Here is a 72,089-nt window from a genome sequence, read left to right on the forward strand (position 1 = left end):
GAGAAAGATTGCTGTTTTGAATTTGATCAAGTTAGTGTGGGAGTTGTGGGAGAACTATTGTTATCCATCAATAATGATAAGCCACCAGGTATCGACAACCTTGATGGGAAACTATTGTTATCCATCAATAATGATAAGCCACCAGGTATAGACAACCTTGATGGGAAACTATTGTTATCCATCAATAATGATAAGCCACCAGGTATAGACAACATTGATGGGAAACTTGTTATCCATCAATAATGATAAGCCACCAGGTATAGACAACCTTGATGGGAAACTATTGTTATCCATCAATAATGATAAGCCACCAGGTATAGACAACATTGATGGGAAACTTGTTATCCATCAATAATGATAAGCCACCAGGTATAGACAACCTTGATGGGAAACTATTCAGAATGGACTCTATTGGCACTCTTATATGCTATATATTTAACCAAAGCCTAAAGGAGTGTGTGCCCACAGACGTGGAAGGAAGCTAAAGTAATTCTACTGATTAAAAATAGTGAAGCACCTCGACTGTAACAGCCGCCCAATCAGTTTGCTGCTTTTTCTTATTAAACTGACACAGAGAATTGTGTTCGACCAAATACAATGCTATTTCTCAGAGAGCAAGTTAACTACTGTCTTTCAGCATGCATGTAGAGAAGGGCACTCACACTTGGACTGCACTGACTCAGATGACAGATGATTGGTTAAAATAAATGGATAATAAGATCATAGTCGGAGTTGTATTGTTAGATTTCAATGCAGCCTTTAATGTTATGTCATGTCACATTCCATGACATGGTTGGAGAGTTATTTATCCAATAGAGCCCAGAGAGTGTTCTTCAATGTACATTAGATATGTACAGTGTGGTGTACCTAAGGCCAGTTGCCTTGGGCTGTTGTTACTCTTCTCTACAAATGATTCGCCACTGGTCTTACACAAAGCTAGAATGACAATGTATGCCGATGATTCCACACTCTACATGTCAACACCCAAAGCCAGAGAGCTCAGTGAAATTATAAATAAGGAGTTACAGTCCGTATCAGAATGGGTGATTAATAATAAACTGGTCTTAAATACAACTAAAACTAAAAACCATTGTGTTTTGTTCAAAACATTCTCTAAGATCTAAACCTCAACTGGAGATAAAGGGTGTGACCATTTAGCAAGTTGAGGAAGCTGAACAATGACATTGGATGGTCAATTAGGGCGGCACACAATTGACCCAGGGTCGTCCGGGTTTGACCGGTGTCGGCCGTCATCGTAAATAAGAATTTGTTCTTAACTGACTTGCCTAGTTAAATAAAGGTTCAATATAAAATATATTTTAAAAATCATGGTTAAGTCATATTGACAAAGTTGTTGTAAAGATGGGGAGGGGTGACACAAAAATCAACTGTGCTAGTTCTTCAGACTCTGGTCGTGTCCCGTCTTGATTACTGTCCAGTAATATGGTCAAGTGCAGTAAAGAAAGACCTAGCAAAGCTGCAGCTGGTTCAAAACAGAGCAGCACACCTTGCCCTTAACTGCACATACAGAACTAACATCAACAACATGCATGCCAGTCTTTCCTGGCTGAAGGTTGACAAGAGATGAATTTAAGATGATCTGCATAAACAAATAACATTAAGCTCAGACATCCATACATACCTCACAAGACATGCCACCAGGGGTCTCTTCACAGCCCTCAAGTTCAAAACGAATTCACAGCAATGCACAGTATTATACAGAGCCATGATCACATGGAACTCCCATCTCCAATTACTCAAGCAAACAGCAAAATGACCTTTAAAAAAATACATCTCATGAAATGGCGGGGACTGTGAGGGGACACATACCCAAACACGCACACACAGACACACTTTAACACACACAGACACACTTTAACACACACAGACACACTTTAACACACACATACCCAAACACGCACACACAGACACACTTTAACACACACAGACACACTTTAACACACACATACCCAAACACGCACACACAGACACACTTTAACACACACATACCCAAACACGCACACACAGACACACTTTAACACACACATACCCAAACACGCACACACAGACACACTTTAACACACACAGACACACTTTAACACACACATACCCAAACACGCACACACAGACACACTTTAACACACACAGACACACTTTAACACACACATACCCAAACACGCACACACAGACACACTTTAACACACACATACCCAAACACGCACACACAGACACACTTTAACACACACATACCCAAACACGCACACACAGACACACTTTAACACACACAGACACACTTTAACACACACAGACACACTTTAACACACACAGACACACTTTAACACACACAGACACACTTTAACACACACAGACACACTTTAACACACACAGACACACTTTAACACACACAGACACACTTTAACACACACATACCCAAACACGCACACACAGACACACTTTAACACACACAGACACACTTTAACACACACAGACACACTTTAACACACACAGACACACTTTAACACACACAGACACACTTTAACACACACATACCCAAACACGCACACACAGACACACTTTAACACACACAGACACACTTTAACACACACATACCCAAACACGCACACACAGACACACTTTAACACACACAGACACACTTTAACACACACATACCCAAACACGCACACACAGACACACTTTAACACACACAGACACACTTTAACACACACATACCCAAACACGTACACACAGACACACTTTAACACACACAGACACACTTTAACACACACATACCCAAACACGCACACACAGACACACTTTAACACACACAGACACACTTTAACACACACATACCCAAACACGTACACACAGACACACTTTAACACACACAGACACACTTTAACACACACATACCCAAACACGTACACACAGACACACTTTAACACACACAGACACACTTTAACACACACATACCCAAACACGCACACACAGACACACTTTAACACACACAGACACACTTTAACACACACAGACACACTTTAACACACACAGACACACTTTAACACACACAGACACACTTTAACACACACAGACACACTTTAACACACACATACCCAAACACGTACACACAGACACACTTTAACACACACAGACACACTTTAACACACACAGACACACTTTAACACACACAGACACACTTTAACACACACAGACCCACTTTAACACACACAGACACACTTTAACACACACAGACACACTTTAACACACACAGACACACTTTAACACACACAGACACACTTTAACACACACAGACACACTTTAACACACACAGACACACTTTAACACACACAGACACACTTTAACACACACAGACACACTTTAACACACACAGACACACTTTAACACACACAGACACACTTTAACACACACAGACACACTTTAACACACACATTTTTGTTGTTGTTGTTGTATTGTTAGTATTCATTTTTGGTTGTAATGTTTGTATATTGTTGTATTTTAAATGTGTGTGACTGTCCTTGCCTATCAGTGTATCAGGGTTTTGTTACTTGTCATGTGTTGTTGTTTTTGTGGACCCCAGGAAGAATAACTGCTACCTCTGCAAAAGCTAACGGGGATCCAAATAAACAAATAAATAAATGACCATTCAGAAGATCGATAGGAGCAGAGCTTTTTATCATGACCTAAATCTGAAGAGGCTGTGGACCCGATCAGCATGTTACTCTGTCAAGCCAAACAAACGATCATAGGCCTTACCTGTACATCAATCATTGTGGATATACGTTATGTGAACTGTTATGTATTCAGTTACATGCCCAGCTACAAGGAGTTCATGGGGGTGTGGTTTCAGGGTCACAGTTGACACTGTTGTGAAGTGATCTTACCTGACATGTAAATGTTATATTGATCCAAATTTCTTAGGAAAAACCATTAAAAGTTTGTCTTCAGCTGTCCTTTCTACTACTTGAGAGATGTTACTGCTCCAGCAGTTGGTGAGTCTGGTGGGGCAGAAGAAGGAGTCATTTCAGTGGAGCTTCCGAGGGGAAGCTGTGAGTCAGCTGGGATGGCTTTATCTGGTTATAACAGAGAGCAGCTGGTTGTAATCAGGTTACATGACGTCTTCGCAGCCAGAAAACCAGTTTACAACCAGAAAATGACATCAATAAAACATCATGTGCAATATTTTGCTTGCTGGGTTACTTGTGCAAGGTTATAAAAGACCCACATCTTAGTTCATAGTACAAGAATCAGACTGTAATTCAATCGTTGCACATAACTGTATTTCTGCACTGGGCTTTCAGAAGTGAGTTTTTCAAAGGCTTTAAAAATAAGGTTCAAAAGCTCCACAAAAGGACTCATGAGGCCAATGTATATAAAAAAACAAACTGAAAACTGTAGGAATTACATTTTTATCTGAATTTCCCCCTCAGTCCAGATGTTCTTGAGCTCAGAGTCGACAGCCAACCATAACTGCCCTGCAGGGCCGGCGCCAGAACAAATCAGTTGGACAGGAATTTGATTTCTATAGGCGGGCCCATGTTTTTCACGGGACCTCCTGTTGTTAATGGGTGTTAGAATAAAAATACATAGACCAGGGTACCCCAACTGGCGGCCCACGCGGGATGAATTTGGCCCGCGGGTGGTTTTATTTGTTTGTTTGTTTGTTTTTTCATGGTTGGACAAATAATACACATGTGATCACATGTATACAAATGGAAGCAATGTTTGAAATTATTATATTTTAGTCAAACATGTCTGTTTGGGCTTCTTACGGTCAATTTTCAGTCTACAAATGATTTGTAATTATGTTCCTGCCCCCCGACCATCCGCTCAAGAAAAAATTGTCCGTGGCTGAATCTAGTTGATGATCCCTGCTATAGAAGTTTGGAGAATCTTACAATTTAACCTACCATGCCAGTTATGATTAAACTGCATGAACAAAAGTATGTGGACACCTGCTCGTCGAACATCTCATTCCAAAATCATGGGCATTAATATGGAGTGGATCCCCCCTTTGCTGCTGTAACAGCCTCCACTCTTCTGGGAAGGCTTTCCACTAGATGTTGGAACATTGCTGCGGGGTCTTGCTTCCATTCAGCCACAAGAGCATTAGCGAGGTCGGGCACTGATGTTGGGTGATTAGGCCTGGTTCATAGTTTGCATTCCAATTCATCCCAGGTGTTCGATGGGGTTGAGGTCAGGGCTCTGTGCAGGCCAGTCAAGTTTTTCCACACCGATCTCGACAAACCATTTCTGTATGGACCTCGCTTTGTGCACGGGGGCATTGTCATGCTGAAACAGGAAAGGGCCTTCGCCAAACTGTTTCCACAGTTGGAAGCACAGAATCGTCTAGAATGTCATTGTATGCTGTAGCATTAAGATTTTCCTTCACTGAAAATAAGGGGCCCGAACCATGAAAAGCATCCCCAGACCATTATTCCTCCTCCACCAAACTATCCAGTTGGCACTATGCGTTGGGGCAGGTAGTGTTTTCCTGGCATCTGCCAAACCCAGATTCATCCATCGGACTGCCAGATGGGGAAGCATGATTCATCACTCCGGAGAACGCATTTCCACTACTCCAATGGAGTCCAATGGAGGCGAGCTTTACACCACTCCAGCCGACGCTTCTGTTGTGCTGTTTGCCATCGGCCATGGAAACCCATTTCAAACCGTTCTTGTGCTGACGTTGCTTCCAGAGATGCTTTTTATACGCTACTCACTTCAGCACTCGGCTGTCCCGTTCTATGAGCTTGTGTGGCCTACCACTTCACGGTTGAGCCGTTGTTGCTCCTAGACGTTTCCACTTCACAATAACATAGCTCACAGTTGACCAGGGCAGCTTTAGCTTGGCAGAAATTTGACGATCTGACTTGTTGGAAAGGCGGCATCCTATGATGGTGCCACGTTGAAAGTCACTGAGCTCGTTAGTAAATCCATTCTACTGCCAATGTTTCTGTATGGAGATTGCATGGCTATGTGCTCAGTTTTATACATCTGTCAGCAACGGGTGTGGTCGGAAATAGCCAAATCCACTAAAGGAGTGTCCGTATACTTTTGTATATACAGTGCATTCGGAAAGTATTCAGACCCCTTGACTTTTTCCACATTTTGTTACATTACAACCTTTTCTAAAAATGGATTAAATTGTTGTTTTTTCCTGATCCATTTTCACACAATACCCCATAATGACAAAGCAGAAACAACCTTTATTTGACTAGGCAAGTCAGTTCAGAAAAAATTCTTAAATGGAAGAACTAGAGCTGGCCGCCTGGCCAAACTGAAAGGTCTTACCAAAGACTGAATGTTCCTGAGTGGCCGAGTTACAGTTTTTACTTACATTTTTTTGAAAATCAATGGCAAGAGTGGAAAATGGTTGTCTAGCAATGATCAACAACCAATTTAACGGAGCTTGAAGAATTTTGACAAGAATAATGGGCCAATGTTGCACAATCCAGGTGTGAAAAGCTCTTAGAGACTTACCCAGAAAGACTAACAGATGTAATCACTGCCAAAGGTGCTTCTACAAAGTATTGACTCAGGGGTGTGAATACTTATGGAAATGAGATATTTCTGTATTTCATTTTCAATAAATGTGCAAACATTTCTAAAAACATGTTTTCACTTCGTCTTGATGGAGTATTGTGTGTAGCTGGGTGAGAGAAAAACATTTATTTAATCTGTTTTAAATTCAGGCTGTAACACAACAAAATGTGGAATAAGTCTAAGGGTATGAATGCTTTCTGAGGGCACGGTAGCTATTGCCCAACATCTATCCTCCATGGCCTCCTCTCAGTCATCACATACAAAACCAAACACAAATCTGACAATCAGGAATCTGATCTCCAGCAATGTGTAGTGTAAAGTATAGGGCCGGAAAGCATGGGGAAGGGGAAGAACATAATTTACAGATGTAGGATCTTAATTTAATAACCCAGTTGTGGGGTAAAACATGTAAAACATGTCATGTATTTGAGGTTTAAAATAGAAAAGTCCATTAATTACAATCCACATAATAATTCACACTTCCTGTTGCTGCAGGATTATTTTCCTGCTGTGGCGAACTGGCTCAAATTAAGATCCTACATCTGTATATCCAGGACATTGTGTATCTTTTTTTAGTTGAAACAGCAAGAAAGGAGTTCAACTGCATTCTGCTTAAAAATGTCTAACCGTGTCAAATCTTTGCACTTTTTATCACAGGTGTACATCTTGGGAGTGATTCCTCTTGGCACCCGGTGGTGAAATATATATATATCCCCATTGCATTTGTACTCTCAAAGTAGTGTTTCCTGTTCTTAAGCCCATGCTGTGACTGCATGGGAAGCACATGGAGCTGGAAGCTTTAGGTATCTGTAAGATGGAACGATATTTGGAAAATAATATGAAAATGGAAATACTAACAGGCGGTTTGTCCATTATAATGTACTTCACCTCATTTAAGTGAGTGATTTAAATTGACCCTTTTTATTACCTAAAACAAGCCCTGTGGATTTGGCCGTGAATATGTTCTTCATACTGTTTGTGGCGTATTCGGCATACAAGTGTGTGTGGGGGGGCAATAAATGAGGGGCCCAATATTCCTGAGGGCTATTATGTCAGTATCTGCTATTAGGCCAAGAGTAACAGGTAGCCTAACGGTCAGCCCAGTAACCAAAGGTTCACTGGTTTGAATACCTGGGCTGACAAGGTGAAAAATCTGTCTATGTGCCCTTGAGCAAGGCACATAATCTAAATTTGCTCCAGGGGTGCTGTAAAACAACACATTTCACTGCACCTATCTGTATGTGACAATAAAACATCTATTAGCGTTTGTGACAGAGCGGTTTCTGTTTTCTTCCCTCAAAATGTCCTACATCTAAGGCCCAGTGCTCTTTATTTTTCCCGTGTTAGATATTTCTGTGTCAAATTGTTCCTGTCCTCTTCCAAGAGTTTTACTCAGAGCTCGAATGATTCCACTTATGGGTGGTGGGAAGTGAATGTTAAGTTCCCGACACTTCAGCCTAGGGTTGACTGGACGTGTTAACAGCACCACCTTGTGGTGAAACAGTGGTCTTTATATTATTTCTACTTGCCTACCAGCACCTTCTCAAAATCAAATCTAAATCTTAGGTAGAAGAGGATGATCCTTTGGCTGGTGAAGTCAGGAGAAAACAAACTGTGGAACTGTATTTGTTCCTTGATTTTTGGGTTAATGTCTCTTGAAGTAAAGGGTTTGTGTTGTGTGTGACTCAATGACAGAACATAAAGCGTTTTAAGATCAATCAAGTTTATAAGTATTGCTTTTCGCAGGGAGGAGAACCTGAGTACAGTACTACAGTACTTAGCTTTGTAGAAAAGAGATTGATGTAAGGCAGTTAGACACATATTGCAGTATATCTTCACTTGATTATTATACAACCAAGGCATTAGATGAGAGCAGAACAAGTGTTGGAAATCAATACTCATATACAGTATATTACTAGAATCCTTAGACACACAGACCCCCCCCACACACACACACACCTTATATGAAAACGTCAATCACCCATTAACGCAGTCACTACAAGCAAGAATCTGTACATGAAGTCTATACACTCGTAGCTCATCATCAGTCCATCTTGGAATCATATACTTTTCCAGGTTCCAGGTCAGAATCAAATGCAGAATTCCACATCATTCTATGGAGTTGTTGAATTTATAAAAGCGTCTGGTGAACAATCAATGGCCGCAGATGACCAGTACGCCCCATGACCCTTGAGTGGCCCTTGGATTTCTGAGCTGGATTGACAGAGAGTAGGTAAAAGGTCAGAGGTCAAATTAAACATCTGTTACATCACGAAGCACAGAGACATAGATGAAATATCCTATTATGTCTCCATGAGAGGAGGTAAACAGTGATCTGTACATCATATGGGTCTGTTAATTGGAGTTTAAGATTATTTACAGATCAGATAACCTGTATAACATCTAGCTCAGGTTGGCACACGTAGCTCTGTGGACAGGAGAGATGGTTGTGTGTCTAAAGACACGAGATGTCAACGAGGTACCTTCTTCTTTCAGGACATGTCTCCTGGTCAGCCGCCAATGCAGTGGATGATCCCCTGTCTGTGTCTATGTCCGCCTCTCCGTCTGTGTCTCTGTGTCTGTCTGCGGCAGTGTCTGTGTCAGAGCTGTTCTCACTGCCTAGGGCTGATAGTCTGCTGCTCTCCGGAGTAAGGCCCTCTGGGCTGGGGGACTTACCACTGAGACAGAGGGACACCATGTTAACACACATACTGTACAAACACATACACAATACATACATCTAAAAGCCCACAGACAGGACACACACACACACACAACTGGATTGTGTGGTCAGATCATGTGGGAGATGGGGAGTACATCTTGCAATTTCCACGAGAACTCAGGACCCTTTTCAGACACGCAAACACACACTCGCCAGATTTCTAGGTCTTCAGACACTGAGAAAGAACAAATCCTCACTTCACTCTCTTCTCCAGGAGCCCAATGTGGGTCTGTCTCTCATCCAGGGCTGTTTTCAAAGAGTCAATCTCTCGCTGTTTCTCCGACAGGTCCCTCTGTAGACGGTGGTTGGTCTCCTCCAGCGTCTCACAGAAAGCCTGTCAGCAAGATTGCCACAATAAACCGAACCTGGATTATGTTCATGAGGCACCAAATGGAAGAAAACTGAATAAAACAGAGAGGAACTACCTAGACTTGTCCAATAAGAAAAGCTCATTTTTGTTTAATGTTAATAACATTTCCTGTCATATGCCCTACTGAACACAACCCTAGTACTATTTGGCTCAGTTGGTTGAAGTATGCTGCTTGCCACACAATTGTTAAATTATTCACAATTGACATTCCGAGACCATAGCATGGAGCCAGCTAAGTATTTGGTAGGTCTACTATCTTGATAAGATCTCTCTAGCAAAATACATGTGTTCTCAATGAGACTAACCTGGATTATTAAAAGGTTAATGATAATAAAAAGTACTGTAGAGATAGCTCACCCTGCTCTCCTCCAGGCTGTCAAAGGGGCCTGGCGGGTCATCCAGACAAAGGAACTGTCTGACCGCTTCACTGTGGGGGAAAAGGTCAAAGGTCAGAAAGACGACATGGACATCCTCCAATATAATTACGATATGTGAACTCACTGCAGATACACTCAAGAGTAGTATCAAACACACACGCACACACACAAAAGCCACACTCTTGATTTCTCTTGAAAACGACATGTGAGACAACCCTAGATAAAATAAAGGTGAAGGGGAAATGCTGAAGTCCACCTGTTGGTGAGATCTCTGTGTGCTATGAGGTTCTGTAGGAAGGCTTGTAGGCCTAACTGTCTCTCCTCCAGAAACTCCATGTCGTAGTTATCCTTGAACCAGCGCTTGGGTGGAAGGGCTAGTCTGAACCTGGGAAATAACTCCTTTAGCTGAGAGAAAAACACAGAGAGAGAGCAGTTCAATATTTTATTCACATAAATTGCTCCCTCAAGTTGGAGGGTGTCAAGTTGATTTTATTGATCTCCTCGTATGATCTCACCAATTTGGCCCATGATTTGGCACAATTAAATGAGTCACAGGGAGCCACACACAGAGACAAATACAAAGCACGCCATCTCCATCCATTTGGCAAATTTGACCATAATTCTATCCTCCTGATTCCTGCTTACAAGCATTAAATCAGGAAGCAGCAGTGACTCGGTCTAAAAAAAGTGGTCAGATGAAGCAGATGCTAAACTACTGGACTGTTTTCCGAGCACAGACTGGAATCTCTTCCTGGATTCTTCTGATGGCGCATGTGACAAATACAATTTGACTTGATAGAAATAGAATGGCCAGTTCATCCAGTGGAAGGGACTATTCAGAATTGAGCCCTGGTGTCTGCTGCAGAAGCTCACCTTATCGTTGAGTCTGGCGAAGTCTGTGTACCTTCTGAAGATCACCCAGTTCTCTTCCTCATTCCTTCTCACCAAGATTTTATACACCTGCAGTGAAAAATAGACCATGTTATTTTTGTAGCATATACTTTATGCCAGGGATCATCAATAGCGACGGAACTCTTTTTTCTTGAGCGGATGGTCGGGGGGCAGGAACATAATTACAAATCATTTGTAGACTGAAAATTGAGCGCAAGAAGCCCAAACAGATGTAATGTTTGACTAAAACATCATCATTTGAAACCTTGCTTACATTTGTATATGATGGCGTGTCTCCCTATTATGTGTGGGACTACTTGGGAACAGATATCTGAAATTACTTAGAGATGATTTCCTGGTATTTTTACAGTCTTTTATGTCCAACAATAAAAAATGTACAGAAGGACAAACAAAAAACATTTAATAGAAAACGTGGGGGGCCGAAAACCACTTTGGCCCCTGCCAGTTGGGCAACTCTGCTGTATACACACAAAGACATGGATGGAAGTAACCGCAGCCATAACACAATGTTTGTTCAGTTCTGTTAAAGGTATACTCTTATCAGATACTTATTGTATCTCTCAGCACCACTAATCTTTAGATACTACTTTAGTGAGTGTGTTATAAAACCAAGTCAACTACACACAAAAACACAGTATCTGATGCCATTTAAAAAAATATATATATATATATATATAATATATATATGAAAAGGAAGATAGAAATTACAAAGCAGCATCAATCTTTCTAAAAGGAGATTGTGGTTGTAAGAATAAAATACAGCTACCCTACCTAACTGAATCACACTCCACAGAGTCACTTCCTTGTGACTGGTTGTCTATCTCTGGTCATTTAACAACAGATGCTCATATCACACACACACACACACACACAATTAGTTCAGCCTTTTCCATGAATGAGAGCACACATGATAGAGGCAGTCACAAAATCATATGGAATTCAACCAGATGGGATGTTGATTATTAAATGTGCCTCCTATAACTCTTTAAAACAAAATGCTGCATGCTGCATGCTACAGTAACTACCATTTAATAACTGATGGAAAATTGAAACATGGATGGAACTTTTAAACCAAGTTCCCTGACATCATGTGTGCAGGATTTTTTGTCCCAGCTAAGTACCACCTGCTTCAACTAATTTGTTTAATCAAATAAGGTGTGATCATAGAATTACAATCAATTAATCATATGGGTGACTCCTTACCGTGAACTTTGCCCTCTCCTCCATGACCTCATAGCCCAGCAGGGTAGGGGTGAGGGGCCTCTCCCAACTGTCCCCTGGAGTACCATCCTCCTTGACCGACCCCTGCTCTCCTCCTCTGGATGTCCTGTACCCCTCGGGGCTGTAACACGCCTGGGGGAGGCTCGGACAGGCTACCGTGGCCCCCCAGGACCCAGTGGCCTTCACCCAGGGGGACTTTCCAGGAGGTGAAATGCCAGAGCTAGAGATAATTCCCAGGGGGGGGGTCCTCTTGGGCCAGGTCGGGGTCCGTTCCATGGGGACAGGCACTGGGACAAAGGGGGTGGCCATCTTACCTCTTCACCTTCTTGAATAATGAAGCAGAGAAACAGGAGCTTGAGTTGTTACATTGTGATCCATTTTCTGTTCGAGAGAGAGATATTTGGATACTCACATACTGTAGCCTATCCCTGGCTTTTAGAAACGAATTGCTCTGATTTGGAGAAGGAGATGTGGATACTGGACAGACCGGAGAAGATAGTCCGCATGCCTGACAGCTGTAGATGATAAAGAAACTAAGACATTCCAGTCAGATTCTCTGGAATCACCGACGTATGCATACCAGATGAAGTTCATGGACAGAACATCTGCATTGTCAATCACTCACTTCCCGCATTATCCTAGCGAAACAAGACGGAAAAATGACCCCTTCCGGGCATGGGCAGACGGATACGCTAACGTAAACATGATCATTCTTGCCGAGCATATTAGAAAGTTCAAAGTGTGAATATCCGACTCAAATAGGTTTATTTATCACTCAATGCTTTTATTGTAGCCTACTTTTGAGTGTTCACAAAATAATTATTAGATCAAAATCATTACACTTTGGCTAACTTTTATTTTTTTTTCTCTCCATTTAGCTAGTTTATGCAAAGACCCACCCCACTGGGCATACTGTTTGAATTGACGTTGTTTCCACAACAACCAACATGGAATAGACGTTGAATTACAGTCTGTATCCAGTGGGACAGCTCTGACAATTCACGCCTCTACAGTATGATGCCGCGTTCACATAGAACTACGAAACTCGCAATTCCCGACATGCCAACTGTTTGTAGCTATACACGTGCCGCGTTCAACGAAACAGCAAGTTTGACAATTCCGAGTTTCCTAGTTCCGACTAGCATAAGAACGCGGCATTAGTTTGGAAACTGTGGATGTCTACCAATTTTATTTGGTTCCCTCTCACGTCAGCTAGACATAAACGCGCACTTCTCTTTCACAATCGGTCACAAACAACATTGGAGCAAAATTCCCTTGTAGAGACCCATGTCCTTCAAAGTTATTTGAAAACAATCACGTCATGATACCCAAATATCTGGGAAATTCCCTAATAGATTGGAAAATCTACAATCCGCTTGCTTGAGTTTTCTATCTTGCTCCAGTGTCCTCTCTCAAAAAGCGAAAACATCAACTCTTACAAAGGCATCACCAAAATGTATTTGTATACTAGTTTTTGGGGGGGATAAACTATCAATGACAAACCAGACATGGATGTGTTTGGGTTAAATGCGGAAGACGCATTTCAGTTGAATGCATTCAGTTGTAGAACTGACTCCCTTTTCTTACTGTCCAGTAGACAAGACAATAGACCTGATCGGACAGCTCAGAGCTTCTGCTCTTTTCTGTCCATAAGAAACAATTGGATTGGTGGAAGAGGCAGGGCAGGCCAGGAGCAAGGAAGAGGGTGTGGTCAAGCAAGGCATCCCCGGAGGCTTAGATGCCCTAAGGTTTTTATCAGAACGGGCGTAGATTTGTGTCGCCTTTTTCTTTTCCCTACATGAGTTTGTGGTGTTTACTTTAAAAAATAAAATAGAAATAAAAAATAAAAGATAAAAAACTTCATTAAAATTATAGCTCACAACTGTGCAGGGGGAGAGGGGTGGGGGCGCTAAAGGAGTGCATTCACATATATCTACACACTTTCATACACACACAATTGATTGTATTTTTTATATATATATTTTTTTACAGTCCACAATATATTACATATATTTATTGTCTCTCTATAATCAGAAAAAACGATTGTCGCATGTGGGCGTGTCTAAATCCTTCCATGCCAATTTCCCAGCAAAGGCGTTCAAAGATACCGTAAAGTAAACATATGGGCAGCAAAACCTATATATTTCAACTTGTCTTTTTCGTGTTTTACTTTCATTTTTTGCCGCGTTATTAAATATGATGGTATATATTTGCTACTTGACACGTCAAACCAATTATAGCAAAGTACTTCAGATGGTGCCAGAATGTTGCAGTCCTTTTTGAAGAGTCAATGAGCTTGTTTTAGTGGTAAGGCTGAAGCAACCGAGTGCAGAAGAAAGTCCAGAAGGAAAGCTGGGGAAAGTACATCTGCGCCTGCATTTACTTGCTGTTTGGGGTTTTAGGCTGGGTTTCTGTACAGCACTTTGTGACATAGGCTGATGTAAGGGCTTTATAAATAAATGTGATTGATTGATTGAGTCGGACAATGATGGCTCAGTGCAACATGGCAGTGTTGCCATTGTTTTATAAAGTGTTTCTTTGTCATTTCGAAATAAACATATCTCAAACCTCCATATTACACACTCACAAGCTGTAAATATGTGTGTACATTGTACTTTTAATTGTTTAGCGAGAGAGCCTCATATCACATTAAATTGTACATATCCACATGAATGCGGGTCACATCTTTGGTCAAATTCGCGTGGGTCAAACAAACAACAACTGAACATTTCAGTCGAAACTTCATGACCTTTGATCACATGGTTTTTGTGAAGTTCATGAAGTCGATGTAAAGGAGCAAATCGGACCGTTTTTATCCCCATAATATATCGCACTTTGAAATGAGACTTGACAAAATTGGTCCGCTCGAACGAGCCCAATCACAACGCCATAACGTTCGGATCCTGAATGTAACTCAAAAGAAACCCGGAAGGGTCTTGTCATCCTATCCCTTCACAAAATTACAACAACGGACACAGAAACCACCGCTTTCGTAGCTACCTAAACGTAAAATGTAAACATTGCTGTCCTTATTTTAATCAGTCAGTTATTTTGTAGCACGCTACTAGCTAACTAATGACGGACTTCTACAGGGTCAAGAATATGCCCCAATGCCGTGTCTTTAGCTTACAAGTATAAATCAGTCACCGGTGGTTTTTAGTCCCTAACGTTACTCGCTAGAGAGTTGGATACATTGACAGAAAAGGACAGTCTAACATTTTTTTGTTAGCAACAATTCAAGTCACTGTTTTTTTTTCTTCCGACGTCCAGTTGCAATCATTAACACTGGCAGCGCGAGCACATTATACCAAACCTGCAAGTCAAACGTCATCACGTAGCTTTTTAATGGAACATTTATGAATCTGTACTCGGCTCTGTCAAGCCACCAGGGTCTTTCCGTTGCATCGGGAACAGGAACTCTCAATTCCGCTTTCTCTTTTCGGCAGAGGAGGACAAGCTTTTTTCAAGAGCTCCTTATTGTAGGTTCACAATAATTATGGAGCAGCAGCACACGGGCTGTGTGAACCTTTGTAGTCTCACGAGCACTCTACCGGTGATCCCCTATCAAAAGCTGACGGACTTGCATTACCTGAGTAAAGGTGGGTTCGGAACCGTGTTCAAGGCACAGCATTGCGATTGGCGGACCACCGTTGCCATCAAGTGTCTGAAATTGGATTCGCCTGTTGGCGAAAGGTATGTTTGTTAAAATCAAGATCTAATCTATCATTGCCTTGTCAGATTTGATTAATGTATCGACTAGATAGGCCATGATCATGACTCAAAGTTCCAGTACATTACACACAAGTCATTAGACGAGTACGTGTTCTGTACAGGGGAGTTTCATTAATATCCCCGACACTAAATCTGAGCATTGCCATGGATAATTAACATGCGTTGCTTGCGGTACGGTTTTGCAACCATAAGAACCTTATCTTTCATGTCAGCGATAAAGGATTTTCAAAATACAAAAGGTTTAAATTGATACACCTTTTTTTATAGGGTTCCCACACGGTCACATTTCCATGTTACAGCGTTTGTTTACAGGAGACCGTGACTAACTGACCTGTGCTAATTAGCTCTGCGTCTCCGAACATCTGTGTGTAAACGGAAGACAGGCGCCACAAACGTGTTGTCAGGGAAAAATACTGTCGGCTGCAACTGTGTTAAAAACAGTGTGTATTTTGCATTTGTGAAATTATTTTGATATGAAAGTAGAGGGATTTGGCTTCGAGGCATTTCGCCCTTTTTAAATAGAACACGTAAGGTCCTTGGAAGTAAAGTTAGGCTCTCTAGTCCAATATTGGGCTAAAGGAGAAGTAGATATTACGAGCCTCATGGCTATGTGCCAATTTGAATAGAAAATACATTAATTTCACTGTTTTCTATCATTCAGAAATGTACCTTATTACCAATACACACAAAGTTTCAATATGAATCTCAATTCCTGTGTCATTTGAATGACTAATGTCAAAATGTTCTCATCATGACTGTGTTTACAGGGAGAGGAATTGCCTACTGAAGGAGGCGGAGGTGCTTCACAAGGCCAGGTTCAACTACATCATCCAAATCTTTGGCGTGTGCAACGAGCCCGAGTTCTTCTGCATCGTCACTGAGTACATGAGCAATGGCTCTCTGGATCAGCTGCTTCACGAGGTACACACCGTTAGTAAGAACAGTGTGCTGCTTCACGAGGTACACACCGTTAGTAAGAACAATGTGCTGCTTCACGAGGTACACACCGTTAGTAAGAACAGTGTGCTGCTTCACGAGGTACACACCGTTAGTAAGAACAGTGTGCTGCTTCACGAGGTACACACCGTTAGTAAGAACAGTGTGCTGCTTCACGAGGTACACACCGTTAGTAAGAACAATGTGCTGCTTCACGAGGTACACACCGTTAGTAAGAACAGTGTGCTGCTTCACGAGGTACACACCGTTAGTAAGAACAGTGTGCTGCTTCACGAGGTACACACCGTTAGTAAGAACAGTGTGCTGCTTCACGAGGTACACGTTAGTAAGAACAGTGTGCTGCTTCACGAGGTACACACCGTTAGTAAGAACAGTGTGCTGCTTCACGAGGTACACACCGTTAGTAAGAACAGTGTGCTGCTTCACGAGGTACACACCGTTAGTAAGAACAGTGTGCTGCTTCACGAGGTACACACCGTTAGTAAGAACAGTGTGCTGCTTCACGAGGTACACACCGTTAGTAAGAACAGTGTGCTGCTTCACGAGGTACACACCGTTAGTAAGAACAGTGTGCTGCTTCACGAGGTACACACCGTTAGTAAGAACAGTGTGCTGCTTCACGAGGTACACACCGTTAGTAAGAACAGTGTGCTGCTTCACGAGGTACACACCGTTAGTAAGAACAGTGTGCTGCTTCACGAGGTACACACCGTTAGTAAGAACAGTGTGCTGCTTCACGAGGTACACACCGTTAGTAAGAACAGTGTTGCTGCTTCACGAGGTACACACCGTTAGTAAGAACAGTGTGCTGCTTCACGAGGTACACACCGTTAGTAAGAACAGTGTGCTGCTTCACGAGGTACACACCGTTAGTAAGAACAGTGTGCTGCTTCACGAGGTACACACCGTTAGTAAGAACAGTGTGCTGCTTCACGAGGTACACACCGTTAGTAAGAACAGTGTGCTGCTTCACGAGGTACACACCGTTAGTAAGAACAGTGTGCTGCTTCACGAGGTACACACCGTTAGTAAGAACAGTGTGCTGCTTCACGAGGTACACACCGTTAGTAAGAACAGTGTGCTGCTTCACGAGGTACACACCGTTAGTAAGAACAGTGTGCTGCTTCACGAGGTACACACCGTTAGTAAGAACAGTGTGCTGCTTCACGAGGTACACACCGTTAGTAAGAACAGTGTGCTGCTTCACGAGGTACACACCGTTAGTAAGAACAGTGTGCTGCTTCACGAGGTACACACCGTTAGTAAGAACAGTGTGCTGCTTCACGAGGTACACACCGTTAGTAAGAACAGTGTGCTGCTTCACGAGGTACACACCGTTAGTAAGAACAGTGTGCTGCTTCACGAGGTACACACCGTTAGTAAGAACAGTGTGCTGCTTCACGAGGTACACACCGTTAGTAAGAACAGTGTGCTGCTTCACGAGGTACACACCGTTAGTAAGAACAGTGTGCTGCTTCACGAGGTACACACCGTTAGTAAGAACAGTGTGCTGCTTCACGAGGTACACACCGTTAGTAAGAACAGTGTGCTGCTTCACGAGGTACACACCGTTAGTAAGAACAGTGTGCTGCTTCACGAGGTACACACCGTTAGTAAGAACAGTGTGCTGCTTCACGAGGTACACACCGTTAGTAAGAACAGTGTGCTGCTTCACGAGGTACACACCGTTAGTAAGAACAGTGTGCTGCTTCACGAGGTACACACCGTTAGTAAGAACAGTGTGCTGCTTCACGAGGTACACACCGTTAGTAAGAACAGTGTGCTGCTTCACGAGGTACACACCGTTAGTAAGAACAGTGTGCTGCTTCACGAGGTACACACTGTTAGTAAGAACAGTGTGCTGCTTCACGAGGTACACACCGTTAGTAAGAACAGTGTGCTGCTTCACGAGGTACACACCGTTAGTAAGAACAGTGTGCTGCTTCACGAGGTACACACCGTTAGTAAGAACAGTGTGCTGCTTCACGAGGTACACACCGTTAGTAAGAACAGTGTGCTGCTTCACGAGGTACACACCGTTAGTAAGAACAGTGTGCTGCTTCACGAGGTACACACCGTTAGTAAGAACAGTGTGCTGCTTCACGAGGTACACACCGTTAGTAAGAACAGTGTGCTGCTTCACGAGGTACACACCGTTAGTAAGAACAGTGTGCTGCTTCACGAGGTGCCTGTTCAAACAAGGGAGTTGGGACTGAGGCACAAGAATCTTGCCATACCAGTCTAGGGGCTTTTCATTTCCTTCTCCCACAACTGTTTCGAAGCAGAGTATAGGCATAGTGTTTACCACTATCATTTTGAATGAAGAAGAATGTCATTCAGGCGTTGGTATCAGATTGCTATACTCTCGCTATGACTGAAAAATGTGAGCGCTGCGATGTCGGCACAATACTTAGCACTGGCATTTCTTCTCATTCCCCCCAGTCCAGGGGTCTCTGACATTTTCTAGCATTTAGAGCTTCTTTTAATTCAATGAAACATCCCGAGCTACAACTTTTTTCCCTAGTTTTTAAATAGGCACATTCTCTTCTCCACTACCCTGCAACTCTTCCCCAGGTCCTTAGCGTACAAGATACAGTAGTGCACTATTTTTCTCTGTCGATATACCAAGTAAAAGAAGGGTTAATAAACAACTCAGTAAAAATGTTCCTTGTTTTAGATTGTTAATTTGATTTCACTCTCAATTACAATTGATTATAGAGAAACAATGGAATTGGATGTTCTGAGTCCATGTCAATGGTTAAATGACATCTGAAGACTATTTTTCATTGAGCATCTAGCGAGTGAGGAATGTGATGTCTAATGTCACAGTCTAGCAATGGTTCTGTACTGCTCATTTCATGCCAAAGTTTGCAAATAATAGGAACAAATTCTATACAGTGCATTTGGAAACTATTCAGACCCTTTTCCCAAATGTTCTTACGTTACAGCCTGATTCTAAAATTGATTAAAAAAAACATTTTTTAAATGTAAAAGTCCATCTACACACACTACCCCATAATGACAAAGGGAAAAGTGTTTTTTTTTTTTACAAATGAGCAAGCATAAAAAAAACACCTTTATTTACATAAATATTCAGACCCTTTGCTATGAGACTTGAAATTGAGCTCCGGTGCATCCTGATTCCATTGATCATTCTTGAGATGTTTCTACAACTTGATTGGAGTCCACCTGTGGTCGAAGAAATTGTCCCTAGAGCTCCGAGACAGGATTGTCGAGGCACAGATCTGGGGATGGATAAGAAAACATGTCTGTAGCATTGAAGGTCCCCAAGAACACAGTGGCCTCCCTCATTCTTAAATGGAAGAAGTGTGGAATCACACTACCAGACTGGGCAATTGGAGAAAGGCCTTTGTCAGGGACAGAGCTCCAGAGTTCCTCTGTGGAGACGGGATAACCTTCTAGAAGGACAATCATCTCTGCAGCACTCCACCTTTCAGGCCTATATGGTAGAGTGGCCAGACAAAAGCCACTCCTCAGTAAAAGGCACATGACGGCCTGCTTGAAGTTTGCCAAAAGTCAGCTAAAGGACTCTCAGACCATGAGAAACCTAGATTCTCTGGTCTGATGAAACCAAGATTGAACTCTTTGGTCTGAATGCCAAGTGTCCCTTCTAGAGGAAACCTGGAACCATCCCTAGGGAGAAGCATGGTGGTGGCAGCATCATGCTGTGGGGATGTTTTTCAGTGGCAGAGATTGGAAGACTAGTCAGGATCGAGGGAAAGATGAACGGAGCAAAGTACAGAGATCTTTGATAAAATTCTGCTCCAGAGCACTCAGACCGGGGCTAAGGTTCACTTTCCAACAGCACAACGACCGTAAGCACACAGCCAAGACCCCGCAGGAGTGGCTTTGGGACAAGTCTCTGAATGTCCTCGAGTGGCCCAGCCCGAGCCCCGAATTGAATCCGATCAAACATCTCTGAAGAGACCTGAAAAAGCTGTGCAGCGACGCTCCCCATCCAACCTGACCGAGCTTGAGAGGATCTGCAGAGAAAAATGAGAGAAACTCCCCAAATACAGGTGTGCCAAGCTTGTAGCGTCATACCCAAGAAGACTCAAGGCTGTAATCGCTGCCAAAGGTGCTTCAACAAAGTACTGAGTAAAGGGTCTGAATACTTATGTAAATGTGCTATTTCATTAACATTCTTTAAAATAAATGTGAAAACATTTCTGCAAACCTGTTTTTGCTTTGTCATGGGGTATTTTGTGTAGATTGAGGGGGAAAAAAACAAATTTAATCAATTTTAGAATAAGGCTGTAACGTAACAAAATGTGGAAAAGGGGTCTGAATACTTTCCGAATGCACTACTTACTCATGATATACTTGTGCCAGATAAGCCTACTTTGCAGTTAACATTTTAATTGAGAACATTTTGGGGAAAGTATTTCTGTCATACCACAAGACGGTAATCGCATCAACTGGCTACACAAAGTGGTACGCGTGCGCATCACACAGACAGACGGGCAATATTGCTGGAAATTAATTGGCAGATATTGTGTTAGGTTTGGCAATTTAAGCAAATAGTGGCCAACCAGGGTTGGGATGATGTCAATGTTGCATTTTTTTTAGATAGTAGCTGGCAGCTTGCAGTGTCTGATACTTGTGAGATTTGTTTATGACCGTTTGCGGTAGAACATTTGAAAATGTCATGTACTTTCAGAATTGTTTGGCGAGTTACTCTTAGGTGGGCTGCGAGCTACTGGTAGTACTTTCCCTTCTCTCCTCCCACACTCTGTAGAAGACAGTGTACCCCCTGCTGGCCTGGTCGTTGAGGCTGCGTGTCCTGTACGAGATAGCTCTAGGGGTTAACTTCCTACACAACATGACCCCACCCCTCCTGCACCACGACCTCAAAACGCAGAACATTCTGCTCGACGGAGAGTTTCATGTCAAGGTGTGTGTGTCAACCTCTGTCTTACTTAGTAGTTTTCATATTATATAGTCCCCTGAATCACTGTTCGTCTACGCCTGTTGTTTTATAAAGCATGTTGACAAATAACATTTGATTTTGTTTGCTAAGGCAATTTGTCTTCCATTTAATATGACCGAAGTATTCATGGTTCCAATTAAACTGTTTGGTCATACTGAAAACGGGGGCAGGAGAGGATTAAAATATGAATCAGCTCTCCATCATCCAGCTCAACCCTCCTGCATGAACCAATCTAATCTTCATCTGCCCCTATTAAGCTTCATGTATTAATGAGGCTTTTAACTGACTAAAGTCGTAATGGCCCAGATTCATTTTGGTTGTGTATAAATAAACAGAATCTTTTAATTTCCCTGAGAAATAGCCTAGGCCTACATATTTGAATGTCTCTGATGATCAATGTCTCCTTGGCAGTTCAGGGTTGTGTTCTTGTAGGGAGAAAATGTTTGAAAACAGGGAGGTACTACCTGTCCAATAAGAATTTTCACTTTTCGTTGCAAAATCCAGCTCTCAAAACCCAGTTGTCCTTGTTGTGTCCAGATAGCAGATTTTGGCCTGTCTAAGTGGCGTCAGCTGTCCATCAGTAAAGGCTCAGGATCCAAGCCACCTGAGATGGGGGGCACCGTCATCTACATGCCACCCGAAGCTTACGAACCCTCCAAGAGCCGCAGGGCAGACGCCAAACACGATATGTACAGGTGAGCCAACAAGAACCAGGATTTGAGTTAAAGGACCTGGCCAGATCTGTTTGTGCTTTAGCCAGGCCCTCTGCTATATGAATGGCATGGCATGACAATGAACAACCGAGCACTATGCTGAAGCCCAAAGTGATATGGCATCCAGGCAACCTGTAAGTCATGAATAATATTAACATACTGTAGCTAGGTTCAGACCACTATCTTAAAGGGCCTCTAAAAAGTCTAAAGCCAACTTATCATCTGACCATATCCTGTGATTTCTTTATTCTGTATCAGCTAAAAATGTTTGACCACAATAGAGCGTTTAGGCTTTTAGCATAGCCCCTTTTCCACCCCTGGCTTCCCCCTACTAGCTAACCACTAGCAGCCTTGAACCACATCACTTATTAGCAGTTCAGCATTTCAGCATGGATGAGGATTTCTACTTCAATGAGTTGGCGGCGAAGTACATATGGCTCATCCCGGACCAGGCCCAAATTCCAGACGATCAAAAAAGGAAGAGGCGGTGTTATAGAGGCCGGCGTGCGGGATACCCAACGACACTACGTCGGCATGTGGATAAACCGCCTCTACCCTCCGTTTGTTCTATTGGCAAACGTGCAATCACTGGAAAATAAATTGGACGAGCTCCATTCGAGACTATCCTATCAAGGTGATCTGAAGAACTGTAATATCCTATGTTTTTCAGTCATGGCTGAAAGTAGTAGGTTTTTCTATACATCAGCAAGACAGAATGGCATCGTCGGGTAAACTCAAAGGGGGTGGTGTGTGTCTGTTAACAACAGCTGGTGCACAATCTCTAATATTACAGAAGTCTCATGGTTCTGTTCACCTGAGTTAGAATACCTCATGATAAGCTGTAGGCCATACTATTTAACAGGAGTTTTTACAACAACAAACATTTTTAAGTGGATGCTAAGCTACAGGCCTGTTTTGCTAGTGCAGACTGGAATATGTTCCAGGATTCATCCAATGGCATTGAGGAGTTTACCCCATCAGTCACCTTCTTCATTAATAAGTGCATTGACGACGACATCACCCACAGTGACCGCACATACATATCCCAACCAGAAGTCATGGATTACAGGCAACATCCACACTGAGCTAAAGACTGCCGTTTTCAAGGAGCGGGACACCAATCTGGATGCTTATAAGACATCCCGGTACACCCTCCGACGAACCATCAAACAGACAAAGCGTCAATACAGGACTAAGACTGAATCCTATTACACCGGCTCTGACACTCGTCGAATGTGGCAGGGCTTGCAAACTATCACGATTTACAAAGGGAAACCCAGCAGCGAGCTGCCCAGTGACGCAACCTATCAGACGAGCTAAGTGCCTTCTATGCTTGGTTTGAGGCAAGCAATACTGAACCATGCATGAGAGCACCAGCTGCTTTGGACAACTGTGTGATCAAGATCTCTGTAGCCGACGTAAGAACTTTTTAAGCAGGCTAACATTCACAAGTCCACAGGGCCAGAACGATTACCAGGATGCGTACTCCGAGCATGCACTGACCAGCTGGCAAGTGTTTTCACTGACATTTTCAATCTCTCCCTGACCCAGTCTGTATTACCTACATGTTTCAAGCAGACCACCATAGTCCATGTGCCCAAGATTGCCAAGGTAACCTGTTTAAATGACTGTCGCCCTATAGTACTCAACATCTGTAGCCATGAAATGCTTTGAAAGGCTAGTTGTGGCTCACATCAATCGTCCCAGGCACCCTGGACCTATTCCAATTCTCCTACCACCACAGATGGAGGTACTCTCCATTAAACTTCACACTTCCCTTTCCCACCTGGACAACAAGAACACCTCCATGAGAATGCTTTTCATTGACTACAGCACAGCGTTCAACACCATAGTGCCCTTCAAGCTCATCACTAAGCTAAGGACCTTGGGACTAAACACCTCCCTCTGCAAATGGATTCTGGACTTGCTCATGGGCTGCCCCCAGGTGGTGTGGGTAGGAAACATCTGCCATGCTGACCCTCAAAACAAGGGTCTCGGGTGTGTGCCTACTCCCCTCCTGTACTCCCTGTTCACCCATGACTGTATCTGCGCACGACTCCAACACCAAGTTTGCTGACGACACCGGTGGTAGGCCTGATCACTGAAAACAGTGAGACCGCCTATACGGAGGTGGTCAGAGACCTGGCAGTATGGTGCCAGGAGAAAAACCTCCCTCAATGTCAGCAAGACAAAAGAGCTGATCGTGCTCTTCAGGAAACGGAAGGGCCGAGCATGCCTCCATTCACATCGACCGGGCTGTAGTGGATTGGGTCGAGATCTTCAAGCTCCTCGATGTCCACATCACCTATCATGGTCCAAATACACCAACCAACATTAATAGGGCACGACAAAGCCTATTTCCCCCCTCAGGAGACTGAAAAGATTTGGCATGGGCCCTCAGATCCTCAAAGTTCTACAGTTACACCATTGAAAGCATCTTGATTGGCTGCATCACCACTTGGTATGGCAACTGCTTGGTATCCGACAATAAGGCGCTACAGAAGGTAGTGTGCACGGCCCAGTACATCACTGGGGCCGAGCTCCCTATCTTCCAGGACCTCTATACCAGGCGGTGTCAGAGGAATTCCCCAAAAGTTGTCAAACATTCCAACCACCCTAGTCATAGACTGTTCTCTCTTATACAGCACGGCAAGTGGTACCAGAGCGTCAAGTTTGGGACCAAAAGGTTCCTGAACAGCTTGTACCCACAAGCCATAAGATCGCTGAACACTTAATCAAATGGCTACCCGGACTATTTGCATTGACCCTTTTTTTTAATGCACATACTCTCTTGCACTGGCTCTATGCACACTTACTGGACCCACACATACTAAACTGACACTCCCAACACACCCACACAAACATATTTCTGTGGGGATCTACCTCAAATACACAATTAGTTTCTACAACATTCCTTGCGTATCATTTTTCAAAGGGAGTAGCAGAAGTGTCATTTTTCACAACTTTAAAGGGGGCTGAACTTTTGATTTTAGCCTCGGTTTCAATTAGCTTCATTAAGAAATGAAACTGCGAATGGGGGTTTGTTTTTGTGTGTGTGTGCGAATGTGAGAAGCATTTGTACTTCACTCTGCCAAAATGGTACACAGTTAGTACATCACCCTTTTTAGATAACTTGAAACAGTTTAACCAGGTCTTGTGTCTGGAAGTAGCCTAAACTAGCTACTGTAGCAAGCTAGCCAACTTCTTTCGCCAATTAGCTTCAGCCGGCCGGTGTGCGTCCGTGGCAAAATTGGTTTGACTTTGGATTGCCTGTCTGTGGGGCTAGTTAAGGGCCGTCAATAAATTGCACAATGTAAATGGAACAATATTTTCATGTTGCACAACTTTTTAGTTCTCATTAAACGTGTTCGATATTTGTATATGGATTTCTACAATTTAGTTGGTTTGAGGTTTTTAAGTAATTGAAATTTGGAGCTATTGACATTTTAAAAATATTGTCCCATGTACATTATGTAATTTACTGATGGTCCCTAACTAACCCCATAGATGTCAAATAAAATGTACCATGGGCATTATGTAATTTACTGATGGTCCCTAACTAACCCCATAGATGTCAAATAAAATGTACCATGGGCATTATAATTGGGTTGCATGCAGCTGCTTTCCAAATGGATGATTACTTGGGTGCTGTGGGCGGGATTGAAATAAACTGGTACGGTACCCTTAATTCTGTACCATTATTTCTTAATTATCTCGCAAATATTCGTTTTGGATGAGACTGACTATGACAAATTATCCTATTTTAGACTTTGTAGTCAATTTTGACACCTAGAATAAATGTCTGACTCCTATCGATGCCACAGGCCGTTTTCAAAAGGAGAAGTTGCTTATCATGTTTAGTTGCTATTTAATAGAAGATTGTATTTCAAGGCAAGTGTAGTATTTAGCCTTAGGTAAATCAATCCACATTCCTCCCGGAGCAAACGGTGAAGTACTTTAAGTTTCAATTTCATTGATCTCAGTGAGCGTCTCTAAGGTGCTTGCCCTTTCTAGATGAACACCCCCTTAAAGGAACCCCTTGTTTCAGTGAAGATGTCACAAAAGGAAATGCTGAAAAGAGATCTGAGACTAGCCCTTCAAGTTCCCCTAACCTCTGACTGATTCACTGGGGCTTTTGGGCAGTAGACTGTCATGATGACTGAGTCATGCCTCCACTGGGAAGTGTATTGGCCTTTTGTGTACGACTGAGGAAATGAGATTCATGACTGACTCTTAGTATTAGACATCCATTTGAGGGGAATGCTCATCTGACATCAATATTTATTTTTCTCCCCAGAGGCTGCTATTCTAACTGTGGGTCAAATAAAGCTTCTTTTTTTTTTATGTTCCCATTTTAGTTACGCAATCATTATGTGGGAGGTGCTGGCCAGGAGGATACCATTTGAAGGTAATTTAAGGTTTAGATGTTGTTTTTACTGTTGGAATGCAGTATAGAATGTTTGTAAAAGCAATGTGTTTTTTATGGATGTTAATAATAACCTCACTTTTATGGAATCATATAACCTCATTCAAAATACATGTTGTCAGCTATACTTGCACGTTAGGTTAGCCTCATGACCTTACTGTTTCTTGTCAGTGACATATACCAAACTCATGAGTTAACATTTATGGTCCTCTGCATGCTCGAAAATAGCGGTGGGATTTCCAGACGCAAGTGATATTAAATCTTCATTCAGAAGTTTTTAAAAACTGAGTGAGCGTTTGTATTTCTGTACAGAGGCGACCAACCCCATGCAGATCATGTTCAGCGTGCTGCGGGGGGCACGTCCGGAAACAGGCCTGGACTGTCTGCCAGGGGACATCCCCAGCAGGGAGACACTCATCAACCTCATGACTTTCGGCTGGACCGCTAACCCCGACGAACGGCAATCCTTCCTCCGTAAGAGACATGACCTTTGACCTCAACTCGTTACCTTCACATAGGCTGAAGTTGCCCCTAGATGTAGATCTCAGAACAGTTTGGCGCTTTCCTGACACATGTTTATGTTGGATTTGGGAAAAATAAGCTGATTCTGGATCTGTGCCTAAGGGGGACTTTTACTCACAGCCAACAAATACCTCTTTCTTCTCAGTAAGAGATCACCCCTCACCTTTCATTTTAACTCACAGTAACCTTTACTGACTCAGACAGATGCCATTCTAACCTTATCTTGTTACTTGGCACAGAAACCTCCCTTAAGATCAATATACCTAACTCAATGTTTTGTACAATTAATACATTGATGTCAATGTATTATCTATGTAGGTGTTGCAAGTATACATTTGTCCCTAAAAACTATAGAGCCATAACCGTCTCTACTTGTCTTGTGCAGAGTGTGTGATGGAGCTGGAGCCAATGCTGAGGAGGTTCGATGAAATCAACGTCCTGGAGGCCGTGCTGGAGGTCAAGAAGTCAAAGGTCAGTCAGTGCGATATTGTCCAGTACACAGGTCAAAAGGAAAAGGTTTGGCAGGAAACATACAGTCCCAAGTCATTCACTATGACTCAAGTAACCTCATCCCCAGGCTCATATGACCTCACTGTGTATTGTTAAATGTTTTAGTTCTGTTTGTGATAGCCCCAAATTTGATGACTTCAGACTTGACCAGGGTTTGGCGCATCGTGACTCATTGATATGTCTTGAGATGGATGACTTGACAAATGACGAACAGAGAGACAAATGTATGACTTCACATTTTGGTAGAAATAATCCAACCCCTACTTTCACTTCCTTATTCACCGTTTAACGTGGAAAGAAATGCACACAATGATTTGCATCAGTTTATTTTTAAGCAATAAGGTATGAGGAGGTGTGGTATATGGCCAATATACCATGGCTAAGGGCTGTTCTAATGCACGACGTATCACGGAGTGCCTGGATATAGCCCATAGCCGTGGTATATTGGTCAAAATACCACAAATCTCCGAGGTGTCTTATTGCTATTATAAACTGGTTACCAACGTAATTAGAGCAGTAAAAAGAAATGTTTTGTCATACCTGTGGTATACGGTCTGATATACCATGGCTGTCAGCTAATCAGCATTCAGGGTTCGAACCACCCAGTTTATAAAGCAGCATACATTCTCTTTCTCTAGCTGATGAGGCGGGCAAGCTGTTACTCTGCCACACCCATGGTGTGTGAGAGGGGGAGGGAAGAGGAGAAGTCTCTGAACATTCTGAAGAACAACCCCAGTCCCTGGCCAGTGAGTATAATGACCGGCTGTCCCCGGCAAAATGTTTTTTGGGTCAACAGAGAGTCCTCTTTTTAAAAAAATGTACCAATTGATAGGTCAACATTTTCGAACGTGTATTTTTCATTATGTAGACACACCCTATGTGTTTATTAATAAAATAAACAATAGGCAAAGAGCTTGTCTGATGCTTTAAGGGCACTGATTGATGAAATAATTAAGATGCACAAATGTGGCAGTTTGTTCATGTTCTTCAATCACATTCATCTATCTACTCCGCCTGTCTGCAACGAACATGAAAGTGAATTGTATCAACTGTCAGGCCTGATGCTCGCCCTAGCAACATTGTATCAACTATTCTGAGCTCTGTTTCCCACGCCAGTGTGATCCGGACAGACATCTGTATTTGCGCAAAGTTGAGAAGTAATCAGGTTTCCACTGGATCAGAGCATGACATTTTTTCCATTCGTGCCGAGGCTCGGTGGTTCTCAAAAGGGAGTGAGCTGGAAAGATTTGACAAATACATTGAGGAGCTATTGTCATTCTCAATGGATGTAAAAACAGACTTTGTTTACTTGATTGAAATAATTATTTTGCGTAGCTCCACTGCTCATTAGTTATGGTAAGTTAATACTATCAGACATCCCTAAATGGGCAAGTTTTTACATTTGCGCCTACGCCAGGTAGCCTAGGCCTACTTCTATGTGTAATCGGGTCCTTACTCAACATTGACAGGAGCGCTCTAAACAAAAGACAATGAATTAATTGGCAGAACTTGTTTCTCATAAGTGTAGCATAGGTTTTATCTTACCTTTATTTAACTAGGCAAGTCAGTTAAGAACAAATTCTTATTTCCGCCCCAGGTTGTGAGCGCTGCAAACAACGTGTCCGCTCTAATACTAATATATTGAATGCATTATCAGAAATTACCATAACAAACATTGTAGATTAGAAATGATTGGGATTAATGGTAAATGTACAACTGGTGATATATTGTATGTAATGGGGAATTGATAGTTAGCGTCTATCAGAGGGCAAACAATTTACACAATTAAGTTTTCTTGACTCAACATTTAAAATTATACCCAAGACAAATTATCTTCACATACTATAGGCCCAAGGAATACTCTCATGAACAGGTCCAAAGCAGTAGCCTTCTATGAAAAAACCAATGCAATTTCACTTCTTTTTTAAAATCAAATTGCTTGGCGTGCAAGGCAAATACCCTCATTGCACGCATGCCTTGTGTTGCCGATGCCTGTCTGAGAGTGATGGCCTGTGCCGCCTCCGCAATGGATTAGTCCAGGCACGAATCAGACGGGTGTCTTACGTGCCATGAAAAATATATATATATTTGCGACCACTTGACAAGAAAATTTGTCAACCAACAGCCTAAATACTTCCTGAAGGCACTGTATTTTTGTTTTATTCTATAAACTACTGACAACATTGACCAGTTGTAATTTTCTGTAAAAAATGCTCTAAATTACAATATTTTTATTTGGCATTTGGGAGAAATGTTAATTTTTATCCAAACACATACTTATAAATAGTACAGCCAGAGAAACTGATCATTTTGCAATGGTCTTTTAATTTTTTCCAGAGCTGTATATCTGTTCTTTTAGGGCCAGTTTACTCTTATGTAGAGCACTCCTGTGTGTGTGTGTGTGTGTGTGTGTGTGTGTGTGTGTGTGTGTGTGTGAGTTTTTTTAACATGCTCTGTCACTGCCATAGGGAAGCTCCACCTCTGGGTCTTGCTCCTCCCAGGACACGGACATCTCCCAACCAAGCTCCCTCACTAGCACCAATGCTCCGCCTTCTAAAGGTAAATCCGCCCACTTTCCTAGACTGTGATTGACAGCTGTGATTAACAGTTAACTTTTTGCCCTGAAGGGAAATAGCGAGTTTCCTGAGTACTAGTCTGTTTCTGCGTTGAATACAAGTTGCATTGATACCCAGTTCTCTCTCTTCTCCCTCATTCTCCCTCAAATCATTTTTTTAATTAATGAGGAGGAACTTCCTCCCTGGAGAAAAGCCTCCTCTGATTGACACCCACCTCTCCTTGTCGCCCCCCCCTCCACCCAACCCCTCCTAGAAGTGTCCCCCTCGTTGTTCATGCCCCACACACTGGAGCCTCCGCAGCCCCTCAGAGAGCAGAGCCAGGGGGACAACAACCTCAACAACTACCCCCAGAGCGCCAGGCCCCTGGATGAGCTCAACATTCCCCTCAAACCAGATCTGCCTGAAACAGAGTGTGTGACGTACCTGGACAACCTCAGCCTGAAGCCACAGCCATACCAACCCCAGCCAGGTAACATAGTTAAAGTTCCAAATGAAATCACATGACACGACTAACATTAAACTCCTAGTCTCACTACCTACCTAGCTACTGTAAAACATATTCAGACCCCCTGCCTTTTTCCACATTTGGTTATGTTACAGCTTTATTCTAAAATGGATTAAATAGTGTTTTACCCTCATCAATCTACACACAATACCCCATAATGACAAAGCAAAAACAGGTTTTTAGAAATGCTTGCAAATGGATCTGATCATTGTTTTAAAATGCTTTTATTTTTATATATATATATATATGCATTTTAAAAAGATCACATTTACATAAGTATTCAAACCCTTTACTCAATACTTTGCTGAAGCACCTTTGGCAGCTATTATAGCCTCTTCTTCAAATCAAATGTTATTTGTCACTTGCGCCGAATACAACCGGTGTAGACCTTCCAGTGAAGTTACTCACAAACCATTAACCAACAATGCAGTTTTAAGAAAAATACAACAAAAAAGAAATGAAGTAACAAATAATTAAAGAGCAGCAGTAAGATAACAATAGCGAGGCTATATACAGGGGGTACCGGTACAGGAAGCTCTCAACCTGCTCCACTGCAGCCCCGTCTATGAGACGCGTGCTCAAAGGGTCTGAATACTTACAGTTGAAGTCGGAAGTTTACATACACTTAGGTTGGAGTCATTAAAACCCGTTTTTCAACCACTCCACAAATTTCTTGTTAACAAACTATAGTTGTGGCAAGTCGGTTAGGACATCTACTTTGTGCATGACACAAGTCATTTTTCCAGCAATTGTTTACAGACACATTATTTCCCTTTATAATTCACTGTATCACAATTCCGGTGGGTCAGAAGTTTACATACACTAAGTTGACTGTGCCTTTAAACAGCTTGGAAAATTCCAGAAAATTATATGGCTTTTGAAGCTTCTGATAGGGTAAGTGACATAATTTGAGTCAATTGGAGGTGTACCTGTGGATGTATTTCAAGACCTACCTTCAAACTCTTTGCTTGACATCATGGGAAAATCAAAAGAAATCAGCCAAGACCTCAGAAAAAATATTGTAGACCTCCAAGTCTGGTTCATTCTTGGAAGCAATTTCCAAACGCCTGAAGGTACCACGTTCATCTGTACAAACAATAGTACGCAAGTATAAACACCATGGGACCACGTAGCCGTCATACCGCTCAGGAAGGAGATGCATTCTGTCTCCTAGAGATGAACTTACTTTGGTGCAAAAAGTGCAAATCAATCCCAGAACAGCAGCAAAGGACCTTGTGAAGATGCTGGAGGAAACGGGTACAAAAGTATCTTTGTCCACAGTAAAACGAGTACTATATTGACATCACCTGAAAGGTCGCTCCGCAAGGAAGAAGCCACTGCTCCAAAACCGCCATAAAAAAGCCAGACTACGGTTTGCAACTGCACATGGGGACAAAGATTGTACTTTTTGGAGAATTGTCCTCTCGTCTGATGAAACAAAAATAGAACTGTTTGCCCATAATGACCATCGTTATGTTTGGAGGAAAAAGGGGGAGGCTTGCAAGCCAAAGAACACCATCCCAACCGTGAAGCACGGGGGTGGCAGCATCATGTTGTGGGGGTGCATTTCTGCGTTTCTGCAGGAGGGACTGGTGGAGGGACTGGTAGAGGGACTGGTGCACTTCACAAAATAAATGGCAAGATGAGGAAGGAAAATTACGTGGATATATTGAAGCAACGTGTCAAGACATCAGTCAGGCAGTTAAAGCTTGGTCACAAATGGGTCTTCCAAATGGACAGTGACCCCAAGCATACTTCCAAAGTTGTAGAAAAATGGCCTAAGGACAACACAGTCAAGGTATTGGAGTGGCCATCACAAAGCCCTGACCTCAATCCTATAGAACATTTGTGGGCAGAACTGAAAAAGTGTTTGCGAGCAAAGAGGCCTACAAACCTGACTCAGTTACACCAGCTCTGTCAGGAGGAATGGGGGGAAAATTCACCCAACTTATTGTGGAAAGCTTGAGGAAGGCTACCCAAAAAATGTGACCCAAGTTAAACAATTTAAAGGCAATGCTACCAAATACTAATTGGGTGTATGTAAACTTCTAACCCACTGGGAATGTGATGAAAGAAATAAAAGCTGAAATCAATCATTCACTGTACTATTATTTTGACATTTCACGTTCTTAAAATAAAGTGCTGATCCTAACTGACCTAAGACAGGGAATGTTTACTAGGAGTAAATGACAGGAATTGTGGAAAAACTCGGTTTAAATGTATTTGGCTAAGGTGTATGTAAACTTCTATCTTCAACTGTATGTAAATATGATATTTCTGTTAGACATTTTTGCACATTAACAAAAAATTTAAATCTGTTTTCACTTTGTCATTATGGGGTATTGTGTGTAGATTGCTGAGGATTTTTGTTTGTTTATATAATCCATTTTAGAATAAGGCTGGTAACAATGTGGAAAAAGTCAAGGATTCTGAATACTTTCCGAAGGCACTGTGTATGCGTGTAATGTTTGTCTATGGAGATTGCATGGCTGTGTGCTCGATTTTATACGCTTGTCAGCAATGGGTGTGGTGGAAATAGCCCAATCCACTCATTTGAAGGGTGTCAACATACTTTTGTACATACATACAGTAAAAGTTTGGACACAGCTACTCATTCAAGAGTTTCTTTATTTGTACTATTTTCTACATTGTAGAATAGTGAAGACATCAAAACTATAGAATCATGTAGGAACCAAAAAAGTTTTAAACAAATCAAAATATATTTTATATTTGAGATTCTTCAAAGTAACCACCTTTTGCTTTGCACACTCTTGGCATTCTTTCAACTAGCTTCACCTGGAATTCTTTTCCGACAGTTATGAAGGATTTCCCACATATGCTGAGCACTTGTTGGCTGCTTTTCCTTCACTCTGCGGTCTAACTCATCCCAAACCATCTCAATTGGGTTGAGGTTGGGCGATTGTGGAGGCCAGGTCATCTGATGCAGCACTCAATCACTCTCCTTCTTGGTCAAATAGCCCTCCTTCTTGGTCAAATAGCCCTCCTTCTTGATCAAACATCCTGGAGTTGTGTGGAGTCATAGTCCCACTATCATTTGTTTTTCAACAGGACAAAGCACAAACCAGATGGGCTGGTGTATTGCTGCAGAATGCTGTGGTAGCCTTGCTGGTTAAGTGTGCCTTGAATTCTAAATAAATCACTGACAGTGTCACCAGCAAAGCACCACCACACCTCTGCCTCCATGCTTCACGGTGGGAACCACACATGCGGAGATCATCCGTTCACCTACTCTGGGTCTCACAATGACACTGTGATTGGAACCAAACATCTCAAATTTGGACTCCTCAGACCAAAGAACAGATTTCCACCGGTCTAATGTCCATTGCTTGTATTTCTTGGCCCAAGCAAGTCTCTTCTTCTTCTTGGTGTCCTTTAGTAGTGGTTTCTTTGCAGGCCTGATTCACACAGTCTCCTCTGAACAGTTGATGTTGAGATGTGTCTTTTACTTGAACTCTGAAGCATTTATTTGGGCTGCAATCTCTGAGGCTGGTAACGCTAATGATCTTATCCTCTGCGGCAGAGGTAACTCCGGGTCTTCCTTTCCTGTGGCGGTCCTCATGTGAGCCAGTTTCATCATAGCGCTTGTTGGTTTTTACGACTTCACTTGGAAGAAACTTCTTGAAATGTTCAGTATTGACTGACCTGTCTTTTTAAGTAATGATGGACTGTCGTTTCTCTGGTTATTTCAGCTGTTCTTGCCATAATATGGACTTGGTCTTTTACCAAATAGGGCCATCTTCTGTATACCACCCCTACCTTGTCACAACACAACTGATTGGCTCCAACACCTTAAGAATGAAAGATTCCACAAATGAACTTTTAACAAGACACACCTGTTAATTTTAAATGCAAGTGACTACCTCATGAAGCTGGTTGAGAGAATGCCTATAGTGTTCAAGGCTGTCAAGGCAAAGGGTGGCTACTTTGAAGAATCTCAAATATAAAATATATTTTGATTTAACTTTTGTTTTTGGTTACTACATGATTCCATGTGTAATTTCATAGTGTTATTCTACAATGTAGAAAATAGTCAAATAAAGAAAAACCCTTGAATGAGTAGGTGTGTCCCCACTTTTGACTGGTACTGTATATTTGGAACACTGCTCTTTCCATAAGAGACTGGCCAGGTGAATCCAGGAGAAACCTATGATCCTTGTTGATGTCACTTGTTAAATCTACTTCAATCAGTGTAGATGCAGGCGAGAAGACGTGTAAAAAAAATAAAAATAAAAAATTAAGCCTTGACATAGATTGTGTGTGTGCCAGCCAGCTAGCCATTCGGAGGGTAAATGGACAAGACAAAATATTTAAGTGCCCTTTGAACGGGGTATGGTAGTAGATGCCAGGCGCACCGGTTTGAGTGCGTCAAGAACTGCAATGCTGCTGGGTTTTTCACACTCAACAGTTTCCCGTGTGTGTCAAGAATGGTTTACCACCCAAAGGACATCAAGCCAACTTGACACAACTGTGGGAAGCATCGCAGTCAACATGGGCCCTGTGAAACGCTTTCAACAGTTTGTAGAGAATTGAGGCTGTTCTGAAGGCAAAGGGGGTGGCAACTAAATATTAGGAAGGTGTTCCTAATGTTTTGTACACTGTGTGAGAGAACAGCAGTGGTCCAAGAACAGAGCCTTGAGGAACACTGAAAAGTTTGTCCTATCTAAGGTATGTTTTCATGTTCCTCAGTGCTGTTCTCAGGCCACTACTGTTCCAATTATTTATATCACTGCTAATCTAATACCTACTTTGGCTTTACCCAAACCCTCCAGACTTCAACCCATCTTCGGATCCCCCCGACCCAACGCTGGGCCCTGTGGCGCGCTGGATCGCAGTGCGGCGCGAGGATATCGTTTCCCAGATGACGGAGGCCTGTCTGAACCAGAGCCTGGATGCCCTGCTGGCTCGCTCTCTCCTGATGCTCGAGGACTACGAGCTGGTGGTGAACCGGGCCACGCGTACCGCCAAGGTCCGCCAGCTCCTTGACACCTGCCACCGCCACAGCGAGGACTTCTGCCGCGTGGTGGTCCGCAAGCTCCAGGACAACAAGCAAATGGGCCTACAGCCGTACCCCCCAGAGCTCAGCTCCCCTGTGGCCGTGCCAAGCCCCAGCGCACCCCCACTCTCTGTGTCCTACAACAACCCTAGGAAATACTAGAACAGAACTAGACCAGAGACTAAACTGTTCCAAGACTTTTAGCTCTTTGAGCTAGGTAGTGGAAGAAGCCTCTACGGTCTGTTAGTCCTGGGTTATATTCATTAGGCACCAAATGGAAGAAAACTAACTGAAACAGGGAGGGACTACCTAAACTTGTCCAATAAGACACTTGTTTTCCTTTGCACATTGTTTTGCTACGGTGTGCACTAGTGAATACGACCCTGGGTTTTGACTGTGAACTTTGAATTTAGTGTGGTAGTGTCAAGCCCAGCTGTAATTTCATATTGCTCATCGTGGTACCTACTTTCCTGCCCACTCACACAGGACATTCTCTGTTGCTACTGTTCATTGAACTGAAGGTGCCTAGAAGTTGATCTTAAGAACTTGAAGGTAAAGATGCCTTTTGGAAAAACAACCAGTATTCACTAAATTTCACCTGTTCTCTGAAAGCAGAGAACTGGTTGGGATTAGCAATCATTATCAAAAACCTGTTAGAATTGAATCCAGGCTTTGAAGAATTATATTATGGATTTTATGTAATTTGACAGGTGAATTATCTCGTTCTCTTGAAGCATTCCCTATATTCTGAGTGATCGGGGTATGGGCCTGAGTTCTGCTTCTATGCATCTTTCTGTTATTGTTGTCCCCCCTTTGCACTGAATGGTTATATCCAGAGACATACTGTATATCCAGAGAGAGACTGTATAACATCCATACTGATCTAAGGCTCTGATTTCACTCTTTTGAGTGGACATTCTAGAACAGGGGTATTGAGCTCTTACACTACGAGGTCCGGAGCCTGCTGGTTTTCTGTTATACCTGATAATTAATTTCACCCACCTGGTATTCCAGGTCTAAATCAGTCCCTGATTAGAGGGGAACAATGAAAAAAGATAGTGGGACTGGCTTCGAGGTCCAAAGTTGAGTTTGAAGGGTCTAGACTCTATGGGTCTGGGTGGGACCCAATTTACTGTGACTGAAATTCTGTAGTTGACCCTCTGATCTGGGTCTATGTAACTACAGCTGATAGACCAGTGGACATGAATGGATCTGACCGCGTCTCTGCATTACCTAAAAATGTTTTATTTTACGCTAATAAGGTGAATCTGTTGACTTATGGAGAGCCAACATATAAAGACCTATTTATTAGCCGAAAGATAAACTTGGCTGATTAACATAAATTTGTCACTCTGGTACAATCGGATCTGGTCTAGACCCTGACCCCATAAGGTATGGGTCCGGTCTACGTCTGGTTGTTCTCGGGTCTGTTCGGGTCCAGATCTCCCTATTTATTTATTTATTTATTTATATATATATATATTAAATAAATAAATAAATAATATCCAGGTCTGATAAGATACTCGACTGGACTTCTGCCATTTTGAAGTTACTGTAGCTTTGTATCTTACATTGTATTTTATTTTTACAACTGCCTTTTCAAGACGGATTTTATTTATCTTATAAAGGAGCGTTGACATAGGATGGGCCAAGTCAGTGGATTTAGATTTGGTGTGTAGAGTTAATCCTTAGTCTTCATCTTGACAAGTTTACATATGGTGACAGACACAATAACACTGTAGCCAGAAAGCAGAAAATAAGGTCATGTAGCTAATGTAGATCAGAGTGTACCAGGATCTGTCTGTAGCTATTTTGGTACTCTCCTTGGACTCAATGGTCTCTGTTATGGGTGGTTTTTGTAGACATGTTTTTTTGCGATAGAGGTCATGGCCCATACTTATACAAATCTCTGTTTGCTCTACATGTTTTGGTACAAGACCAGTGAATGGATAAAGCAGGGTTTAGTCATTGAGCCAAGTGCTAAATATAGTAACATGTCCCTCAGCAGCTTAGAGCTGTGGTTGGTTATCCTGCACTTTGACAAAAAACATTCAGCCTCAGATTGTGGCACTCTGGGTGTGTGATGCTAAAGTAGAGTCAGTCAGAGCTGTTTTTTCCCACCTAAAGTTTCCATCATCCAGTGCTTTAGACCAGGGGAGGGGGGATCCCTACAGTAGAAACCGGTCACAGAAGAAGACGCCAGTGACACACACTGAAGAGACTGGTGTACGTTTGTCTAAAGTGGGCCAAAGCAAACTGTTTTTACGTAGAACACTTAAGCACTTCATGAATTGCATGGACTTCATATTTCATTCAGTGATCTATCCTCAGTTTTGTCAGCACATGACAGGTCTCGAGTAGCAAAGGGCACTTCCTGGGACACATGACTGGAAATTGAATCATACTATAGCTTTTATACAAATTAAATCTACATACCATAAAGTAATTACACTTTTTAAAGTCACAGTCAAATGTAACTATCTGCTCTAGGTAGGTGGTCATTCTCAGCCTTGAGGTTGTAGTTGGAGCAAGCATAAGGGCCAACTAAATCTGAGCGCTATAACTAGCTAGCTACAATGTACCCTCAATCTTGGCGCTATAGCTAGCTGTCAACAATGCACACTATCGCCTGTAGAAGCCTCAGCAGGGACCCTGTGTTACGACTGTTTCTCACCTTGGATCTCTCCTCTTCTAATACATATCCAGAAATGACTAAGTGCCAAAATACACTGTAGTTAAGCAATTTCCTGATAAAACAACTTTTCCCGTAGTTACCTCACCATCGTTTCTGTTTCTCTCTGTCAGTGATGTGTGCATGCAATGTCTCCACATAGGGAACCAAGAGCGCCACTAAATCGAGAGACGTGTAGTTTCTAGAAGCCTTACCGTCAATGCACTTCCTTAAATGAGTTCTGGAGGCACCGTGGCTAAGTATCATTACCTAGGGTCTGTGCCACCACAATTGTGACCCTTCAAAATTGAAGAGCACTGGCTGAGGGGTTTTAGTGTGTTTTTTTATTTATTAATCGAGGTGTTCTTACCTAATTTTTATTTTATTTGTGCTGCAGAATAAACTACGTTCATTGTTTGCCCCCATCATGAGGGTGCTCTTTGTAAGTTTATCAGCTTTTGTTGAATTCGAACATGTGCTGTGTCAGTGGTATAGAGTGGCAACTGGCAAGCCAAAGCCAGCCAGGAGAGAAACTCTTCCAAAATCCTCTGGACTTTTACTGCCTTGTTTTCAATACTGTGCCTCATATATTCAAAAATGTTTGATTATTTACCACAATTATTTTCTCACGTGATATTTGCACAAAACTCCAGATGTTATCAAATTTACATTTTTCTTACATTCCTAGTCATCTTGATATACTTTTGGACAAAATGTTGTATATGTACAACAGTCGTCTTATTGCTCTATTCTATTTATCTTTAGCTGAACTCTTGCCTAGTTCTAAACCATGAGGTGTTAGTTAGAAAAGTGTCTGAAGAAATCATTGTTTACATGGAATTCCTTCAAGCAGCCATCAACATTGCCATATTCATGGCCAGTGTTCTGTTTTATCCATATACTTATGTACTTTTTCTTCATATCATTAGCAACAATATTAAATATCCTGTATACATAATGTGTACACTGAGTATACCAAACATTAGGAACACCTTCCTAAAATTTAGTTGCCCTTTTGCCCTCAGAACAGCCTCAATTCGTCAGGGCATGGGCTACAATGTGCCAAGCGTTCCACAGGTATGCTGGCCCATATTAATTCCAGTTCTTCCCACAGTTGTTTCAAGTTGGCTGGATGTCCTTTGGGTGGTGGACCCTTATCAATACATACAGGAAACGGTTGAGTGTGAAAACCCCAGCAGCGTTGCAGTTCTTGACACAAACCGGTGCACCTGGCACCTACTACCACACCCCGTTCAAAGGCACTTAAATACCCTCTGAATGGCACACACTCACTATCCAGGTCTCAATTGTCTCCAGGTTTTAAAATCCTTCTTTAACCTGTCTCCTCCCCTTCATCCACACTGATTTTTGAAGGGTATTTAACAAGTGACATCAGTAAGGGATCATAGCTTTCACCTGGTCAGTCTGTCATAGCAGGTATTCTTAATGTTTTGTATACTCCGTGTAATATGTAGTACTGAAGCACCTTTTGGCAGAAGTATAATTCAATATTTACTGTATATGTATTGCATGATGTTTTTGATACCGTTACGCTTTATTGCTGTGTCATTAAAGTGTGTGATCCTTCCACCTGTTTTTTTTCTGATTTTTGTTTGGTTACATATTGCAGGTTTAATAAGTATAATATATTTGAGTAGGAAACCAGAAGCTCCAGACAGTTCGCAATAGAACATACCAGAGGGGGGGGCATCGTTTACTAGGCTACAGAAATTATTGGGATCATCTGGTTACCACCAGTGTTTGGAGTACATTGAGTTCATTGATTAAGAACAGACCATGGGACACCTTTTCACACTGACATTTATGCTGAATATAAATGCAACATGCAACTATTTCAAAGATTTTACTGAGTTGCAGTTCAATAACTTGAGACATCTGTGGCATTGTGTTGTGACAAAACTGCACATTTTAGAGTGGCCTTTTATTGTCCCCAGCACAAGGTGCACCTTTATAAATATCATGCTGTTTATAATCAGCTTCTTGATATGCCACACCTGTCAGGTGGATGGATTATCTTGGCAAAGGGGAAGTGCTCACTAACAGGGATGTAAACAAATTTGTGCACAAAATTTGAGAGAAATAAGCTTTTTGTGCATATGGAACGTTTCTGGCATCTTTTATTTAAGCTCATGAAACATGGAGCCAACACTTTTTACATGTTGCGTTTATATTTTTGTTCAGTGCATGTGTAGATGTCCACGGTGGGTCTGTGTAAACTATGCGATTATATTGGAGACGGGTTTATCTATTCATCAACTGTTATAGTATGTCTAAGTAGCAGCCATATCAGCCAGAGAAACATTATGATAGAACATTTCAGATTTTTCTGCCTGACTGTGGCGCTCTTTACCTGAAATATTAGGATTTTCTTGTGATCACAACAAAACTACTTATTTTTCTCAAATAGAGATATAATTCAATTGTGTTTTCTTTGAAAAGATGAGCCTGTTTTCTGCCTGAGTGTGTCACTCTTTTCCAAAATTTTCTGGATTACCTCACAAGGATCGGCATAGCCCTGTCTGGTGTGCCTTTCTAGTACGTGGCCAAATACCTGCCTGAAGACAGGAGGCCCAAGTTTATTGGTAAATGAAATGGTAAGGGTTAGAGCTATAGACACACAGACACGGGGCTGGTTGAAAAGATCCTGAGGCCTATTGTGAGGTCCATTTTTTTTAAAGGTATCTGTGACCAAAAGATGCATATCTGTATTCCCAGTCATGTGAAATCCATAGATTAGGACCTAATGAATATATTTCAATTGACTGATTTCCTCGTTTGAACTGCAACTCATTAATCTACACACAATACCAAAGCAAAAACAGTTTTTTAGAAATTTTAGCAAATGTATCACATTTACGTAAGTATTTAGACCCTTTACTCAGTACTTTGTTGAAGCACCTTTGGCAGCGATTACAGCATCGAGTCTTCTTGGATATGACGCTACAAGTTTGACACACCTGTATTTGGGGAGTTTCTCCCATTTTTCTCTGCAGATTCTCTCAAGCTCTGTCAGGTTGGACGGGGAGCGTCGCTGCACAGCTATTTTCAGGTCTCTCCAGAGATGTTATATCGGGTTCAACTCCGGGCTTTGGCTGGGCCACTCAAGGATATTCAGAGACTTATCCCAAAGCCACACCTGCGTTGTCTTGATTGTGTGCTTAGGATCATTGTCCTGTTGGAAGGATGAACCTTGACCCCAGTCTGAGCTCCTGGGTGCTCTGGAGCAGGGTTTCATCAAGGATCTCTCTGTACTTTGCTCCGTTCATCTTTCCCTCGATCCTGACTAGTCTCAGAGTCCCTGCCGCTGAAAAACATTCCCACAGCATGATGCTGCCACCACCATGCTTCACCATAGGGATGGTGCCAGGTTCCCTCTAGACGTGACACTTTGTATTTAGTCCAAGCGTTCAATCTTGGTTTCATCAAACTACAGAATCTTGTTTCTCATGGTTTGAGAGTCCTTTAGGTTCCCTTTGACAAACTCCAAGCAGGCTGTCATGTGCCTTTTACTGAGGAGTGGCTTCTGTCTGGCCACTCGACCATAAAGGCCTGATTAGTGGAGTGCTACAGAGATGGTTGTCCTTCTGGAAGGTTCTCCCATCTCCACAGAGGAACTCTGGAGCTCTGTCAGAGTTTCCATCGGGTTCTTGGTCAACTCCCTGACCAAGGCCCTTCTCCCTCATTTTCTCAGTTTAGCCGGGTGACCAACTCTAGGAAGAGTCTTGGTGGTTCCAAACTTCTTCAATTTAAGAATAATGGAGGCAGCATTTTTTGGTACCCTTCCCCAGATCTGTGCCTCAACACAATCCTGTCTCGGAGCTCTTTAGACAATTTCTTCGTCAACAGTGAAGAGGTGACTCCGGGATGCTGGCCTACTAGGCAGAGTTGCAAAGAAAAAGCCATATCTCAGACTGGCCAATAAAAATAAAAGATTAAGATGGGCAAAAGAACACAGACACTGGACAGAGGAGCTCTGCCTAGAAGGCCAGCAACACGGAGTTGCCTCTTCACTGTTGAAGTTGAGACTAGTGTTTTGCGGGTACTATTTAATGAAGCTGCCAGTTGAGGACTTGTGAGCCGTCTTTCTCAAACTAGACACTCTAATATTGTCACAAAGCTTTTATTTTCTATGGTAGAGTAGGTCAGGGCGTGACTGGGGGGTTGTTCTAGTTTATATTTTTTTATGTGAGGTTCTAGGTTTATTTTCTATGTTGGTGATTTGTATGATTCCCAATCAGAGGCAGCTGGTTATCGTTGTCTCTAATTGGGGATCATACTTAAGTAGCATTTTTTCCACCTGTGGGATATGCGATATTGTTTATGTTTAGTTGCCTGTTAGCACTGCATTGTTAGTCACGTTTCGTTGATTCTTTATTTGTTTGTCTTTGCTAAAGTTTCACTTTATTCTTTAATAAATATGTGGAACTCTACATATGCTGCGCCTTGGTCCGACCATTATTACGAACAATGTGACAAATGTACTTGTCCTCTTACTCAGTTGTGCACCGGGGCCTCCCACTCCTCTTTCTATTCTGCTTATAGACAGTTTGCGCTGTTCTGTGAAGGGAGTAGTACACAACGTTGTATGAGATCTTCAGTTTCTTGGCAAGCTCTCGCATAGCCTTCAATTCTCAGAAGAAGAATAGTCTGATGAGTATCAGAAATCACAAACATCAAACACAGTCACCAACGCTCTGGATAACATGAAAACAGCCTAACCAGCTATGTTAGGGCAAGTAAAATGTTCAGAGTGAGATTGTTTTCTCATTTGTGTCTGGAAGTAGCTAGCCAACATTAGCCAGTTAGCTTGGGTGCTTGATTGTCGTTGTGAGGTCAGAACGCTCGTATCGACCCTAGTCCTCGGCCAGGACGTCCAGTGTGCGCTCCGAGAGCGAAACGCTCTGAATTTACGAACGCCCAGAGCGCACTCTGGCACTCCAGATTGAATTTACGAACACACCGAATGTCAAACATACTCCACAATCTGATTCTAGCCTTGCCTGTCTAATACCTTTGCAGGAAGTGGGCTCAGTAAAATTCAAGGATTACACCAACAACTGGATTTGCCTCACATATGAATCAGCCAACTGTACAGTTAAGCGTTTCAGCAGAAGGATTTGGGAAGGAATACTCATGTTATACAGATCCCGAGTTGTGCAGTGGTCTAAGGCACTGCATCTCATTGCTAGAGGTGTCACTACAGTTCCTGGTTCGATTCCAGGCTGTATCACAACCAGCCGCGATTGGGAGTCCCATAGGGCGACGCACAATTCGCCCAGTGTGACGACCCTCCCACTCTGTCTGCTGTATTCTCTCTCTGTTATTTCCTTATTAGGATGCTGGTGGGCGGAGTTGGGAGGGTCGTCAGCTACATGGGAAACACCGGGGCCCGGTGTCTCCCAGGATAAATACACCACTTCCCCATTCATGGAGGAGACTCTCTCCATGCAGACACCTTTGTGGATTTTGTTGTGTTTCTTGGTGGTTTTTGGGTTGTTTGCGACAACATCTTTCAACACCCTACATTATCACATTCATGCATGCAAAACACTCACTTACACTACTGATTACTGATTACACACACCATTGTATATTTTCCTTAGTTGCTTTAGTTAATAAATATATATTTTGTTACGCCTTATCTCCACATTGTCTCCCTTTTGTTACGGGCTTTGAGCCGGTTCGTGACACCAGTGTCGCCCAGGTTAGGCCATCATTGTAAATAAGAATTTGTTCTTAATTGACTTACCTGGTTACATAAATAACTAGGCATGTTGACTGAGAACACATTCTCATTTACAGCAACGACCTGGGGAATAGTTACAGGGGAGAGGAGGGGGATGAACGAGCCAATTGTAAACTGGGGGCGATTAGGTGACCGTGATGGAATGTGGGCCAGATTGGGAATTTAGCCAGGACACCAGGGTTAACACCCCTACTCTTACGATAAGTGCCATGGGATCTTTAGTGACCACAGAGAGTCAGGACACCTGTTTAACATCTTCAATCACTGCCCTGGGGCATTGGGATATTTTATTTTAGACCAAAGGAAAAGGTGCCTCCTACTGGCCCTCCAACACCACTTCCAGCAGCATCTGGTCTCCCATCCAAGGCCAACCCTGCTTAGCTACAGAAGTAAGCCAGCAGTGGGATGCAGGATGGTATGCTGCTGGCTACTCAGGTAAAATAAAATAAATGTAGGCTACACTCTCTGGAGCCCTCTGGTTCTGTATGTTCATAATAACATAAGCCTACATGACTTAGTTTTAAACGTCGTTCTAAAATGTACATGGTACAAGTTTTATGTTGATATTCATGTTTCTGTTGTAAATTAATACACCAATTGATTTAGCTTTGGAGGGAAACCCCTTGCTTGCATAAAAAAATGTGGCTAGTAGTTATCAAGGTTTTGCTTAATTTGTACATATTGTCATGATTTTTTTATGAATGAAAAAATGTATATTTACATTTTTGGGGGGTGGGTTGGACTTCTTTTCAGGGAAGTCACCGTATGTTTGATATTAAAAAAAGACTGAAGTCAGATCCATTGAATTAACATGAGTGTGAGAACAGTTGCAGTATTTGTAACATGTTTATAGCCAAAGAAAAGATTACAGTAATTAGGACTATTCAGTCCAACATCAAATCCATCAGAAAACACTGGAAGCAGATGACAAGATTCTATGAAAGTGGGAAAAGTTGTGACACAACTCTTGAATTACAGCTCCTCCCCCAGATGGTGATTGGAATGTGCATCAAGTCAGTAAGTCAATGAAATTATACATTCAAATATATTATTAACATGAATATAATGACTGATATTAAACAGCATAAAATCATTGAAAATACAGTACAATAGTTCACATCTGCAGAACATGATGTACCACTAGAACTTCAATCTGCTATGCCTTGGATCATAATCCATCAAACTTTCTGGACAGTTTTCACGGTCAGTCGAAATTTCAGATCAGGTCGCTTCGCCCGAACGATGTCGTAGATCTAGTAGAGAAAATAGATCACTATTTAGTTCAACTCAAGCTCATCTAATCTAGATCTTATTTTCCAATATAAATAATTGTATAATCGATCAATCATATGCATTGGAACTTTATATAAAATATGCTACCTGGGATATAGATAAAAATTTTAATAATATAAAAAAATACCATGATTGAATGAGGAAATGTTACCTGACTCAAGACTGGATCAACTGTGGTCTAAATGTCAGCTGACTCTAGACTGGATAAACTGTTGTGTAAATGTCAGCTGACTCTAGACTGGATAAACTGTTGTGTAAATGTCAGCTGACTCTAGACTGGATCAACTGTGGTCTAAATGTTACCTGACTGAAGAAAGAACCAACTGTGGTCTCATTTAGCTCCTGATAAGATTGGACAGCGACCTGAAGAATTGCAAATCCTATATTTGGGCAAGAATATTCAAATTATTTCAGTAAATAAAAGACAATTAGCCGAGTATCATAATTCAATGTATTTATTTTATGCTTAAATACCCACCACTTTTCAGGGGTTTAGTACCAAAAGGTGGGTCCACATAAGGGGTAGTAAGAGTTGGAGGTGTTGTCACCTGTGTCGTGGTATCCCTTGGTCCCATTGTAGTTGTTGAAGCTGATGGGGTAAATATTGACATGTTAGCTCTATCTCTCATTAGCCTGAAATCCAAACCTGTTTTAGGCTAAACATTCCACTCCCTGTACTCCGTGTCATATACAAAACATTACATTATAAGGAGTGGAATGATAGCCCAAACAGACTAGTACCCATTCTAGTATATATATTTTATGATCAAGCAATACAAAAATACAAAATAAAGTTGTTTTTACAGTAGTCATCACACTTCTACTTCCTACTATATTATAAATATCAGCATTGATCCACATTTAATCATCTGATTTTTTTCAATTGAATTGTTCCATTCTTTTCCACATATCATTTTTGTTGTTGTTGACTTACTCATGCTCACTACTAATGACTGGAAGATACATATGTTCACTGATATCTGGGTTTGGTCATGCTACAACCGTCACTGTTTTCTGGACTGAACCTCTGACATTTTCTTTTCAAATCATGAACATTAAAGACATGTTAAATTGATAACTTACCAAAGGATTGCCCTGCAGACAAAGCAACACATCCAACACAAAATAATAGGAAAAGCATGATGTTGTTTCAGACGACAGAGCACCGACTGAGCTGTGATGTGGGAAGATTCTATTCAGAGAGTCCAGTCCGTCTGACAATCTATGTTCAGCATGAGGAAGTTGACTCTTCTATTCATCGTGGGAGGGATTTGCCTTTTAAATAATGCCCAGGTTTTCAAAAATTCATTTGAGGCACAAGTGATTTCAGATAAATGGTCAAACCGCCTCCTATTTTAACAGCTATGAGTAAGTTGTTCCATATTTCTGTCTCACAAGATTTTATGTCAGAACCTCAACCAGCATTTTTGAAATGCCCAATGAAGCTGTTTTTTTACAATCTCAATATCACATAATTTCTGGGTAACAATTAAGCACCTTACTGTGATTGTTTTCAATTAAAATTTAAAAAGAAACAAAAATTGGTTCTTAACAAAGAGCAATTGCTCAAGCAAGAATTTTGTCACCAGGCAGGCCAAAACACCATCCCACCAAAACAGCCTTACATTTCAGGTGGTCTTTTCAAACAGCTCTTACTCTAAAAGGGCATTATCATAATTTTAACAGTATTATTCCAACCTCAGTGTGGAAATATATATAAAACACAGAAAAAAAAACGTTTTTGACTACATTGGGCATTTAAACAAAACAAGTGTATTATCAACTAATTGATCATTCTGACAAGCAACAATCTATTTTATTGGGATATATCCAGAAACACATTGCCAGGAGTAAAAATTAATTTTTAAAAAGTACATATTTTTTATGCACATTTACAATACAATTCTATAAAGGTTAGCTGACAAATGGAAAATATGTGCATTTCAAAAAAACTTTAAAAAAACTAAAAACATGCAAACAAGCTATTTTCCGGTCTCTCCAGAGATGTTTGATTTGGATCAAGTCCAGGCTCTGGCTGGGCCACTCAAGGATATTCAGAGACTTGTCCCGAAGCTACTCCTGCGCTGTCTTGGCTGTCTGCTTAGGGTCGTTGTCCTGTTGGAAGGTGAACCTTTTCCCCAGTCTGAGGTCCTAAGCACTCTGGAGAAGGTTTTCATCAAAGATCTTTCTGGACTTTGCTCCGTTCATCTTTCCCTCGATCCTGACTAGTCTCCCAGTCCCTGCCTCTGAAAAACATCCCCACAGCATGATGCTGCCACCACCGTGCTTCACTGTAGGGATGGTGCCAGGTTTCCTCTAGATGTGATGCTTGGTATTTAGGCCAAAGAGTTCAATCTTGGTTTCATCAAACTACAGAATTTTGTCTCTCATGGTGTGAGAGACTTTAGGGTCCCTTTGACAAACTCCAAGCAGGTTGTTATATGCCTTTTACTGAAGATTGGCTTCTGTCTGGCCACTCGATCATAAAGGCCTGATTTAGTGGAGTGCTAGAGAGATGGTTGTCCTTCCTGAAGGATCTCCCATCTCCACAGAGGAACTCTGGAGTTCTGTCAGTGTCCATCGGGTTATTGGTCACCTCCCTGACCAAGGCCCTTCTCCCTCATTTTCTCAGTTTAGCCGGGTGACCAGCTCTAGGAAGACTCTTGGTGGTTCCAAAATTCTTCCATTTAAGAATGCTGGAGGCCACTGTGTTCTTGGGGACCTTCAATGCTGCTGCAGAAATGTTTTGGTACCATTCCCCAGATCTCTGACTCAACACAATCCTGTCTCTGAGCTCTTTAGACAATTCCTTCATCCTCATAGCTTGGTTTTTGCTCTGTTAATGCACTGTCAACTTTGGGACCTTATATAGGCAGGTTTCTGCCTTTCCAAATCACGTCCAATCATTTGAACTTATCATAGGTGGACTCCAATCAAGTTGTAGAAACATCTCAAGGATGATCAATGGAAACAGGATGCACCTGAGCTCAATTTGGAGTCTCATAGAAAAGAGTCTGAATAATTATGTAAATAAGGTATTTCTGTATTATTATTTTTTACATTTGCAACAAAAAAAATATTATGGTGTATTGTGTGTGGATGAATGATAATTTGTTTTAATTTAATCAATTTTAGAATAAGGCTGTAATGTAACAAAATGCAGAAAGAGGGAAGGGGTCTGAATACTTTTCTAATGTACTGTATGTATTACAAGAACATTTACTAGCCCATCTTTGGTACATTACATGATAATACAAAGTTGGAGTTTCTTAAAGATCCCGATTGGCAAAACCATCTAAATCTTTGGTGAGGGCACTTATGGAGGCCGCTCGAGGACAGAGATGGAATGTGGCATCTTCTGCAAAGGTAGAAATCTTGGTCATAAAAGCATACATGTCTAATCCTTCGATCTCTATATTATTTATCAACTTTATAGCTAGTATTTCAATTCCAATTAGATATAAATAAAGTGAGAGTTTTGAACTATCAGAGCTGTATCCATTAACTACTTCTCTTGTGAGCCTACTTCGAGCTGGGGTAGTTTGTTTGGCCTGTGCCGCGAGAGGGCAGAGTTAGCCGTTTGAGAGAGTGGTGAATTTGCTGCTAAAAAACAAATCCAGGGGACGCAGGGGAACATAATGAACAAACTACTGTACATCATTCCAGTCGTTTGCAAAGGAGCAGGCGTGATTAGAACTCAGGGTGTGTTCGTAAATTCAACCTGGAGTGCCAGAGTGCACTCTGGGTGTTCGTAAATTCAGAGCATTGTCAGATTGTCCTTTCGGAAATTCATCAGTTATTCTGCATTCTGGCACACTCAGACAAGAGTGCTCTGGTATCGGAATAGACGGCCAGAGCGAATGTATGAACACACCCCAAGAATATAAGCGTTCTGAGCTTTGATCAACGCCGGGAGCAATATTTAGATACTGACCCATAATTGATTTTCTTTGTATACAAAATATATATTTTTATGAATCTACTTTTTTTCAAATTAGGAAAAATGACAGAGATCCTTAATGTTCTCATATAGATACGGTCATGATTGAGACGCAGCCCGATCAAAAAACAGATATCTCTATCTTAAACAGACAGACTTTGATGGATTTTTAATTTTATTTATTATGACTTGAGCAAAGAAATGATATGAATACGTTTTTGTATACACTACCGTTCAAAAGTTTGGAGTCACTTAGAAATGTCCTTGTTTTTGAAAGAAAATCACATTTTTTGTACAGAAAAATAACATCAAATTGATCAAAAATACAGTGTAGACATTGTTAATGTTGTAAATTACTTTTGTAGCTGGAAACGTCTGATTTTTAATGGAATATCTACATAGGCGTACAGAGGCCCATTATCAGCAACCATCACTCCAGTGTTCCAATGACACGTTGTGTTAGCTAATCCAAGTTGATCCTTTTAAAAGGCTAATTGATCATTAGAAAACCCTTTTACAATTATGTTAGCACAGCTGAAAACTGTTGTGCTGATGAAAGAAACAATAAAACTGGCCTTCTTTAGACTAGTTGAGTGTCTGGAGCATTGGCATTTGTGGGTTTGATTACAGGTTAAAAATGGCCAGAAACAAAGACCTTACTTCTGAAACTCGTCAGTCTATTCTTGTTCTGAAAAATGAAGGCTATTCCGATTCAGAGGGGTTGGGTTAAATGTGGAATGCACATTTTAGTTGTACAACTGACTAGAGTATTCTACATTCCCCATACGGAAGAGTACATTTTTCCCACTAAACACTACATTCCCCATAGTCTCGGAAATTCCAGACCTCGTGTTTGGGGGAACATTGGTTACATTGTGGGAGGCAACTCGTCTGTCGAGAGAGACTACATACAGAATAGTACCTCTTTGTCCATCGTGAAATGGACATTTGTCTCTTGCGGTCTTGTTTAAAAATCCTAACGGTAACACCTTGAACACCAAACACATACACATGTCCTGAAAAACAAACACATAGACATCAGTGGACACTTCTCAGTGAATTTCATAAAAATAAAAATTGTAAAACATTAAAAAAGTTATCCTTTTTAGAAAAAACTATACTAAATATAATCACGTCACCAAAGAATTGATTAAAACACACTATTTTCCAAATAAGGTCTACGGTAGCATCAACAACACTCTGTAGGGTAGCTAGCTTCCATCTTCTGGGTACATTGACTTCAGTACAAAACCTAGGAGGCTCATGGTTCTCACCCCCTTCCATAGACTTACACAGTAATTATGACAACCTCCGGAGGACGCCCTCCAACCTATCAGAGCTCTTGCAGCATGAACTGCCATGTAGTCCACCCAATCAAAGGATCAGATAATTAATTTAGTACTTACTGAAAGCCTAAATTACAGCTAGCTAGCACTGCAGGGCATCAAATATGGTGAGTAGTTGACTCAAAGAGAGAGAAAGACAGTAGTTGAACAGTTTTCAACAAATCCATTTCTTCCCAAATGAAGGAGAAGCAAGAGAGAAAGTGTATTTTTTTCACTTTCAGTTTCACTTACTTAGCTAGCAAATGCAGCTAGCTAGTTTAGCCCACCGAAACAGCCCGCTCAAACAGAGGGATGCTATGTTAGCTAGCTGGCTATGATTTTCCAAACACAGCACTGGAACTCTTCCAAGTCAAGGTAAGCTTTTGGTTTTACGATTGTTTTTGCCACAGGGGGCCCGCTGGTGTAACTGTTTACTTGACTGTACAATGTAATGTTACTGCATGATTGTAGCAGGTTTACAAACGGGTTAGTTCTATTAGCTATGCTGACTATGACGTTACTTTAGTTACTATGGTGACAACGATGTAGGCTGTGTGTAGCGGTTTGGCATGGAAAGGTTTTTTCCCCTGGTCACATACAGTTGATGTGTTATGCAAGTCCACAAGCAAAGGGAAGAGGTGAGAGGAGAAGAGCACATAGATGCTAGAAGGAATACAACGTGGCTTCTATGAAAGTGAACTGTGTCTCAAATCAAATAAAAATGTATTTGTCACGTGCCGAATAGAACAGGTGTACAGTGAAATGCTTAATTGCAAGCCCTAACCGACAATGCAGTTAAAAATATAAAAAATACATACATACCTAAAAAAAAGAGAAATAAAAGTAACAAACAATTAAAGTAGTAAAATAACAATAGCGAGGCTATATACAGAGGGTACTGGTACAGAGTCAATGTGAGGGGGCACCGGTTAGTCGGGGTATTTGAGGCAATATGTACATGTAGGTAGAATTATCAAAGTGACTATGCATAGATAATAACAGAGAGTAGCAGCAGTGTAAAGGGGGGGGCAATGCAAATAGTCTGGGTAGCCATTTGATTAGATGTTATGCCTTGCAGGTTGAAGCTATTTAGAAGCCTCTTGGACCTAGACTTGGCGCTCTGGTACCGCTTGCCATGCGGTAGCAGAGAGAACAGTCTATGACTAGGGTGGCTGGAGTCTTTGACAATTTTTAGGGCCTTCCTCTGACACCGCCTTATATAGAGGTCCTGGATGGCAGGAAGCTTGGCCCCAGTAATGTACTGGGCCATTCGCACTACCCTCTGTAGTACCTTGCTGTCGGAGGCCAAGCAGTTGCCCTACCAGGCAGTGATGCAACCAGTCAGGATGCTCTCGATGGTGCAGCTGTAGAACCTTTTGAGGATTTGTGGACCCATGCCAAATCTTTTCAGTCTCCTGAGGGGGAATAGGTTTTGTCGTGCCCTCTTCACGACTGTCTTGGTATGCTTGGACCATGTTAGATTGTTGGTGATGTGGACACCAAGGAACATGAAGCTCTCAACCTGCTCCACTACAGCCCCGTCGATAAGAATGGGAGCATGCTCGGTCCTCCTTTTCCTGTAGTCCACAATCATCTCCTTTGTATTGCTCACGTTGAGTGAGAGGTTGTTGTCCTGGTGCCACACGGCAAGGTCTCTGACCTCCTACCTATAGGCTGTCTCGTACAGGAGGGGACTGAGCATGCACCCCTGAGGGGCCCTGTGTTGAGGATCAGTGTGTCGGATGTGTTGTTACCTACCCTTACCACCTGGGGGTGGCCTGTCAGGAAGTCCAGGATCCAGTTGCAGAGGGAATGGTTTAGTTCCAGGGTACTTAGCTTGGTGATGAGTTTGAGGGCACTGTGGTGTTGAACGCTGAGCTGTAGTCAATGAATAGCATTCTCACATAGGTGTTCCTTTTGTCCAGGTGGGAAAGGGCGGTATGCAAATTGGAGTGGGTCAAGGGTTTCTGGGATAATGGTGTAGATGTGAGCCATGCCCAGCCTTTCAAAGCACTTCATGGCTACAAATGTGAGTGCTATGGGTCGGTAGTCATTTAGGCAGGTTACCTTAGTGTTCTTGGGCACAGGGACTATGGTGGTCTGCTTAAAACATGTTGGTATTACAGACTCGGACAGGGAGAGGTTGAAAATGTCAGTGAAGAATCTTGCCAGTTGGTCAGCGCATGCTCGCAGTACACATCCTGGTAATCCGTCTGGCCCTGCTGCCTTGTGAATGTTGACCTGTTTAAAGGTCTTACTCACATCAGCTGCGGAGAGCGTAATCATACAGTTGTCCGGAACAGCTGGTGCTCTCATGCATGTTTCAGTGTTATTTGCCTCAAAGCGAGCATAGAGGTAGTTTAGCTTGTCTGGTAGGCTCGTGTGAGTGGGCAGCTCTCGGCTGTGCTTCACTTTGTAGTCTGTAATGGTTTGCAAGACCTGCCACATCCGACGTGCGTCGGAGCCGGTGAAGTACGATTCGAACTTAGTCCTCTATTGATGCTTTGCCTGTTTGATGGTTTGTCAGAGGGCATAGCGATTTCTTATAAGCTTCCGGGTTAGAATCCCACTCCTTGAAAGCGGCAGCTCTACCTATGCATGATCAGGGTTGTATCCATTCTGCCGATTCTGTTGAAAAACGTTTCTTAAATCGGAAGCTAATAGAACAAAACGGGGATAAACATACCTGAATTTCTCCAATAGAAACTCTCGTTTAGGGCTGTTGGGGTGACCATATTACCGCCACACCTGCGGTCACGAGTCATGAAGGCAGTCAAATTCCAGATGACCGTTTAGTCACGATAATTAGGTTTTTCCAAGCTCTGATGCTGGTCAATAATAGCTTACCAAACTTGCTAACTGCCTGGTACTCATTACTCTATTGTCCCTCTAATCACTCTGACAGCAATGCAAATGTATTTTAAAATCTAATCAAACACTTCATGAGAGCCCATGAGCTCATGTTGCGCAACATTTCTATATGCTATGCAATTGCGTGAGAAAACAGAGTGATGGCTGCTAATAAAAAGAGGAGGATTCCATCAACTTTCTATATGCTAGGGACCACTATATTTATTTCTCAACTTTCCTAATATGAAGCACATTTCTTATATTTGCAACAGGAGTATAGACTATCTGGCTGGCATGAAAATAAACCTCGGGAAAAAGCGTCCATTCTAAAAAGCGTCCATTCTAAATCGAAACAAATTACACACATATATTATGTAGTATATGTAAAGACAAGATTAAATCAAGATTAGTCTGATGGGTGACAATATTATCCTACTACTTGTGAATTATATATTATTACTTGTGAATGATGCCCAGCATAAGAAACAAATACTTTTTTTTGTGACTTTTTTAAAATCATAGTCACACACCTAATGTAGCCTAGCCCATAGGGCTATATGTTTTAATAAGGTTTGTATCACAACTAAAGTGGCCAAATAACGTCTTAAAATGAAGCACATTAATCCGCTTTACAAGGGGTGTGGAGCCGAACAGGCATATATAAGCAGATATAAGCAGCACGTGAGTTTCAAGTTTGGGGAAGTTAATTTTCACCATAAAAATGCACTTTTATAATAAAAGTGCATAATTGCATTTGCGGTCACTTTTGATAATGGTGTTTTCCTGCTAATAGAACACTTGTGCTTATAGCCTACTATCATGTGTCCATTGCTGCACTTATAATGTGAAGAAATAGCCAAATAGTTTATCAACATTTTAAGCTAAATGCTCTGATATGTTGCGTCAGCCACATAGCTTAAACATTTTTGGGTGGATGATAGTCGTTGTATTATTTTGGGACCTATTGCATCCTACAACTGTCCCAGACAATGTTTGGAATATTTATTTATTGAACAGAATAGGTCAACTTTTGTACTATGGGGATAGTAGATTGACAAAGGCTAGTGAGTTTGCTGTTCGTTATGCCTTGTCATCTTGTTGGTTGACGAAAAGTAAATGTGGATAGTTCTTCCAATATCTTCAATATGCACCTCAGAATTGGATAAGGACGCCAGAGTTGGGTCCCCGATGTTTGTCTTCACTTGTAGCCTGTGAGAAAGACCCGAGTGTGAGTGAGAGATGCTTCGGATTGCGCAGCACACTCAGGGAGAAGGGCACAAAGCAGCACTCCGGACCGCAAAAGGCATGGATTATTTTAGGGTGCATTACGGCCACAAAGGGGATGTCACCGTGAAAATCGAGGTATTATCAAGTGCTTGTCAAATTGTGAATGAGAGACAATTGGAGTGTGTGCAAAAAAAAACAAAGCAGAGCTCATGCCTTTTCAAGCAACTTTTTTCAAATAATCATTAGGGGTGACAGGGTAGCCTAGTGGTTAGAGCGTTGGACTAGTAAACGGAAGGTTGCAAGTTCAAACCCCCGAGCTGACAAGGTACAAATCTGTCATTCTGCCCCTGAACAGGCAGTTGACCAAATTGGTCTACACGGACATGTTCTGGCCTGGTTTAGATCTTATCTGTCGGAAAGATATCAGTTTGTCTCTGTGAATGGTTTGTCCTCTGACAAATCAACTGTAAATTTCGGTGTTCCTCAAGGTTCCGTTTTAGGACCACTATTGTTTTCACTATATATTTTACCTCTTGGGGATGTTATTCGAAAACATAATGTAAACTTTCACTGCTATGCGGATGACACACAGCTGTACATTTCAATGAAACATGGTGAAGCCCCAAAATTTCCCTCGCTAGAAGCATGTGTTTCAGACATAAGGAAGTGGATGGCTGCAAACTTTCTACTATTAAACTCGGACAAAACAGAGATGCTTGTTCTAGGTCCCAAGAAACAAAGAGATCTTCTGTTGAATCTGACAATTAATCTTAATGGTTGTACAGTCGTCTCAAATAAAACTGTGAAGGACCTCGGCGTTACTCTGGACCCTGATCTCTCTTTTGAAGAACATATCAAGACCATTTCGAGGACAGCTTTTTCCATCTACGTAACATTGCAAAAATCAGAAACTTTCTGTCCAAAAATTATGCAGAAAAATTAATCCATGCTTTTGTCACTTCTAGGTTAGACTACTGCAATGCTCTATTTTCCGGCTACCCGGATAAAGCACTAAATAAACTTCAGTTAGTGCTAAATACGGCTGCTAGAATCCTGACTAGAACCAAAAAATTTGATCATATTACTCCAGTGCTAGCCTCTCTACACTGGCTTCCTGTCAAAGCAAGGGCTGATTTCAAGGTTTTACTGCTAACCTACAAAGCATTACATGGGCTTGCTCCTACCTATCTCTCTGATTTGGTCCTGCCGTACATACCTACACGTACGCTACGGTCACAAGACGCAGGCCTCCTAATTGTCCCTAGAATTTCTAAGCAAACAGCTGGAGGCAGGGCTTTCTTCTATAGAGCTCCATTTTTATGGAACGGTCTGCCTACCCATGTCAGAGACGCAAACTCGGTCTCAACCTTTAAGTCTTTACTGAAGACTCATCTCTTCAGTGGGTCATATGATTGAGTGTAGTCTGGCCCAGGAGTGGGAAGGTGAACGGAAAGGCTCTGGAGCAACTAACCGCCCTTGCTGTCTCTGCCTGGCCGGTTCCCCTCTTTCCACTGGGATTCTCTGCCTCTAACCCTATTACAGGGGCTGAGTCACTGGCTTGCTGGGGCTCTCTCATGCCGTCCCTGGAGGGGGTGCGTCACCTGAGTGGGTTGATTCACTGTTGTGGTCATCCTGTCTGGGTTGGCGCCCCCCCCCCTTGGGTTGTGCCGTGGCGGAGATCTTTGTGGGCTGGGGTCAGTTTGTTATATCTGGAGTACTTCTCCTGTCCTATTCGGTGTCCTGTGTGCGTTCTCTAATTCTCTCCTTCTCTCTTTCTTTCTCTCTCTCGGAGGACCTGAGCCCTAGGACCATGCCCAGGACTACCTGACATGATGACTCCTTGCTGTCCCCAGTCCACCTGGCCATGCTGCTGTTCCAGTTTCAACTGACCTGAGCCCTAGGACCATGCCCCAGGACTACCTGACATGATGACTCCTTGCTGTCCCCAGTCCATCTGGCCATGCTGCTGCTCCAGTTTCAACTTCCACCTGACTGTGCTGCTGCTCCAGTTTCAACTGTTCTGCCTTATTATTATTCGACCATGCTGGTCATTTATGAACATTTGAACATCTTGGCCATGTTCTGTTATAATCTCCACCCGGCACAGCCAGAAGAGGACTGGCCACCCCACATAGCCTGGTTCCTCTCTAGGTTTCTTCCTAGGTTTTGGCCTTTCTAGGGAGTTTTTCCTAGCCACCGTGCTTCTACACCTGCATTGCTTGCTGTTTGGGGTTTTAGGCTGGGTTTCTGTACAGCACTTTGAGATATCAGCTGATGTACGAAGGGCTATATAAATAAATTTGATTTGATTTGATTTGAGTTAACCCACTGTTCCTAGGCCGTCATTGAAAATAAGAATTTGTTCTTAACTGACTTGCCTAGTTAAATAAAGGTTAAGAAAAATAAAACATTTGTCTCTTCCTGCAGCCTTACAATGTATTCAAAATCAAACATATGGCCCAATGTTTGTAGAACAACTGAAGTTACATTAATAACTCTAAATTAAGCATACCTATTTCTTTGTTAACCGCTCAACACAGAATGTGCACACTCCCTCAAATCGTTTGAAGAAAATGTTTATGTTTTATTCAGCTTTTTTCAATTGCATTCTTCATACTATAAAATAATGTCACTGAATTATAAGCAAATATTGTCTGCTAAATGAACTAGTGTAGCCCACAGCCATTTGGTATAGTCAGATCAGGACCTAACATAAGGATAACTCAGAGTATGTTATTCTTTTCTTCTGAAATTTACTACATTTTCTTCAAATCATGCTTCTTTAGACATGTCTAAAATAAATAATGGATTTATTGTGAAGGTTTAGGCTATATTACATGGATTTATTAGACCTTTTAAAATGGCTTGTGTGAAAGCCAGGAGATGCTAAATGTGTTTATGTTAATTACCGTAAAACCAACAGTTATTTGTTTGACAATCACAGGCTGACGAAATTTCTTGACCACCACAGCCCTACACTTGTTTGCAACTATTGGACTAATGATTACACCCTATATCAGTTGATGCAGGCACTAGTGTACAAGGCGGTATTGAATGTCACTATCTGTCCATGTGTCACTGTCCTCCCTCATCTACAATGGCACTGACCGCCACTGATACACATTCTCTGAACACCAAACACATACACATGCCCTGACCACCAAACACATGTCCTGAACACCAAACACATACACATTCCCTGAACACCATACACATTCCCTGAACACCAAACACATTCCCTGAACACCAAACACATTCCCTGAACACCAAACACATGCCCTGAACACCAAACACATGCCCTGAACACCAAACACATACACATGCCTGCAGTACGAGTTTGATTACAGTATTTATTTCATTCAATTCCATGTCCTTTAACACTATCTGTATGAGGGGTTGAGATCCATTTGCTGGTTTTGTGTATTTAATGAAATCTGCACTTTGATTCCTAGGTCATTTTGTCTCCATTGCAAAGCAATCCATCAGTTGTTCTTCCCTTCCACACACTGTGGCCTCTTGCATGTTCTCAGGTGACACTTCTGTTCTTTACCAGGGTGATGCCATCTCAGAGTCTTGGATAAGCCAACTATTGCAGCCTCAAAGACCTGATTGTAGGTACGAGTATATCTCTACTACTTTATCCAGTAACGTCCCTGGTAATGTCCAATATTCTACTGCCATTTACTTTATGTTCATATTCTTATTTTTTACTATTTCTCATTGTTGTTGCATTGTCAAGAAGGAACCTGCGAGTAAACATTTCGTTGAAGGATGTATACCATGCGTGTCCCGGACATGCGACTAAATGCTTCGATCACACCGACAGTGTTTTTGCATTTTGGTACACCAGAATTACATTCATCTCCAACGAAACGCTGCGTCTGCCTTGCAGCATTGCGTTTCAGAGGCAGTTGCAGTGCGTTCGGCTTGGTGTATACCTTGGATTTATCGAACGTATGCGTCAAACTGTCTGCGTAGACGGCTTGATAGAAATGGTAGCAGAAGGAGAATGTTAAACTGTTGTTGCATACATATCCATTTGCCAGCAGCATACCACTCTGCATACCACTGCTGGCTTGCTTCTGAAGCTAAGCAGGGTTGGTCCTGGTCAGTGGGATGCAGGATGGTATGCTGCTGGCTACTCAGGTAAAATAAAATAAATGTAGGCTACACTCTCTGGAGCCCTCTGGTTCTGTATGTTCATAATAACATAAGCCTACGTGACTTAGTTTTAAACGTCGTTCTAAAATGTACATGGTACATGTTTTACGTTGATATTCATGTTTCTGTTGTAAATTAATACACCAATTGATTTAGCTTTGGAGGGAAACCCCTTGCTTGCATAAAAAAATGTGGCTAGTAGTTATCAAGGTTTTGCTTAATTTGTACATATTGTCATGATTTTTTTATGAATGAAAAAATGTATATTTACATTTTTGGGGGGTGGGTTGGACTTCTTTTCAGGGAAGTCACCGTATGTTTGATATTAAAAAAAGACTGAAGTCAGATCCATTGAATTAACATGAGTGTGAGAACAGTTGCAGTATTTGTAACATGTTTATAGCCAAAGAAAAGATTACAGTAATTAGGACTATTCAGTCCAACATCAAATCCATCAGAAAACACTGGAAGCAGATGACAAGATTCTATGAAAGTGGGAAAAGTTGTGACACAACTCTTGAATTACAGCTCCTCCCCCAGATGGTGATTGGAATGTGCATCAAGTCAGTAAGTCAATGAAATTATACATTCAAATATATTATTAACATGAATATAATGACTGATATTAAACAGCATAAAATCATTGAAAATACAGTACAATAGTTCACATCTGCAGAACATGATGTACCACTAGAACTTCAATCTGCTATGCCTTGGATCATAATCCATCAAACTTTCTGGACAGTTTTCACGGTCAGTCGAAATTTCAGATCAGGTCGCTTCGCCCGAACGATGTCGTAGATCTAGTAGAGAAAATAGATCACTATTTAGTTCAACTCAAGCTCATCTAATCTAGATCTTATTTTCCAATATAAATAATTGTATAATCGATCAATCATATGCATTGGAACTTTATATAAAATATGCTACCTGGGATATAGATAAAAATTTTAATAATATAAAAAAATACCATGATTGAATGAGGAAATGTTACCTGACTCAAGACTGGATCAACTGTGGTCTAAATGTCAGCTGACTCCAGACTGGATCAACTGTGGTCTAAATGTCAGCTGACTCTAGACTGGATCAACTGTGGTCTAAATGTCAGCTGACTCTAAACTGGATAAACTGTTGTGTAAATGTCAGCTGACTCTAGACTGGATCAACTGTGGTCTAAATGTTACCTGACTGAAGAAAGAACCAACTGTGGTCTCATTTAGCTCCTGATAAGATTGGACAGCGACCTGAAGAATTGCAAATCCTATATTTGGGCAAGAATATTCAAATTATTTCAGTAAATAAAAGACAATTAGCCGAGTATCATAATTCAATGTATTTATTTTATGCTTAAATACCCACCACTTTTCAGGGGTTTAGTACCAAAAGGTGGGTCCACATAAGGGGTAGTAAGAGTTGGAGGTGTTGTCACCTGTGTCGTGGTAGCCCTTGGTCCCATTGTAGTTGTTGAAGCTGATGGGGTAAATATTGACATGTTAGCTCTATCTCTCATTAGCCTGAAATCCAAACCTGTTTTAGGCTAAACATTCCACTCCCTGTACTCCGTGTCATATACAAAACATTACATTATAAGGAGTGGAATGATAGCCCAAACAGACTAGTACCCATTCTAGTATATATATTTTATGATCACAACAAGAAATACAAAAATACAAAATAAAGATGTTTTTACAGTAGTCATCACACTTCTACTTCCTACTATATTATAAATATCAGCATTTGATCCACATTTAATCATCTGATTTTTTTCAATTGAATTGTTCCATTCTTTTCCACATATCATTTTTGTTGTTGTTGACTTACTCATGCTCACTACTAATGACTGGAAGATACATATGTTCACTGATATCTGGGTTTGGTCATGCTACAACAGTCACTGTTTTCTGGACTGAACCTCTGACATTTTCTTTTCAAATCATGAACATTAAAGACATGTTAAATTGATAACTTACCAAAGGATTGCCCTGCAGACAAAGCAACACATCCAACACAAAATAATAGGAAAAGCATGATGTTGTTTCAGACGACAGAGCCCCGACTGAGCTGTGATGTGGGAAGATTCTGTTCAGAGAGTCCAGTCCGTCTGACAATCTATGTTCAGCATGAGGAAGTTGACTCTTCTATTCATCGTGGGAGGGATTTGCCTTTTAAATAATGCCCAGGTTTTCAAAAATTCATTTGAGGCACAAGTGATTTCAGAAAATGGTCAAACCGCCTCCTCTTGAACTATTTTAAAAGCTATGAGGAAGTTGTTCCATATATATATATGGATATATATATATATCTCACAAGATTTTATGTCAAAACCTCAACCAGTATTTTTTACAGGTCCAATGAAACCGTTTTTTAAATCTCAATTACACATACATTTCTGGGTAACAATTAAGTACCTTACTGTGATTGTTTTCAATTAAAATTTAAAAAAGAAACAAAAATAGCTCCTTAACAAAGAGCAATTTCTCAAGCAAGCATTTGGTCACCAGGCAGGCCAAAACACCATCCCACCAAAATAGCCTTACATTTCAGGTGGTCAAACAGCTCTTACTCTAAAAGGGCATTATCATAATTTTAACAGTATTATTCCAACCTCAGTGTGGAAATATATATAAAACACAGAAAAATAAACATTTTTGACTACATTGAGCATTTAAACAAAACAAGTGTATTGTCAACTAATTGATCATTCTGACAAGCAACCATCTATTTCATTGGGATATATCCAGAAACACATTGCCAGGAGTAAAAATTAATTCAGAAAAAGTACATATTTTTTATGCACATTTACAATACAATTCTATAAAAGGTTAGCTGACAAATGGAAAATATGTGCATTTCAAAGAAAAGGTCAATCATATATTATATTTAAGTGTATTTCTCATATCACTGCCAGTTGTCCCAGTTCGTAAAAAAAAAAAATCAACAACAACATGCAAATCAAATCAACTCACCAGTACACATTGAACAGTGACACACATTCTCTTTCCTAATGGCACTACAGTCACATTAGCCTTCTGGTGCTGAAAGTGAGGCTGTCCTATTGTGGGGTTTCTCTATGGGCTCTGGTGCTTGCTACCGCTGCTGCTGCTGGTGGAGCTGGGTGGATGGGAGTCCCGTGGAGAGGTGAGAGGAGGGGACGTAACGGACAACCCCAGGCCCAGCTCCAGAGTCTTAACAGGGGGAGACTGCACTGACGCCGCCCTTGGGCTGCTGCTGGCTGAAGACCCAGCTGACCTGCAATGGAAAAATACAAAATACATTTACGAAGCTATATTTTACAAGAACATATTGATATACAATGAGTGTACAAAACATGCTCTTTCCATGACAGACTGACCAGGTGAATCCAGATGAAAAATATGATCCCTTATTGATGTCACCTGTTAAATCAACTTTGATCAGTAGAAGACCAGTTAAGGAAGGATTTCTAAGCCTTAAGACAATTGAGACATGTATTGTGTACAGTGCATTTGTAAAGTATTCAGACCCCTTGACTTTTCCCAAATTTTGTTACATTACAGCCTTATTCTAAAATTGATTAAATTGTTTTTCCCCCTCATCAATCTACACACAATTACCCATAATGACAATGCAAAAAAAACACATTTTTAAAATGATGGCAAATAAATCATTAAAATAAACGTCGCTGCACAGCTATTTTCAGGTTTCTCCAGAGATGTTTCATCGGGTTCAAGTCCAGGCTCTGGCTGGGCCACTCAAGGACATTCGAAGGACACCCGAAGCTACTCCTGCGTTGTCTTGGCTGTCTGCTTAGGGTCGTTGTCCTGTTGGAAGGTGAACCTTCACCCCAGTCTGAGGTCATGAGCACTCTGGATTAGGTTTTCATCAAGGATCTCTCTGTACTTTGCTCCATTCATCTTTCCCTCGATCCTGACTAGTCTCCCAGTCCCTGCCTCTCCCAGTCCCACAGCATGGTGCTGCCACCCCCAAGCTTCACCATAGGGATGGTGTCAGGTATTTGTCCAGACGTAATGCTTGGCATTCAGGCCAAAGAGTTCAATCTTGGTTTCATCAGACCAGAGAATCTTGTTTCTCATGGTCTGAGAGTCCTTTAGGTGCATTTTGGCAAACTCCAAGCGGGCTGTTATGTGCCTTTTACTGAGGAGTGGCTTCCGTCTGGCCACTCTACCATAAAGGCCAGATCAGTGGAGTGCTGCAGAGATGGTTGTTGTTCAGGAATGTTCTCCCATCTCCAGAGGAACTCTGGAGCTCTGTCAGAGTGAGTATTGGTCAACTCCCTGACCAGGGGTGCATTTATAAATTCCCTCCGATTTCAGAGCTTTATTGTCTGAGTGTGCCAGACAGCAGAATAACTGATGAATTTACGAACGCTCAACACCAGCAGAATATGGCCGGGGTAGGTAAACATTGGCAAAGAAAGCGTAATTCAATTGTTGCCAGCAGCACAGTTAGTCACCAAGGCTCTGGATAACTGCAAGGGCGAGTAAAATGGTTAGAGTGAGGTGTTGTCTCATTTGAGTCTGGAAGTAGCTAGCAAGCTAGCCAAGTTTAGCAGTGTGCATTCTGAACGCTCCGAGAGCGAAACACTCAAATTTATGAATGCCCAGAGCACACTCTGAGCCCACTCTGGCACTCCAGATTGAATTTATGTACACACCCCAAGGCCCTTCTCCCCCGATTGCTCAGTTTGGCCAGTCGGCCAGCTCTAGGAAGAGTCTTGGTGGTTCCAAACGTCTTCCATTTAAAAATGATGGAGGCCACTGTGTTCTTGGGGACCTTCAACGCTACAGAATTGTTTTTGTACCCTTCCCTAGATCTGTGCCTCAACACAATCCTGTCTCGGAGCTCTATGGACTATTCCTTCAACCTCATGGCTTGGTTTTTGCTCTGGCATGCACTGTCAACTATGTGACCTTATATAGACAGGTGTGTGCCTTTCCAAATCATGTCCAATAAATTGAATTTACCACAGATGGACTCCAATCAAGTTGTAGAAACATCTCAAGGATGATCAATGGAAACAGGATGCAACTAAGCTCAATTTTGAGTCTCATAGTAAAGGGTCTGAATACTTTTGCAAATAAGGTATCTGTTTTTTATTTTATTTTGCAAACATTTCTAAAAACCTGACTTTCACTTTGACACCATATGTGAACTGGTTGCCCCCCATCTATCTTCAGAGCTCGTGCTGCTAGGTGACCTAAACTGGGACATGCTTAATTAACACCCCGGCCATCCTACAATCTAAGCTTGATGCCCTCAATCTCACACAAATTATCAATGAACCTACCAGGTACAACCCCAAAGCTGTAAACACGGGCACCCTCATAGATATCATCCTAACCAACTTGCCCTCTAAATATACCTCTGACGTTTTCAGAGGTGTATTCTGTTTTTGGGTCTGCGATCAAACGACCACCCCTCATCACTGTCAAACACTCCCCAAAACACTTCAGCGAGCAGGCCTTTCTAATCGACCTGGCCCGGGTATCCTGGAAGGATATTGACCCCATCCCATCAGTAGAGGATGCCTGTTTTTTTTATTTTTTATTCCTTCCTCACCATCTTAAATAAGCATGCCCCATTCAAGAAATGTACAACCAGGAACAGATATAGCCCTTGGTTCTCTCCAGGCCTGACTTCCCTTTACCAACACAAAAACATCCTGTGGCGTTCTGCATCAAAATCGAACAGCCCCCGTGATGTGCAACTTTTCAGGGAAGTTAGAAACCAATATACGAAGGCAGTTAGAAAAGCCAAGGCTAGCTTTTTCAAGCAGACATTTGCTTCCTGCAACACAAACTCAAAGTTCTGGGACACTGTAAAGTCCATGGAGAATAAGAGCACCTCCTCCCAGCTGCCCACTGCACTGAGGATAGGAAACTCTGTCACCACCGATAAATCCACTATAATTGAGAATTTCAATAAGCATTTTTCTTCGGCTGGCCATGCTTTCCACCTGGCTACCCCTACCCCGGTCAACAGCACTGCACCCCCCACAGCAACTCACCCAAGCCTTCCCCATTCCTCCTTCTCCCAAATCATGTCAGCTGATGTTCTGAAAGAGCTGCAAAATCTGGACCCCTATAAATCAGCCGGGCTAGACTATCTGGAACCTTTCTTTCTAAAATTATCTGCCGAAATTGTTGCAACCCCTATTACTAGCCTGTTCAACCTCTCTTTCGTGTCGTCTGAGATTCCCAAAGATTGGAGCTCACAGATCACTGCACCTGTTCATAGCCCATCTGTATACAGCCCATCTATCTACCTCATTCCCATACTGTATTTATTTATTTTGCTCCTTTTGCACCCCAGTATCTCTACTTGCACATCCATCTTTTGCACATCTACCATTCCAGTGTTTAATTGATATATTGTAATTACTTCGCCACCGTGGCCTATTTATTGCCTTAGCTCCCTTATTTGACCTTATTTGCACTCACTGTATATAGACTTTTTTTTATTTTTCTACTGTATTATTGACTGTATGTTTTGTTCATTCCATGTGTAACTCTGTGTTGTTGTATGTGTCGAACTGCTATGCTTTATCTTGGCCAGGTCACAGTTGCAAATGAGAACTTGTTCTCAACTAGCTTACCTGGTTAAATAAAGGTGAAATAAAAAAATACATTTAAAAAATCCTCATCGGCAGACTCAACAGCCTTGGTTTCTCAAATGATTGCCTCGCCTGGTTCACTAACTACTTCTCTGATAGTTCAGTGTGTCAAATCGGAGGGCCTGTTGTCCGGGCCTCTGGCAGTCTCTATGGGGGTGCCACAGGTTTCAATTATTGGGCAGACTCTCTTCTCTGTATACATCAATGATGTCGCTCTTGCTGCTGGCGAGTCTCTGATCCACCTCTACGCAGACGACACCATTCTGTATACTTCTGGCCCTTCTTTGGACACTGTGTTAACAACCCTCCAGACGAGCTTCAATGCCATGCAACTCTCCTTCCATGGCCTCCAACTGCTCTTAAATACAAGTAAAACTAAATGCATGCTCTTCAACCGATCGCTGCCTGCACCTGCCCGCCCATCCAGCATCACTACTCTGGACGGTTCTGACTTAGAATATATGGACAACTACAAATACCTAGGTGTCTGGTTAGACTGTAAACTCTCCTTCCAGACTCACATCAAACATCTTCAATCCAAAGTTAAATCTAGAATTGGCTTCCTATTTCGCAACAAAGCATCTTTCACTCATGCTGCCAAACATACCCTTGTAAAACTGACCATCCTACTGCTCCTCGACTTCGGCGATGTCATTTACAAAATAGCCTCCAATACCCTACTCAATAAATTGGATGCAGTCTATCACAGTGCCATCCGTTTTGTCACCAAAGCCCCATATACTACCTACCACTGTGACCTGTACTCTCTCGTTGGCTGGCCCTCGCTTCATACTCGTCGCCAAACCCACTGGCTCCAGGTCATCTACAAGACCCTGCTAGGTAAAGTCCCCCTTATCTCAGCTCGCTGGTCAACATAGCAGCACCCACCCGTAGCACGCGCTCCAGCCGGTATATCTCTCTGGTCACCCCCAAAGCCAATTCCTTCTTTGGCCGCCTCTATTTCCAGTTCTCTGCTGCCCATGACTGGAACGAACTACAAAAATCTCCCTCACTAGCTTTAAGAACCATCTGTCAGAGCAGCTCACAGATCACCGCACCTCACCACAGATCACCGCACCATCATAGCCCATCTATAAATATCCCAAACAACTACCTCTTCCCCTACTGTATTTATTTATTTTGCTCCTTTGCACCCCAGTATTTCTACTTTGCACATTCACCTACTGCAAATCTACCATTCCAGTGTTTTACTTGCTATGTTGTATTTACTTCGCCACCATGACCTATTTATTGCCTTTACCTCCCTTATCTCACCTCATTTGCTCACACTGTATATAGACTTATTTTTCTACTGTATTCAAATCAAATCAAATTTTATTTGTCACATACACATGGTTAGCAGATGTTAATGTGAGTGTAGCGAAATGCTTGTGCTTCTAGTTCCGACAATGCAGTAATAACCAACAAGTAATCTAACTAACAATTCCAAAACTACTGTCTTATACACACAAGTGTAGGAGGATAAAGAATATGTACATAAAGATATATGAATGAGTGATGGTACAGAGCGGCATAGGCAAGATACAGTAGATGGTATCGAGTACAGTATATACATATGAGATGAGTATGTAAACAAAGTGGCATAGTTAAAGTGGCTAGTGATGCATGTATTACATAAAGATGCAGTAGATGATATAGAGTACAGTATATACGTATACATATGAGATGAATAATGTAGGGTATGTAAACATTATATTAGGTAGCATCATTCCCCATCAATTCCCATTATTAAAGTGGCTGGAGTTGAGTCAGTGTGTTGGCAGCAGCCACTCACAATGTTAGTGGTGGCTGTTTAACAGTCTGATGGCCTTGAGATAGAAGCTGTTTTTCAGTCTCTCGGTCCCAGCTTTGATGCACCTGTACTGACCTCGCCTTCTGGATGATAGCGGGGTGAACAGGCAGTGGCTCGGGTGGTTGTTGTCCTTGATGATCTTTATGGCCTTCTTGTAACATCGGGTGGTGTAGGTGTCCTGGAGGGCAGGTAGTTTGCCCCCGGTGATGCGTTGTGCAGACCTCACTACCCTCTGGAGAGCCTTACGGTTGTGGGCGGAGCAGTTGCCGTACCAGGCGGTGATACAGCCCGCCAGGATGCTCTCGATTGTGCATCTGTAGAAGTTTGTGAGTGCTTTTGGTGACAAGCCAAATTTCTTCAGCCTCTTGAGGTTGAAGAGGCGCTGCTGCGCCTTCTTCACGATGCTGTCTGTGTGGGTGGACCAATTCAGTTTGTCTGTGATGTGTATGCCGAGGAACTTAAAACTTGCTACCCTCTCCACTACTGTTCCATCGATGTGGATAGGGGGGTGTTCCCTCTGCTGTTTCCTGAAGTCCACAATCATCTCCTTAGTTTTGTTGACGTCGAGTGTGAGGTTATTTTCCTGACACCACACTCTGAGGGCCCTCACCTCCTCCCTGTAGGCCGTGTTGTCGTTGTTGGTAATCAAGCCTACCACTGTTGTGTCGTCCGCAAACTTGATGATTGAGTTGGAGGAGTGCGTGGCCACACAGTCGTGGGTGAACAGGGAGTACAGGAGAGGGCTCAGAACGCACCCCTGTGGGGATCAGCGGGGTGGAGATGTTGTTGCCTACCCTCACCACCTGGGGGCGGCCCGTCAGGAAGTCCAGTACCCAGTTGCACAGGGCGGGGTCGAGACCCAGGGTCTCGAGCTTGATGACGAGCTTGGAGGGTCCTATGGTGTTAAATGCCGAGCTGTAGTCGATGAACAGCATTCTCACATAGGTATTCCTCTTGTCCAGATGGGTTAGGGCAGTGTGCAGTGTGGTTGAGATTGCATCGTCTGTGGACCTATTTGGGCGGTAAGCAAATTGGAGTGGGTCTAGGGTGTCAGGTAGGGTGGAGGTGATATGGTCCTTGACTAGTCTCTCAAAGCACTTCATGATGACGGAAGTGAGTGCTACGGGGCGTTTAGCTCAGTTACCTTAGCTTTCTTGGGAACAGGAACAATGGTGGCCCTCTTGAAGCATGTGGGAACAGCAGACTGGGATAGGGATTGATTGAATATGTCCATAAACACACCAGCCAGCTGGTCTGCGCATGCTCTGAGGGCGCGGCTGGGGATGCCGTCTGGGCCTGCAGCCTTGCGAGGGTTAACACGTTAAATGTTTTACTCACCTCGGCTTCAGTGAAGGAGAGGCCGCATGTTTTGGTTGCAGGCCGTGTCAGTGGCACTGTATTGTCCTCAAAGCGGGCAAAAAAGTTATTTAGTCTGCCTGGGAGCAAGACATCCTGGTCCATGACGGGGCTGGTTTTCTTTTTGTAATCCGTGATTGACTGTAGACCCTGCCACATACCTCTTGTGTCTGAGCCGTTGAATTGAGATTCTACTTTGTCTCTATATACTGACGCTTAGCTTGTTTTATTGCCTTGCGGAGGGAATAGCTACACTGTTTGTATGCGGTCATGTTTCCGGTCACCTTGCCCTGATTAAAAGCAGTGGTTCGCGCTTTCAGTTTCACTCGAATGCTGCCATCAATCCACGGTTTCTGGTTTGGGAATGTTTTAATCGTTGCTATGGGAACGACATCTTCAACGCACGTTCTAATGAACTTGCACACCGAATCAGCGTATTCGTCAATGTTGTTGTCTGACGCAATACGAAACATATCCCAGTCCACGTGATGGAAGCAGTCCTGGAATGTGGAATCAGATTGGTCGGACCTGCGTTGGACAGACCTCAGCGTGGGAGCTTCTTGTTTTAGTTTCTGTCTGTAGGCAGGGATCAACAAAATGGAGTCGTGGTCAGCTTTTCCGAAAGGAGGGTGGGGCAGGGCCTTATATGCGTCGCGGAAGTTAGAGTAGCAATGATCCAAGGTTTTGCCAGCCCTGGTTGCGCAATCGATATGCTGATACAATTTAGGGAGTCTTGTTTTCAGATTAGTCTTGTTAAAATCCCCAGCTACAATGAATGCAGCCTCAGGATGTGTGGATTCCAGTTTGCAAAGAGTCAAATAAAGTTCGTTCAGGACCATCGATGTGTCTGCTTGGGGGGGAATATATACGGCTGTGATTATAATCGAAGAGAATTCCCTTGGTAGATAATGCGGTCGACATTTGATTGTGAGGAATTCTAAATCAGGTGAACAGAAGGACTTGAGTTCCTGTATATTGTTGTGGCCACACCACGTCTCGTTAGCCATAAGGCATACGCCCCCGCCCCTCTTCTTACCAGAAAGATGTTTGTTTCTGTCGGCGCGATGTGTGGAGAAACCAGCTGGCTGCACCGACTCCGATAGCGTCTCTCCAGTGAGCCATGTTTCCGTGAAGGAAAGAACGTTACAGTCTCTGATGTCCCTCTGGAATGCTACCCTTGCTCGGATTTCATCAACCTTGTTGTCAAGAGACTGGACATTGGCGAGAAGTATACTGGGAAGTATACTGAGAAGTATACTGAAGTATATCCATTCCGTTGTCCTGGGTGAAAGGCAGAACGCAGGATCCGCTTCGCGAAAGTCATATTCTTGGTCGTACTGATGGTGAGTTGACGCTGCTCTTATATTCAGTAGTTCTTCTCGACTGTATGTAATGAAACCTAAGATGACCTGGGGTACTAATGTAAGAAATAACACGTAAAAACACAAAAAACGGCATAGTTTCCTAGGAACGCGAAGCGAGGCGCCCATCTCTGTCGGCGCCGGAAGTTCATTATGCGCCGGAAGTTATTATTGACTGTATGTTTATTTTACTCCATGTGTAACTCTGTGTTGTTGTATGTGTCGACCTGCTTTGCTTTATCTTGGCCAGGTCGCAGTTGTAAATGAATACTTGTTCTCAACTTGCCTACCTGGTTAAATAAAGGCAAATTATTTATTTATTTTAATTTTTAAAATTATGGGGTATTGTGTGTAGATTGATGGGGAAAGAAATTGATTTAATCCATTTAAAAATAAGACTAACACAATGTGGCAAAAGGGAAGGGGTCTGAATACTTTCCGAATGCACTGTACGTGTGCCATTCAAAGGGTGATTGGGCAAGACAAAAGATTAAGTGCGCTTTGAACGGTGTATGGTAGTAGGTTGACACCGGTTTGTGTCAAGAACTGCTACGCTGCTGGGCTTTTCACTCTCAACAGTTTCCCGTGTATATCAAGAATGGTCCACCACCCAAAAGAAATCCAGCCAACTTCACACAACTGTGGGAAACATTGGAGTCAACATGGGCCAGCATCCCTGTGGAACACTTTCGACACCTTGTAGAGTCCATGCACTGACAAATTGAGGCTGTTCTGAAGATATTCCTAATGTTTTGTACACTCTGTGTAAATTATCAGGAGATATTATTGGAAACTTTGAGATTCAGAAATAACAGTATGGACAATTCCATTGTAGCAATCTAAAAACAAGGCATCCAAAAAAACAGCTAAACAGGAAAAACCTTTGGGGTTTAAAAATGTGTCAGATATGTCCCTAACTGTGAGTCTCTCATTTTTTTACCCGTTGGCCCCCAAAAAGTATCTCTAGAGGGTATTTGGCTACGGAGTGTATATTGTAGACCCCTGAGCTAGATAGACTGTGTAAAATAGTTGTGACGTACCTGAGAGAGACGGAGCTGCGAGCAGAGTTAGTCTTTGAGCTCTGTCGGCTGGCAGGGGTGGAGGCAGGAGACGGCAGGGGCAAGTTGGCCTGGGACACATACAGTACACACAAATTAAATTAGACCTTTTTAAGTCCTGAGTAAAAGGCCATCCAAAATGAGACTTAATGGGATGGGTCAACTTCTTGTTTGCTTTTAGAGTGAGTTGCCAGAAATTGATTAGTTTAGATTTATTAGCTTGGTTTGAAACGTAGCTATCCCTAAAACCTTACATTTTGCATTTCCTTGAATCAACTAACATCAGGGCAATTCGCTGTCAGAATTTCAGAATGTCATTGCCTTGCCCAACTCTACAAGGCTAAAAAGGTATAATTCACACACCTACACTTTTAGAATTTTTTTTCAACCCTTTGGTTGTGAAAAATGTTAATTTACTGGTTTCACATGAACATCGTATTAGTGAAAGGATTCTACTTTGATTCTACTAATTGAAGAACCCATCTTGGGTCTAGGTGGCATCTTTTTTCAAAGACTGTATTATCAGGTGTATGAAGAAAAACATCAAACTTTTTTTTTTTCTTCTCCTCCCCAATTTCGTGGTAT

The 72,089-nt window shown here is 42.1% G+C and overlaps 3 protein-coding genes and 1 long non-coding RNA gene across 5 annotated transcripts in view; 1 reads left to right on the forward strand and 3 right to left on the reverse strand.

The window, feature by feature from the left end:
- Window positions 1–8,264: 8,264 nt before the first annotated feature.
- Window positions 8,265–13,162, reverse strand: LOC112227136 (sorting nexin-16). 2 transcript variants are annotated; one of them, XM_024391988.2, is made up of 8 exons: window positions 12,576–13,162; window positions 12,146–12,485; window positions 10,904–10,990; window positions 10,287–10,435; window positions 10,011–10,080; window positions 9,481–9,617; window positions 9,045–9,239; window positions 8,265–8,775 (listed from the first exon to the last, which is right to left on the reverse strand). In XM_024391988.2, the coding sequence occupies exons 2-8, from the start codon at window positions 12,470–12,472 to the stop codon at window positions 8,676–8,678; spliced, it is 1,065 nt and encodes a 354-aa protein (XP_024247756.1). In that variant the 5' UTR covers window positions 12,473–12,485; window positions 12,576–13,162; the 3' UTR covers window positions 8,265–8,675. The 2 variants fall into 2 exon arrangements, with proteins under 2 accessions (XP_024247756.1, XP_024247755.1); XM_024391987.2 differs by having other exon boundaries at window positions 12,146–12,488; window positions 12,576–13,158.
- A 1,839-nt stretch (window positions 13,163–15,001) lies between these two features.
- On the forward strand, window positions 15,002–39,166 carry LOC112227135 (receptor-interacting serine/threonine-protein kinase 2). Its single transcript, XM_024391986.2, has 11 exons — window positions 15,002–15,856; window positions 16,663–16,816; window positions 21,612–21,767; window positions 22,341–22,498; window positions 26,875–26,924; window positions 27,255–27,416; window positions 27,850–27,935; window positions 28,613–28,720; window positions 30,443–30,533; window positions 30,804–31,019; window positions 35,846–39,166. The coding sequence occupies exons 1-11, from the start codon at window positions 15,660–15,662 to the stop codon at window positions 36,229–36,231; spliced, it is 1,764 nt and encodes a 587-aa protein (XP_024247754.1). The 5' UTR covers window positions 15,002–15,659; the 3' UTR covers window positions 36,232–39,166.
- Window positions 39,167–45,334: 6,168 nt separating this feature from the next.
- LOC112226498 lies at window positions 45,335–47,059 on the reverse strand. Its single transcript, XR_002949753.2, has 4 exons — window positions 46,884–47,059; window positions 46,279–46,389; window positions 46,104–46,180; window positions 45,335–45,760 (listed from the first exon to the last, which is right to left on the reverse strand). It is a non-coding gene; the product is annotated as an uncharacterized LOC112226498 (long non-coding RNA).
- A 12,621-nt stretch (window positions 47,060–59,680) lies between these two features.
- The window catches only part of ccdc39 (coiled-coil domain containing 39), a 25,505-nt gene continuing 13,096 nt past the window's right edge, over window positions 59,681–72,089 (reverse strand). Inside the window, exons 19-23 of the mRNA XM_024391990.1 lie at window positions 71,487–71,575; window positions 61,274–62,552; window positions 60,663–60,773; window positions 60,488–60,564; window positions 59,681–60,106 (exon numbers count right to left, since the gene is read on the reverse strand). Coding sequence (XP_024247758.1) covers window positions 62,372–62,552; window positions 71,487–71,575 — 270 coding nt within the window. The 3' untranslated portion in view covers window positions 59,681–60,106; window positions 60,488–60,564; window positions 60,663–60,773; window positions 61,274–62,371. The remainder of the gene's footprint in view (window positions 60,107–60,487; window positions 60,565–60,662; window positions 60,774–61,273; window positions 62,553–71,486; window positions 71,576–72,089) is intronic.

The sequence above is a fragment of the Oncorhynchus tshawytscha genome, linkage group LG28, assembly GCF_018296145.1.
Source record: "Oncorhynchus tshawytscha isolate Ot180627B linkage group LG28, Otsh_v2.0, whole genome shotgun sequence".
Lineage (NCBI taxonomy): Eukaryota > Metazoa > Chordata > Actinopteri > Salmoniformes > Salmonidae > Oncorhynchus > Oncorhynchus tshawytscha.

What these genes read in the sequence shown, in the direction of transcription:
- LOC112227136 (XM_024391988.2), bottom strand. Translation starts at nt 12,472, where the DNA reads ATGGCCACCCCCTTTGTCCCAGTGCCTGTCCCCATGGAACGGACCCCG. An exon ending in ACAGCCTGGAGGAGAGCAGG is followed by an intron (nt 9,618 to 10,010) that starts GTGAGCTATCTC and finishes TCTTGCTGACAG; the next exon opens with GCTTTCTGTGAGACGCTGGA. An exon ending in ACATGTCCTGAAAGAAGAAG is followed by an intron (nt 8,776 to 9,044) that starts GTACCTCGTTGA and finishes CTGTCAATCCAG; the next exon opens with CTCAGAAATCCAAGGGCCAC.
- LOC112227135 (XM_024391986.2), top strand. Translation starts at nt 15,660, where the DNA reads ATGGAGCAGCAGCACACGGGCTGTGTGAACCTTTGTAGTCTCACGAGC. An exon ending in CAGGAGGATACCATTTGAAG is followed by an intron (nt 26,925 to 27,254) that starts GTAATTTAAGGT and finishes ATTTCTGTACAG; the next exon opens with AGGCGACCAACCCCATGCAG. An exon ending in CAATGCTCCGCCTTCTAAAG is followed by an intron (nt 30,534 to 30,803) that starts GTAAATCCGCCC and finishes AACCCCTCCTAG; the next exon opens with AAGTGTCCCCCTCGTTGTTC.